The 71,919-nt window shown below is 44.1% G+C and overlaps 1 protein-coding gene across 1 annotated transcript; it reads right to left on the bottom strand.

The window, feature by feature from the left end:
- Window positions 1–17,579: 17,579 nt before the first annotated feature.
- ATP1A1 (ATPase Na+/K+ transporting subunit alpha 1) lies at window positions 17,580–47,549 on the bottom strand. The gene is made up of 23 exons (XM_066377234.1): window positions 47,271–47,549; window positions 37,072–37,176; window positions 36,471–36,530; window positions 34,673–34,876; window positions 33,734–33,847; window positions 32,494–32,628; window positions 32,271–32,388; window positions 31,578–31,846; window positions 30,520–30,718; window positions 30,143–30,252; window positions 28,262–28,396; window positions 27,633–27,825; window positions 26,178–26,353; window positions 25,157–25,293; window positions 23,726–23,876; window positions 22,999–23,167; window positions 22,700–22,854; window positions 22,234–22,357; window positions 20,843–20,988; window positions 20,607–20,737; window positions 20,265–20,366; window positions 18,323–18,414; window positions 17,580–17,924 (listed from the first exon to the last, which is right to left on the bottom strand). Exons 1-23 carry the CDS (start codon window positions 47,280–47,282, stop codon window positions 17,896–17,898), a joined length of 3,066 nt encoding a protein of 1,021 aa, XP_066233331.1. The 5' UTR covers window positions 47,283–47,549; the 3' UTR covers window positions 17,580–17,895.
- Between the last annotated feature and the right edge of the window lie 24,370 nt (window positions 47,550–71,919).

Raw genomic sequence — 71,919 nt, 5'->3', positions numbered from 1 at the left:
ATGGGCAGAGCATCGCCCCCTGGTGGGCATGCTGGGTAGATCCCAGTTCGGCACCTGCGGGAGTCTGACTGCCTCCCTGTTTCCAACTTCAGAAAAATACAAAAAAAAAAAAAATCTGTCAGCATACCTAGTTACATTTTTTTTCTTGTGATGAGAACTTTTAAGATCTACTCTCTTAGCCACGTTCAAATATGCAATACAGTATATTAACTATAACCACCATGCTGCACATTACTTCTCCATGTTCCTTTTGACCTCCTTCACCCATTTGGTTTACCCCAACTCCCTCCCTCACCTTTAGCAATCACTAATCTGTTCTTTGTATCTATGAGCCCAGTTTTTTGGATTGTTTGTTTTGGAGTCTACATATAAGTTAGATCATATAATATCTGTCTTTCGCTGTCTGAATTATTTTACTTATTAATACCTCAAGGCCATCTATGTTGCAAATGGTAAGATTTCCTTCTTTTTATGGCTGAATATTCCCGTGTGCTTGCTTTCATGCATGGGTCTGAATGTATGTTTGTGTAGACATTTAGGTTGTTTCCATATCTTGACTATTGTAAATAATGCAGCAATGAACACAGGGTTTTTTCAAGTTAGTGTTTTCATATTCTTTAGGTAAAGATTCAGGAGTGAAATGAATGGATCATATAGTAGTTCTATTTTTAATTTTTGAGGTATCTTCATACTGTTTTCTATAATGTCTGTACCAATTTACATTCCCACCAACAGTGCACAAGGGCTTCCTTTCTTCCACATACTTGCCAACACTCGTTATCTTCTGTCATTTATGATAGCCATTCTAACAGGTGTGAGCTGATAGCTCGTTGTGGTTTTGATTTGCATTTCCCTGATGATTACTGATGTTGAGTGCCTTCTCATGTATGTATGGAACATCTGATGTCTTCTTTAGAAATATGCCTATTCGGATCCTCTGCCCATTTTTCAATTGAACTGTTTGTTTTTTGCTTTTGTGAGTTGTTTATGTCTTTTGGCTATTAACCCCTTATCAGATATATGACTGGCAATTTTTTTCTCTCATTTTTTAGGTTGCCTTTTCAATTTGTTTGCTGTGCAGAAGCTTTTTAGTTTCATGTAGTTCCACTTGTTTATTTTACTTTTGTTAACTTTGCTTTGATGTCAAATCCAAAAAATCATTAACAAGACTGATGTTGAGGAATTTTCTTCTAAGATTTTTATAGTTTCAATGTTCATCTTTTAAATCCATTTTGAGTTAATTTGATGTATCGTATAAAATAGTGGTCCAGTTCAATTTTTTGCATGTGGCTGTCCAGTTTTCCCAACACCAGTTATTGAAGATACTGTCCTTTCCCTATTGTATATTTTTGGCTCCTTTGTCAAAATTAATTAATCATATATGCATAGATATATTCCTGGGCTCTCTTTTTTGTTACATTGATCTATGTGTCTGTTTTTATGTAAATACCATACTGCTTTGATTACTATCACTTTGTAATATAGTTTCAAATCAGGATGACTGATGCCTCTAGCTTTGTTTTTCTTCCTCAAGAATGCTTTCACTATTCAGGGTTTTTTGTGACCCATCCAAATTTTAGGATTTTTTTTTTCTGGATCTGTAAAAAATGCTATTGGAATGTTGATAGGGATTGCATTGAATCTGTAGCTTGATTTGGGTATTATGGACGTTTAAACAATATTACTTTTTCCAGTCCATGAGCATGGAATATCTTTCCATTTATTTGTCATCATTAATTTTTTAATCAGTGTTTTTATAGTTTTCAGTGTACAGGTCCTTCATGGTTAAATTTATTTTTAGTTTTTTTTACTCTTGATACAATTGTAAATGGGATTGTTTCTTAATTACTCTGGTAGTTTGTCATTAGTATATAGAAACACAAGAGATTTTTGCATATTGGTTTTTTATGTTGTAACTTTACTGAATTCATCTATTAGTTCTAATAGTTTTTTGTTGGAGTCTAGAGTTTTCTATATACAATATCATGTCATCTGAAAATAGTAACATTTTTTCTTCTTCCATTCCAATTTGGATGCCTTTTCTTTTTCTTCCCTAATTGCTCTGGTTAGAATTCCCAAAACTATGTTGAATAAAAGTGGCAAAAGTGGGTATTTTTGTCTTGTTCCTGATCTTAGAGGAAAAGTTTTTAGTTTTTCACCATTGAGTATGATGTTATCTGTGGATTTGTCATATATGGCCTTTATTATGTAGAGATATGTTCATTCTATACCCACTTTCTTGAGTTTTTATCATAGATGCATGTTAAACCTTGTCAAATGCCTTTTCTGCATCTGTTGAGATCAATATATTAGATTTTAATACTTCATTTCATTAATGGGTATCACATTGATTGATTTGCCAATGTTGGACCATCCCCACATCCCTGGAATAAATCCAATTTGATCATGGCATATTATGTTTTAAATGTATTGTTGAATTTGGTTTGCTAATATTTTGTTGAGGTTTTTGCATGTATGTTTATCGGGGATATTGACCTGTAATTTAATTTTATTGTGCTGGCCTTGTGAGTTTGGAAGTGTTCGCTTCTCTTCTGTTTTTTGAAAGAGTTCAAGAAGGGTTGATATTAAGTTTTCTTTAAATGTTTGGTAGAATTTGCCAGTGAAGCTGTCTGGTCCTTGACTTTGGCTGGGAGGTTTTTAATTACTGATTCAATATTTTTCCTAGTAATATGGTTTGTTCAGACTTTCTATTTCTTCATCATTCAGTGTTGGTTGATTGTATGTTTTTAGAAATTTATGCATTCCTTGTAGGTTGTCCAATTTGCTGGTGTATTATTGTTCATAGTAATCCTTTATGACCCTTTGCATTTTTATTAATCCTTCATATTTCTGTTGTATTGTTTTCTCTCTCATTTCTGATTTTATTTGAGGCCTCACTTTTCCTGATGACTCTAGCTAAAGATTTGCTAATTTTGTTTCTCTTTTCAAAAATCCAGCTCCTAGTTTTATTTATATTTTCTATTCTTTAAAGTCTCTATTTCATTTCTTTCTGCTCTGATCTTTGTTATTTCCTTTCTTCTACTAACTTTTGGCTTTGTTAAGTTTTTTTTTCCCTAGGCATTTATTGCTATTAACTTACCTCTTAGAACTGCTTTAGCTGCATCCCATAAGTTTTGGTATGTGTATTTTCATTTTCATTTGTCTCATGATATTTTTTAAATTTCTGTTTTGATTTCTTCTTTGTTCCATTGGTTGTTCAGTAGTATGTTGTTTAATCTACACATAATTTTCTAGTTTTCATCTTGTTATGAATTTCTAGTTTCATATAATTGTGGTTAGAAAAGATGCTTGATAAATACCTATCTTCTTAAATTTATTAAGATTTGTTTTCTGGCCTAGCATGTGATCTGTTCTGGAGAATGTTCCATGTGCATTTGACCAAGGGGTGCCCTCTGGACACCAGACTTTAACACCAGGCACCAGAGGTGTGTAAAACTTCCCTCTGGGAAATACTGGTGCTTTGGAAAATGGCAGAGGAAGGGTGCAAAGACAGTGCCTGCCTTCCAAGGTCTCTGGAAAGGGTACAGTAGGCCCTTGGATGTGTTTAATTAGAAGCCTGCCCCACAGGCCACAGCTCTGAAGAGAAGCTAATAAATATGCCTCTTTCATAGAGAGACTGGGCTCCTCTGACTGTTGCTGCTTGCTGTGCCCTGGGGATAGCAGTCATTTAAGAACTCTTTCTCTAGCCCTGGCCAGTTGGCTCAGTGGTAGAGTGTCAGACTGGCATGTGGATGTCCTGGGTTCAATTCCCAGTTAGGGCACATGGAGAAGTGACCATCTGCTTCTCCACCTTTCCTCTTCCCCTTTCTGTCTGTCTGTCTTTCTCTTCCCCTCCTGCAACCAACCATGGCTTAATTGGTTCAAGTGCATTGGCCCTGGGCACTGAGGATGGCTCTGTGGAACCTCTACCTCAGGTGCTAAAAATAGCTCAGTTATGAGCATGGCCCTAGATGGGGGTTGCCAGGTGGATCCTAGTCAGAGCACATGCAGGAGTCTTCTCCCCTCCTCTCACTTGGAAAAGAAAAAAAAATAGAACTCTTTCTCCCTTGCTTCCAGTTCTGTGGGACCCTTGAGCATAAGCCCTGCTGGCCCCCAGAGCTAGGTGATCTAGAGGTGTATCCTGGGCAGCAGTTAAATAATCAGGTGCCAGAGGAGAAATACATGCTTCTTTTGGGAGATCCTGGCAACCTGGAGCAGCCCAAGGGCAAGGGCGGAGATGGCACCCACCCACTAATGAGGCAGTGGGAGCCAAAGACAGCACCCACCAGTCCCCATCCCACAGAGCTCAGTAGGCCCCTAGGTGTGTGTTCAGTCAGCTGTCTGCCCCTCAACCAGTGGATTGAGATAAGCAAATAAGCCTGTTTCCTGTGGAGTCTGGGCACCTCCCTGGTCTCTGCTGAGGGAGTCTGAGCTCACGGACCCATGAAGAGCCATTTCTCAGTTTGCTGTCGTCCTGTGGACCCCAGGTTCACTGGTTTCCAAAGCTGGGTATTTTGCAGGCCCCTCTCTCAGACGCAGGTCTTAAAAGTTGAGGCACCTGATGTGGGGTTCACACGCTTTGCTTCTAAGGGAGAAGCTGAGAGATGTGGGTCCCCACTGAATCATGGGTCCCCATGCCGAGGGTGAGTTTATGGCCAGATTGCGTCTTAGCCTTTCTGTCATGCTTCCATGTGGGTTTTTCCACTGGCCCGATGTGTAGGAGTGCTCAGCTAAGTTTTAGGTTTTCTTCATTTTCTTCCAGAGGAAACTGTTCCATATGTAGTTGCAGATTCGGGGTCTGTGGGAGGAGAATTCAGGATCTTCCCACATCACCATCTTTAACTAGAACCCTCCCTTCTTTTTAAATAGGGAGTGCTGGCCACTGTACTAACTGCCTGCTTCTCTTTTTTTTTTTTTTTAAATTTTATTTTTTTAATGGGGTGACATCAATAAATCAGGATACATATATTCAAAGATAACAAGTCCAGGTTATCTTGTCGTTCAATTATGTTGCATACCCATCACCCAAAGTCAGATTGTCCTCTGTCACCTTCTATCTAGTTTTCTTTATGCCCCTCCCCCTCCCCCTTTCCCTCTCCCTTTCCCCCCTCCCCCCCGTAACCACCACATTCTTATCAATGTCTCTTAGTTTCACTTTTATATCCCACCTACGTATGGAATAATGCAGTTCCTGTTTTTTTCTGATTTACTTATTTTGCTTTGTATCATGTTATCAAGATCCCACCATTTTGCTGTAAATGTTCCGCTGTCATCATTTCTTATGGCTGAGTAGTATTCCATAGTGTATATGTGCCACATCTTCTTTACCCAGTCATCTATTGACGGGCTTTTTGGTTGTTTTCATGTCCTGGCCACTGTGAACAATGCTGCAATAAACATGGGGCTGCATGTGTCTTTACGTATCAATGTTTCTGAGTTTTTGGGGTATATACCCAGTAGAGGGATTGCTGGGTCATAAGGTAGTTCTATTTTCAGTTTATTGAGGAACCACCATACTTTCTTCCATAATGGTTGTATACTTTACATTCCCACCAACAGTGGATGAGGGTTCCTTTTTCTCCACAACCTCTCTAACATTTGCTATTACCTGTCTTGCTAATAATAGCTAATCGAACAGGTGTGAGGTGATATCTCATTGCAGTTTTGATTTGCATTTCTCTAATAGCTAAAGAAGATGAGCATCTTTTCATATATCTGTTGGCCATTTGTATTTCTTCCTGGGAGAAGTGTCTGTTCATATCCTCTTCCCATTTTTTTATTGGATTGTTTGTTTGTTTGTTGTTGAGTTTTATGAGTTCTTTGTATATTTTGGATATTAGGCCCTTATCTGAGCTGTTGTTTGAAAATATCATTTCCCATTTAGTTGGCTTTCTGTTGATTTTGTTATCAGTTTCTCTTGCTGAGCAAAAACTTCTTAGTCTGATGTAGTCCCATTCATTAATTTTTGCCTTCACTTCTCTTGCCTGTGGAGTCAAATTCATAAAATGTTCTTTAAAACCCGGGTCCATGAGTTGAGTACCTATATCTTCTTCTATGTACTTTATTGTTTCAGGTCTTATGTTTAGATCTTTGATCCATTTTGAGTTAATTTTAGTACAGGGGGACAAACTGTAGTCCAGTTTCATTCTTTTGCATGTGGCTTTCCAGTTTTCCCAGCACCATTTATTGAAGAGGCTTTCTTTTCTCCATTGTGTGTTGTTGGCCCCTTTATCAAAAATTATTTGACTATATATATGTGGTTTTATTTCTGGACTTTCTATTCTGTTCCATTGGTCTGAGTGTCTATTTTTCTGCCAATACCATGCTGTTTTGATTGTCGTGGCCCTATAATAAAGTTTGACGTCGGGTATTGTAATGCCCCCAGCTTCATTCTTTTTCTTTAGGATTGCTTTGGCTATTCGGGGTTTTTTATAGTTCCATATAAATCTGATGATCTTCTGCTCTATTTCTTTAAAAAATGTCATTGGAAGTTTGATGGGAATTGCATTAAATTTGTATATTGCTTTGGGTAATATAGCCATCTTGATTATATTTATTCTTCCTAGCCAAGAACAAGGTATATTCTTCCATCTCATTATATCTTTTTTGATTTCCCTTAACAATGGTTTATAGTTTTCATTATATAAGTCCTTTACATTCTTTGTTATGTTTATTCCTAAGTATTGTATTTTTTTTGTTGCAATCGTGAAGGGGATTATTCTTTTGAGTTCGTTCTCAATTGTTTCATTGTTGGCATATAGAAAGGCTATTGACTTCTGTATGTTAATTTTGTATCCTGCGACCTTACTGTATTGGCTTATTGTTTCTAGTAGTCTTTTTGTGGATTCTTCGGGGTTTTCGATGTATAGGATCATATCATCTGCAAAAAGTGATACCTTTACTTCTTCTTTTCCGATATGGATGCCTTTTATTTCTTTGTCTTGTCTGATTGCTCTGGCTAGAACCTCTAGTACCACATTAAATAAGTGTGGAGAGAGTGGACAACCCTGTCTTGTTCCTGATTTAAGGGGGAAAGCCTTCAGTTTAGTGCCATTTAATATGATGTTAGCTGATGGTTTATCATATATGGCCTTTATCATGTTGAGATATTTTCCTTCTATACCCATTTTGTTTAGAGTCTTAAACATAAAATTGTGTTGTATTTTATCAAAAGCCTTTTCTGCGTCTATTGATAAGATCATGTGGTTTTTGTTCTTTGTTTTGTTGATATGGTGTATTACGTTAACCGTTTTACGTATGTTGAACCATCCTTGAGATTCTGGGATGAATCCCACTTGATCATGATGTATTATTTTTTTAATATGTTGTTGTATTCGATTTGCTAGTATTTTGTTTAGTATTTTATCATCTGTATTCATTAGAGATATTGGTCTGTAGTTTTCTTTTTTTGTGCCATCCTTGCCTGGTTTTGGTATGAGGGTTATGTTGGCCTCATAAAATGTGTTCGGAAGTATTGCTTCTTCTTCAATTTTTTGGAAGACTTTGAGTAGAATAGGAACCAAGTCTTCTTTGAATGTTTGATAAAATTCGCTGGTATAGCCGTCAGGGCCTGGACTTTTATTTTTGGGGAGGTTTTTAATGGTTTTTTCTATTTCTTCTCTACTAATAGGTCTGTTTAGGCTTTCTGCTTCTTCTTGACTCAGTCTAGGGAGGTTGTATTGTTCTAGAAATTTATCCACTTCTTCTAGGTTGTTGAATTTAGTGGCATAAAGTTTTTCATAGTATTCTACACTAATTCTTTATATATCTACGGTGTCCGTGGTGATTTCTCCTCTTTCATTTTGGATTTTGTTTATATGAGTTCTTTCTCTTTTTTCCTTGGTAAGTCTTGCCAAGGGTTTGTCAATTTTGTTGATCTTTTCAAAGAACCAGCTCCTTGTTCTATTAATTTTTTCTATAGTTTTTCTGTTCTCTAATTCATTTATTTCTGCTCTGATTTTTATTATCTCCTTTCTTCAGCTGGTTTTGGGTTTTCTTTGTTCTTCTTTTTCTAATTCCTTAAGGTGTGAAGTTAAGTGGTTCACTTGGGCTCTCTCTTGTTTGTTCATATATGCCTGAATTGATATGAACTTCCCTCTTATCACTGCTTTTGCTGCATCCCATAGATTCTGATATGTTGTATTGTCATTTTCATTAGTCTGTATATATCTTTTGATCTCTGCACTTATTTCTTCTTTGACCCATTCATTTTTTAAAAGTATGTTGTTTAGTTTCCACATTTTTGTGGGATTTTTTTCCTCTTTTTTGCAGTTGAATTCTAGTTTCAAGGCTTTATGATCAGAAAATATGCTTGGTACAACTTCGATTTTTCTGAATTTGCTGATGTTGTTTTTGTGGCCCAACATATGGTCAATTCTTGAGAATGATCCATGTACACTGGAGAAAAATGTATACTCAGTCACTTTGGGATGAAATGTCCTGTAGATGTCTATCATATCCAGCTGCTCTAGTGTTTTGTTTAAGGCCACTATGTCTTTGTTGATTCTCTGTTTGGATGACCGATCTAGAGTCGTCAGCGGTGTATTGAGGTCTCCAAGTATGATTGTATTTTTGTCAGTTTTTGTTTTAAGGTCAATAAGTAGCTGTCTTATATATTTTGGTGCTCCTTGGTTTGGTGCATATATATTAAGAATTGTTATGTCTTCTTGATTCAGTGTCCCCTTAGCCATTATGAAATGGCCATTTTTGTCTCTGAGTACTTTTGCTGTCTTGTAGTCAGCATTATCAGATATGAGTATTGCTACGCCTGCTTTTTTTTGGATGTTATTTGCTTGCAGTATTGTTTTCCAGCCTTTCACTTTGAATTTGTTTTTATCCTTGGTACTTAGATGAGTTTCCTGTAGGCAGCATACAGTTGGATTTTCTTTTTTAATCCATTCTGCTACTCTGTGCCTTTTTATTGGTGAGTTTAATCCGTTTACATTTAGTGTAATTATTGACACTTGTGAGTTCCCTATTGCCATTTTATATCTTGCTTTCTGTTAGTTTTGTGTCTTGTTTGATCTTTCTCTTTCGTTTTTCTATCTTTTCTTTTTATTTGGTTGTATTCCATACATCTTTCCTCTGTGGCTATCTTTTTTATCTCATGTGCTTCTGTGGTGGTTTTTTCAATGGTGGCTACCTTTGAGTAATGTAAAGGGTTCCTACCTGTTCATTGTAGCAAACTATTTTGTGAGTACTTTTGCACTCCATCGTCCTTTGCTACTGTTAATCTCCATCTTCTCCCCCCCTTTCTTTTTGTTGTTGTCACAGTTTAAATTTGGTTTTATTGTGCTCTTCTTGGAGCTTTTACTTGTGGCTCTTTTTTTGTTTTTGTTCTTTGTATCTGATTGGAGAACCCCCTTTAGTAATTCCTGGAGTGGGGGTTTTCTGATGATAAATTCCCTCATATTTTCTGTATCTGTGAATGTTTTTATTTCTCCTTCATATTTGAAGGATAGCTTTGATGGGTATAGTATTCGTGGGTGAAAGTTTCTCTCTTTCAGGACTTTAAATATTGGGGTCCACTCTCTTCTAGCTTGTAGAGTTTCTGCTGAGAAATCTGATGATAATCTAATGGGCCTTCCTTTATATGTTGTATTCTTCTTTTCCCTGGATGCCTTGAGAATTTTTTCTTTGCTGTTGGTTTGTGCCAATTTCATTATGATATGCCTTGGAGTAGGTTTGTTGGGGTTAAGAAAACTCGGAGTTCTGATTGCTTCTTGAATTTGAGGCTTTAGTTCTTTCCACAGGCTTGGGAAGTTCTCATCTATTATTTGTTTGAGTATGTTCTCCATTCCATTTTCTCTCTCTTCTCCCTCTGATATACCTATTATTCTTATGTTATTCTTTTTGATGGAGTCAGATAATTCTTGTAGGGCTATCTCATTTTTTTTTTTGATTTTTGAGTCTTTTTCTTCTTCTCTCTGTTGTGCCTCAATTTGCTTGTCTTCTATTTCACTAATCCTCTCTTCTATCTGACCTGTTCTATTAGCTAAGCTTGTTACTTCATTTTTCAGCTCGTGAATTGAGTTTTTCATCTCTGTTTGATTTGTTTTTATAGTTTCAATTTCCTTGGACATATATTCTTTGTGTTCATTGAGTTGTTTTCTGAGCTCCCTAAATTGCCTTTCTGTGTTTTCTTGTATATCTCGGAGGATTTTTAGGATTTCTATCTTGAATTCTCTGTCATTTAGCTCCAAGGTTTCCAATATATTAAATTTTTTCTCCATAGATTTTTCCTCATCTAGCTGTGTCACGTCTCTTTCTTTTGTATCCATTATATTCGATTTTCTCTTCCTTAATGGCATCTGAGGGTGGTTTTGATGATAGTATTAATGAGATTTAATAAAGAATAAAAAGTTAAAAAAATAAAAAATCGAACATAGTTGGTTTTTTAAAAAAAAAATTAATAATGAAATAAAGAAAAGTAAAATAAAATAAAAATTAAAAAAAAAGGAAATTATTCCCCCCCTCCTTTTTTCCTCTCCTCTCCTCTCTCCTCTTTCTTGAGAAAATCTTGTGGTGAACTGTGAATTATAACAAACAATGCCTGTAATGGAGTGCCTGAATTGGGGAAAAGTAATAAAGAAGCAAAAAAAAGAAAAAAAAAAGAAAAAGAAAAAAGAAGGGGGTATGGACCCACAAAAAGCAAATAAGAAAAAATTTGGGTCAAGAATAAAATGATTTGCTTTTAGGTGTTGGTTGACTAAGAGTTATGATGAGAGGAATAAGAGGGAAACAGAAAAATGGGGGGACAAATTAAAAAATTACTATTGTATTTAGTGGAACAAGAACTAGATAAAATGAAGAGCCAGGGATGGGAGCACTGCTAGTGAGTTAAAAAGGTGAAGTAAAAACCCCCCAAAATGCCACAAACATAAGTTTGAGTCCCAGATAAGATAATTTGTTTGTTATTGAGGTTTGAATGAGAGGAGATGTAAAGGAGAAAGGAAGAAACTAATATAGAGGGAGAAAAGAAAGAGAGAGAGAGAGAAAAAAAGAGGGAACCACTAAAAGAAGAAAAAAGAAAAAAGAGGAGAGAGAGAGAGAGAGAGTTAAGGGTTTTGGAGTGCAACCCCCATAGAGAGAGTGGAAGAGGAAAGAAAAGATAATGGGAGATGTAACACTTATGGGTAGTGTAGTTCAAGGAGAGGAGAGAGTAAGACCGGCAGAGAGTTAATTGACCAAATTGGAGGAGGAAAAAAAATATCAAGAATGAAGATAAGAGAAACAAACAAACAAATATAATAAAATGGGATAAGTTATAAAGTCTGCAGATTATTCTTGATTTTGAAAGGTTATCTTCTTGCTTTTTCTTTTCTCTCCCTATTCCTGGTCGGTGACTCTGTACCCTGGCTTCTGCCCCTTTGGCACGCTCAGGTAGAGGTTTGCAGTTGATAAGTCTCTATGGCAATGTCATGTATTGTGCTTTAGTCTTGTTGGCAGTCGAGGCTCATTAGCATTTATAGGCTCCGACAGTGAGAGAGTCCGTGTTCCTGGAGCCTTTCTCCTAGTCTTTCCTTCCTCAATTAGTAGCCTGATAATCCAGCTATGGTGTTGCTGCTGCCTCTGCCTGGATAGTAAGAGGCTCCAAAGAGCTGGCAACTCCCCACTCTATTTCCACTCAGCACAGGGCTCTGGGTAAGGCTCAGTCAATCAGATCTGCTAGCATAATCAGGCAGGGTTTCCACCCACTCAAAGACCTCTGGCTCTGCCACTCTGTCTGGTAACACAGGCAGGCACCCACTTCTGGGGCACTTGGAGGAAACTCTCGCTCACTATCTGCGTGCGCAAACCAGTATATCCGGCCAGCAGTCTCACACTCTGAGTGAAACCCCCAACCGCATGGAAAAGTTCCAGCGTTGGAATTGGCTCTCGCTTCGTCCCCGTGCGCAGCTTTTGCAAGGGGCTGGGGCGGCCCGAGATTCCGCTTTGGCCCACACAAAGGCCCCTGACTCTGCCCCTCTGTGCGATAACACGGGCGCGCACTGCCGAGGCACTCGGAGGAATCTCTCGCTATCTGCGCGCGCAGACCAGGATATCAGCCCGGCTGCCGCGTTTCCCTCAGTGAAACCCCTACCAGCATGGAAAAGTTCCACCGTTAGAATTAGTTCTCACTCCCTCCCTTGCGCGGCTTTCCCAGGGCGCTGGGGCTGCTCAGAGATTCCGCTTTCGGCCCACACAAAGGCCTCTGACTCTGCCTCTCTGTGGGGTAACACGGGCACCCACTCCCGGGGCTTTGGAAGAAATCTCTCGCCCACTATCTGCACGCGCCGACCAGGAGATTGGGTAAAATGGCTGCCCCGCTTGTCTTTCTTTGTCTGGGTTTGGCATGAGTGTTAGCTTGTATTGCCCAGGTTGCCACAGGAACAGTTTTTCCTCGGCTTGGATCTCCGTGCCACAGCCTGGTTTGGCTGTTTGTGCCGTGGCCTGGATCTATTCACCCCTTTGCCCGCCTCAGTTTCTATATTCACAGATCCCAGAGAAAGCCGCCCTGTTTAGGTTAGTGAGGAAGGCGGAGCATTTCTTACTCCCTATTTCCTTCGGGGTTTGATTATATATTTAGCCAATTTTTCGCTCGACCATACCTTCGGGTGTGTTGCAAAACATCTGGGGGCTCCAAGGATAGGTTTTTCTGTTTCTGGTTGAAGATCTTGTTGAGTTTTGGGGGAGATTTATCAGTATCGCTTCCTACCCCGCCATTACTCTGACGTCATCTCTGCTTCTCTTTTTTAGGGTAGTGAGCTGAGCACCAGGGATCAAACAGAAAAGACAGGTTGCCGGACCTCATGGGGATTTTACAGGTTAACAGGGAAAAATGGATATTATATTCATTATGTGACTGAGTAATAAATAGTTAGAATGTAAGTTCTATGAAGAAGTTGAGTACTAAGCAGAGAGAGAGGGGGGCCCTAATTTACAGACTGTTAACAGTCTGGGCATAGATCTTCCCTCGGTGAAGTTTCAGCCCTAATTCAAAAAACAGACACAAGGTAAGAGTAAAATATTAAAACATGGCTGCTTGGACAACAGAAGAAAGTCTGGTAATAAGCATTCATTCATTCAAAAAGCACTGATTGTGCTAGGTGTTGAGGCTGGTCTCTGCGCTCAGGAATTCTAGGAAACACACCATCATCAACAGAGGCCTAAGTGTTCCTATAAGGTGTGCAAAAAGCAAGGGCCCAATGAGCCTTTCCCAAGGAGGAAAGGCCCGGATGGTATCCAGAAAGGTGTGTCAGTTAGCAGGAGAATGCTGCTTGGGCCATGTTGGGTGGGTTAGAAGGGTGATGCCGCCAAGGGGTCTTGTTAGAACAGCAGGGAGAGTGGAATGTAGTGTGTTAGGACTGCCCAGCAGTTTGAAGGGCTGAGCAGAGATGGATTTGTGTGCTGGGGTCCAGGGTGAAGAATGGATGGTGAAGAGGCAGCTAAGTGGAGCTTGGAAGATGAGGGAGAACAGTGGTGCTCACATTTTGACGTGTCAATCACCTGGAAGGCTTTACAAAACAGATTGCTGAGTCCCATCCCATTTCTGATTCAGTAGCCCTGAGTGAGAATGGCAGGTGACGCTGGCCTTGAGAAAATGCTCTGAGAACCACTGGACTAGAGGAAGACAAGAAGGAAGGTGCCCAGGAGGCTGTTGCAGTTGTCCTGGTGTGAAGGTGGTGGCGGCAGGGGACAGTGTTTACTGAGCACCAGCCACTGTGCTAATCCCTTTAACAACTCCGAAACACCATCCTCATTCCAGAGTCAGTGAAGAACAAAGAGGCTAGGTTCTGAGTTCCATTGTCAGTCAGTGACGGACCACTATCTGTTTCTAGACTTTTAAGATATAAAGCCAGTTCTCAGCTTCCACACTGGAATCAACAGACTGATCAGAGGCATGACTGGGGCCACAGCAAGGTGGGGGCGAGAGAAGTCTCCCGTCATCTCCACTCCAGATTTCTGACAAGGACAGAAGTCACTGCCTAGAGCATGTTCATTCTGAGGGGTCTCAAACTCAGGTCTGTCATTGGGGTTAAAACTCCAGTGAGCTGTTTCCAAACAAATACAGATGTCCAGGAGATGACTGGATTTGGATCTGTGGCTCAGGAGGTAACCAGATTGGAGACTTGGAAATTAGTTAGAAACCCCAGGAAAAATACAGTGTGTCTGTAAAGTCATGGTGCACTTTTGACTGGTCACAGAAAAGCAACAAAAGACGATAGAAATGTGAAATCTGCACCAAATAAAAGGAAAACCCTCCCAGTTTCTGTAGGATGATGTGGCAGCATCACACACATGCGCAGATGACGACGTAACACCGTGTATATAGCGGAGCAGCCCACGGCCATGCCAGTTGAGATGTGGACGGTACAGAGGAAAGTTCAGTGTGTTCTGTGGCTCACTAAATTCGAATCCATGACCAAAGTGCAACGTGAATATCAGCACGTTTATAACGAAGCGCCACCACATAGGAATAACATTACTCGGTGGGATAAGCAGTTGAAGGAAACCGGCAGTTTGGTGGAGAAACCCCATTCTGGTAGGCCATCAGTCAGTGATGAGTCTGTAGAGGCTATACGGGATAGCTACCTAAGGAGCCCTAAAAAATCTGTGCATGAGCCCACATCGAACTGCACTGAATAGGTATGAAACTGGGAGAGTTTTCCTTTTATTTGGCGCAGATTTCACATTTCTATCGTCTTTTGCTTTCCTGTGACCGGTCAAAAGTGCACCATGACTTTAAGGACACACTGTAGGAGGCAGGCAGAGGGAAGGGGGGGAGGGGCTCTCTGAGGAAACTGACAGCCCAGAGCAGGTGGAGAGGTGAAAGCAAAGAAGGCAGAGATGATGACAGAGATGAGGAATCTGGTTGCAGGAAGGCACAGAGGCCAAGGAAGGGCTGGCACATGCCTGCTGAATTTAATAATGAGGTCAGTGGTGACCTTAACCAGGGCACTTTCAGTGGACTGGTGTCCAGGTGTTCATAGGACATGAGGGATGATTGGGAGAGAGCAAGTCAGTGACTCTTCTTAGAATTCTGTCTGTGAAAGGATAGAGACTAGACAAAGGTCAGGAATCAGGAACCAGTAAGGACCTTTTTTTCTTTTGAGAGAGATGAGAAGCATCAACTAGTAGCTGTGGCACTTTAGTTGTTCACTGATTGCTTCTCATACGTGCCTGGACCAGGGGGCTTTAGCCTAGCCAGTGACCTTGGGCTTAAGCCAGCAACCTCAGGGTTTCAAACCTGGGACCTTAGTGTCCCAGGTCGGTGCTCTATCCACTGTGCAAACACCAGTCAGGCCAGGATCTTGGAAATAACCATCGAGAGTTTAGCTAAGCTACGGAGGTGGCCAAAGGGGCGTGTGGCCAAGTGTCAGGAGGGCATGGGGAGGTAGTCGGGAAGGCACTCCAGAAGGCAGTCAGGGGGGGTTGGGTGCAGGTTTTTAGGGTTGACAGTAGGTAGCTAGGGTCAGGACTCAGCAGCTGTTTCTGGAATGGTCCAGGAGTGATTTTTAGCTGCTACAGACAGGGCTAAAGTGAGTTTGTGTGTGAAGATGTCAAAATGAGAGCTGTTTTTAGAAAGCTTGGAAAGATTGGCCCATTAGGTCTGTTTTTGGTACCAGCTTTATGCAATGCTTATCTGCTTTCCTTAGATTGAACGTTTAGCTATAGAACTTTTTATCTAAAGGATTGTCAAACAGAAAAAGGCAGAAGTGTTCTGGTGGGAGGTTCCAACCTTGAGTGCTGGTCACTTCCAGGCTGTGCGGAGGGGAGGGGAATGGGCAGTTCCCATATGCTAGCCTGCCACTGTCCCCCAGCCTCCCTTTGACCTGCTCTGCCCTCCCTCTGGGTGTTCCTGGAAATCTAGGGCTATTTAGAGGTGTTGGGAAGCCTGGCTGGGAAGCTGTCAGGGGGCCCCCTCCAAGGTCGACTGTCTTGGGCTGCTTCACATTCTAAGTCACGGAATGGCTATGACCTTCATCACAGTAGTGTATTCACTAACCTGCCAGGGGTGCCAGCACACAGGCATGGGAGGCGTGGGGGGAGGGGGGCACACAGCAAACCTCGGACAAGCCTGTGCCAGTCTAGTCTAAGCAGACAAGTGGCCTCATTCCTGTCATTACCGCTGAGTCAGTGACGTGCAGGACGTCCTCAGGGAAGACCTGTTACTGCTCATCGCCTGGCCCTCTTACCAAGAGGTCACATAGTTGGTTCTTCAGATTCGTCCTAGTTTCCTCATGTTGGGGTGAACAGACTAGCTCTTTAAAGGACCTGCTTCCACGTGTAAAGCTCATCTTGGAAGAAAGTGCCCATGCAAAAGGAGGAAGTAGGGTTAGATGAAGAGTCACAGAGTAGCTAGACAGGATGGGGGACGGTGGCCAGCCAGTATGTGGAACTACTTGTCCCCTCCCTGCTGTGCAGACTGGAAGTAACCAGCACTCAAGACCTGCCAGGTCTTGCTCAAGAGGCATGAGCAGAGAATTAAGCTCATCTGGTAGATAGATCATGATCCTTGTCTGGTGCCAGACATAAGGACGTGTTGCTGCTTGAAGCAAGGGCAGCCGGCAGCACTCAGGATTAGCGCAGGTGGTAGACAGCTGTTTACCCTTTGAAAGCAGGTGGTGTTCTCAAACATAACCCTGGAAGTGAGCAGATCGCTTCCGCCTTTTTTCTTAAGCGCCTTCTAGCACACAGCCACTTTCTGAGTGGAGCTACAGGACGCTCAATTAGGAACCACCTGTGTGGAGGTGAAGGGCCATGTACACATAGGTTTCTGCTTCTCAGACTAACTTTGGTCTAGAGCAGGGGTCTCAAACTCGCGGCCCGCGGGCCGCATTTTGTGCGGCCCGCAGACTAATCCACAAAGTTCAAAATATTTTGGATAAAATTAAGTAAGCCTAGGGGCCTACTTGTATTTTTCATTTCTCTAGCATCCTAGCTAGATATTAGCTTAGTTAACAGCAATTGTGATGCGAACTACAGTTTCTGGTCATTTTGTGACACTGAGTAAACTGCATGTACGATTGTGCTTGTTGTACTGATTTTTTTTGTTTTCAACTGCAGTGAGAAAAGTGTTGCGTAACAGTTGCCTTTTGTAGACCTAGTGCGGTCCGCCTAACGGCTGTGATCTTGCTCTGCAGCCCACATGCTGAGTTGAGTTTGAGACCCCTGGTCTAGAGACACTTGAAGCTGTTCCAGGACTGAGGGAGACAGTAGGCGGGGCTGTGGCCGGGACAGGGGGAGGGGCCTCCGCTGCTGTTGACCCGGTGCTTGCTAACCCTTCCTGGGACATGTATTTCTGTGAAGAAGCAGGTGTTAAGGCAGCTGGAGGGTTTGGGCCAGACCAGAGGTAGCCTGCAGGAAAGGAGTCCATGTGAGCTCAGAAACAGACCAAAAGGGCAGGGCAGACAGTTCCCTTAGTGACTCAATCACCTGGAGAGCTTACTAAAACCAGCCACTGAGTGGCTTCTGGTTGGGGGCTCCGGGCTTGCCCTGCTAGTAAGTTCCCAGGTGGTGCTGACAGGACTGCAGCACCAGTCCAACGTGACACCACAGATATCTGGTCCACAGAAGTGATGAGGGCACAAGACAAATTCCATTATAATAGCCATCTTTATTTGTAAAAATCCAGATATAAAATGTATTCTTTCAGTCTTTCCGAGATTTCCTTTTTACAAAAACAAAAAGGCACATAAAAACCTTCCCCACTGTCGTTCCCACAGATGATGTTTGTCAGGCAGCCCCCCTCCCCCCATGCTTCATTCCGGACGTTGCGCTCCCCCCACATGCTTTAGTGCTTTCCTACCAGGGTCGAGTTCTGAATTCCAAGACTGAAGTACACAAAGAGGGGCGGGTGAGGGGTGCAGAGTGTGTGGCAGGTGCTCCATGGCGTGCAGGACGGGGCTCTAGTTAGTAGTAGGTCTCCTTCTCCACCCAGCCTGCGGGCAGAGGGGACAAGACAGGTGCAGTGAGAAAGCTGCATGAACCGCCCTGAGGGAACAGAGCCAATGGAGGGGGGGGTTTTGACCCCAATTCAGTATGGGAGCTCAACTGTATTTATTTGTTCTTTTCTTTTTTTAAGAGTATTGTGCTCATTGGAAAGGTGGTCTAGATTTCTGACAGTTTCCACTGCATCACGTTTGCTTTGTATCTGATCAGTTTTGAAACTGTGATTGAGCTTCCAGTCTTAGGGTGGGACAGCAACCACAGTGAGTTCACAGCTGGTCCAACGGCCTTACCCAATCAGGGGCGCCACCGAGGGAGAAGACACCTCACAGGAAACAGAAGCCCACCGCCCCTTCGGCTCCCTCCAAAACTAACAACGCCTCTAATTTACCTCCAGGGCTTCGCCTGATGATGAGCTTTCTGACTTCATCGTACACGAAGATGAGCAGAGAGTAGGGGAAGGCACAGAACCACCAGGTGGGTCTGGAAACAGAGCAAGCACCAGTTTATACAGAGCACACACAGACGGCTGACCAACAGCATCGCGCTCTGTGCACCCAGGGCCCAGAGGCAGAGGAATCTGACTGCAGACTTATAAAGGAATCCCCTCCCCATCCTCAGTTTGAGTCATAAGAATCAGCTTTTAAGGAAGTTCAGAGGTTTTGTTGACTGGACATTTTCTCCCCTTGGTAAAGTGTTTAAGACGCTCAAGTAATTTGTGTGATGCTGTCTGAACAGAACTACCCTGTAGGTCACAGCCAACTTACTCACCCCAAGTCTGGTCTGACAGTGAAGCTGGGACATGGCTTTGTGTCCCAAGTACCAAACCCGGGGAATGAACACGCTGAGCCCTGACAGATCAGAGGCCATCAGGGGCGGAGAGAGGTTCGCGCTCCCTTCCCCACCAGAGCCTGGGCGGGGCTCTGGCAGCCCCCATCCCTTCTTGTCCTGTGTATCCTCCTCCACAGCTAAAAGATGTCCTCACTTGACTCAGGCACCAGAGTAACTAAACCACCTTCCAAACTGGGTCGAATCTGTCAAATTCTCTAGTCATAGTAAAACGTCCGGAGGCCCTACTCTACGTTAGTGTGAGTTCCTCTTGGAGAGCTTGGATTCTCCTAGCCCCCCTCCTGATAAATGGTGGCCCCAGATGCTAGAATTTACTGGGATCTGACCTGCCCCACTGTGTGCCACCTCTGTGCAGGGTGCCGGGGATACTATGTCAAAATGAGCATGGCCCATGCCTTAAAGATTATCATCTAGTGGAGAACAGAGGTGACAAAGAACAATGCCACAGAAGAGGCGCCATCACACATGCAGGAGGGCAGGAGCATGTGGGGACAAGCCCCAAGGAACTAGCCTTGAAGGATCACCAGGATTGACAGGTCGGGAGGGCCCAGCCTTACCAAATACACAGCAGCTGGGGGAGAGGAATGCGAAGTTCACCTGACAGAAGCACCAGTGGGTGCAAAGACAGGCTGGGACCGTAATAAGGTAGACCCTGGCTGCCCAGACCCCACAGGACATCAGTGAAAGGAGCTGATGGCAACAGGCTAGTTGAGAGGGTCCAGATGGGTCTGAGCAAGGATGAGGAGACTGCAGTTCCAAGTCAAGGTTGTGTTGTTTGGCTCCTACATTCTGTGGCTCAGCATATTTAATCAAGTTGCAGCTTCTCAACCAGTAAGCAGACACCAGCACACACTCAGTTTCAGAAAGCTACTGGCGCTTGTGGTGAAAACTCAAGTTTATCAGAAGTGCAAAGTCGTTCACTGTGTGGAAGGCCAGTCTGGTTCTGACCAAAGACTGGTGGTTGGCTTCCTTTGATCAATTCCACCCATTATCCATGGTAAAGCAGAAGGGACCTCGGATCTGCTTCTCCAGCCTTGTTCCTTGGAGAGCAGAGGATTCAGAGGCCCCCACAGGTGGGGGACTCACCGTGGGACACAGTGACTAGGTAAGAAATCAAGATTTGAATCTGGTCCCCAAACTGCAGGATACCCCATGGTGGCCCCTAAAGATAACTGGACTAAGGCTGGGAGGAGAGGCGGCCCGAGCGCTCAGGGCACATAGTCCATGAGCCAGTCAAAGGTACCAGAGCCTGTCTCCCTTAATCAGGCCAAATCCCAGCACTGGAGGTTCAGCCGGTCTCTGGGTCTGCCGGTCTGGTTTACTGATGAATCAGCCTTTCCTCCTGTTTCCTTGTGTTCACCCAGAGGAATTCTTGTAGACACCACCCCCAAGTTCTGAGAAGAACAGCTACTGAGACATGTCACAGGAGAGAGAGCCACACTGACCGTTCCACACCTTCTAGAGCCAGAAAATGGCCGACTTACTTGAGGGGGTACATCCTTAGGGCAACGCCCATCCCAGGGCAGTAGGAAAGGAAAGCAGCAAGGGCCGTCTCTTCGAAGAGGCCAAATATCAAGATCTTGTTCCTATAATCGAGGGGAGGAAAACGCTTGAAAAATGCAAACAGAAGTTTATCTCCTAATGTTAAGTGTTACAAGGCAGATTGTCTTTATGTATCAGTTGTACTTAGCATCTCCAGGTCAATGAAAAAAACCTAGAAAACCAAATTTTGCTTCCCAAACTAGATTCTAGGAACTCTGCCCTGTGCTGGGCTTTTTGCAAAGGGTTTAAGAAATGCCCAGGACCCCGGACTGTCCTCTACTCACTTCATCCCCTGCTGGAAGACTGAGTTTCTCCGGGTCTTACAGATGACCAGGTCGGCCCACTGCACCACCACGATGCTGACGAAGAAGGCCGTGTGGCAAGTGAACTCCACAATCTTCCTCTGTTCGTAGGTCTGAAACACAGGCAGATAGCTGAGCCTGGTTCTGCGCCTGCCTGGCTGGTGGCTGTGTGGCCACTGCCCTCCGGGACTTGAGGAGCTGGTTGGAACCTCACTTACCCACTGCTGCCCGTAGCTGTCCTCCACGTCGTTGGTCCAGCGGTCATCCCAATCTACTCGGATGCCCAGCAGGTGGATCGGGAGGAAGCCGTTCTCAGCCAGAATCACAAAGTAAGTGAAGAAGCCCCCCAGGGCCTGGATCATACCTGAGCGGTTGGAAAACAACTTGAATGCTAGAGTCCGGTGTGAGGGCACCTCCACACATGTCAGCTGTCTGGGGCAGCAGGCCTGGGAGGGCATCCATGGGGGTCTTCAGCACGGGTTGCTACAGGCTCCAGCTGCTGCCTGCTCACACACCAGTTATGGCCAGTGAACGGAGGACCCTGGGGCACAGTCTTTGCCAAGTGCCCTCTCTACTCTGAATCAACTTTTAAGAGCTTAAAAGGGTTAAGACACATAGGCCCTGCTCTTCAACAGCCGCCTCTAATTACTTGATCATCTGCTTCATTCAGGGCGTGGCCCTCAAGGAGAAAATTGCTCCCCTACTTCTTAACCTCTAAAAAACTGAGTCTCCCCCTCAGAATTGGTAACTTCTGTCTTTAGCCAGCCACCGTGGAAGTTCCGAACACAGCACTTTCTAACCCAACCCTCCCCCACTTTCAGGACCTCTCCCGGCACACCGTCCAACCTCACGCCCCTAAGATCCTCGGGACAAACTTTCATCTATACTCTGGACCTACTCGCCCTCTGCCCAGAGTCAGGTCTTCCTGGGAGTGCCAGGACAGGCGACCAGCCCACTGCCTTGTCATCAGCAGTGTTCAAGTCCTCTCTGCCGCATCTCCATTACTTGCAAATGTGCTGTGTCCCCAGGTGTTCACGGTGAGGTGGCCCACAAGTCCAGAACAAGGGCTCGTGGCAGCTTCACCAGGTTCCCGATGGAGACCAGATAAAGGGTTTAGATCAAAGGCATTCTCACTGCCTCCAACTAGAGCACTTGTTAGTTGGTCATGCTCCCTGGTGGACAGAACTCAGGGGCGGGAGTGCAGGGTCACCATTTGGTGGTGACCTGCCCATCAAGCCTTTAAACCCATGCCATTTCTCCAAAGCCTTCCTGCCTATCCAGCTTAGTAGTGGGTTCTGTGCACCCCAGGAAAAACCTCCCGAGGTTCGTACCGTTCCCTTGAACTGGGCCCAGCGTTCCTACAGCTCTGTGACAAGGGCAGCCTAGGCTCTCGGGCAGAGTGGCTCCCAGTCCAAACAACTGAAGCTCCCACAAGAGTAACTGGGTAGCCAGCTAGGATTCCTCCTCATGTGGAAGATAATTTTAAAATCCACGCCTCCGAATCCTGCCCTATGTCCTGGCTGGTCCTAGATTTGAAGGCCCAGGTAGCCCCACCACTACAGACACTTCCAATTCGCCCACTGCCTGCTCGGTGCCCGGAGATGCTCACCAATCTGCCCATAGGCCATGCTGATCAGCCGCTCGTTCACAAGCTTGTCTGTCTTAGGGTTTCGGGGCTGTCTCTTCATGATGTCGCTCTCAGCTTGCTCATAAGCCAGGGAGATGGCAGGAACCTGGGGAGGAAGGGGTTAAACGTTATATAAAAATTGGAAGCTGGTATTGTGACTTTGTTATAAAATCCTTGCTCTCTTTTAATATTCTTTTCATACCATGAGATAGTAAGTACAGCCCCTGCCTCCTCCTCAAACACAGTAAAATTATACAAAAGGCAAGATTCCTATCTGACAAATAGGTGTTGACGGTTGCCCTGAAGAATAACATTGAGTCTTTGGCCCTGGACATTGCTACTGAGAATTTCTTTTCCTACTGGTGGTCATATGGACCCTGGGAGCACAGTGGTGAGCACCGATTTCACATCTGAACATTATGCTGTGTGGACACTGGCATTCACTTACCATGTCTGTGCCCAAGTCAATGCAGAGGATGGTGACGGTCCCCAGTGGTAGTGGAATGTTTGCAATAATAAATATCAGGAAAGGGGTAATCTCTGGAATGTTACTGGTTAGGGTGTAGGCAATGGATTTCTTCAAGTTATCAAAGATCAGACGACCTATGAAAGCAAGATGTTTTACCGTCTAGCTGGAAGAGGTAGACTGAACATTGCACATACCTTCCCCATAACCACACAGAAATGGATACTGACGAGCAGTATCGGATGAGTGTTTGGTGAACACTTTAAAGGTAGCGCTCTCACCTTCCTCTACTCCAGTCACAATTGAGGCAAAGTTGTCATCTAAGAGAATCATGTCAGCAGCTTGCTTAGACACGTCTGAGCCAGCAATCCCCATGGCGACCCCAATATCTGCCTTCTTCAAAGCCGGGGAGTCATTTACACCGTCACCAGTTACAGCTACGATAGCACCCTACCAGGAGGAGAAACGACGTGGGTTAACCATCGCAGAGACGGACGTGAGGGAGGTGTGTGCGTCCATCTGCCTATCCACGTCCACATCGCAGCCACTGCTCCTTTCCCCAGGCCGCATGGACTCTCGGGAGCATCTTGGCTGAGAATCCACACAGCTGCTACAGAACCAGAGCTGAGAGGTGACGAACGTCAGCACCCTCATTCCATAAGGGCTAGTCAAAGTCACGACTTTGGTGAGGGGCACTCTGGAAAACCCCCACGACCATGGTCATCTCTCCTGGATGCTCTATCGCCAGTGTAGACAGGAGCCTGGGCTGCGATTCCAGGCCAGAGCTGGATCTCAGACTCAGGGCCACCATAGGGCCCTGAAGTGTTCAGTGCGTGTCTCTACCCAACCACTTCCAAGTCACCCTTTCTCTATGCCTGCGGCCTCTTCCTGGCACACACACACAGAGTCTGAGAAAAGCTAGGCCATGTTTCTGCCACCGTTGCTTGGCTTTTACCAGAACTGCAATGACCGAGGCCTGAAAACGGCCCAGCCCGGCTGTGCACTGACCTGTCTCTGGCAGCCCTCTACAATGATGAGCTTCTGCTGCGGAGAGGTCCTGGCAAACACGATCTCGGTGTGGTACTTCAAGATGTCGTCCAGCTGCTCGGAGGTCATGTCCTTTAAGTCACTTCCGTGGACCACACAGGCCTTGGCATCCCTGAGATTAGGACGAGGAAAAAAGGTCACTCATCACTTCACCTACATGATGCTTATCCCCAGGTGGGGATGTTGTTACACAATGCAGAACTCTTTGTAAACAACACAAAGCCGTGGAATTTTCCCCTTCAGGCGAGAGCTACTGTCTATATATAGTACTTTGTAGGTTACAGAGCATTTCCACATATAATATCTCACTCAGGACTCACAACCATCTGTGGGGCAGGCCTGTCTGTCATCTTCCTTTCCCGTTTTTATCAAAGACAGATTGAAATAATATGGCCAAGATTTAGACAGGAGTAGAGCTGATGAAAGCCTAAACCCTCCCCTAACCCCCAAAGTAGGGTGAGGGGGCCCTAAATCTTCATAGACCTATCCATTTCTATTTTACTTTATTGCCAAAAATATCTTTTTTTTTTGTCCTTAACTACCCGTTGTGACTTCCCCATGTTATTTTGTTAGTGTGGACCTGGAAATTGACACGGTGCTAGCCCAGTGGTTAACAGTGTGAAATCAGAAACTAGACTACTGTGTGAATTTCCCTCCTCTACAGAGTAGAACTAATATCTAGCACAGGGGTCCCCAAACTTTTTACACAGGGGGCGAGTTCACTGTCCCTCAGACCGTTGGAGGGCCAGACTATAAAAAAAACTATAAACAAATCCCTATGCACACTGCACATATCTTATTTTAAAGTAAAAAAACAAAACGGGAACAAATACAATATTTAAAATAAAGAACAAGTAAATTTAAATCAATAAACTGACCAGTATTTCAATGGGAACTATGGGCCTGCTTTTGGCTAATGAGATGGTCAATGTCCAGTTCCATATCTGTCACTGCTAGCCGTAACAAGTGATATGACACGGTTCCGGAGCCGTGACGCGTGCATCCCACATCACTGGTAGTACTGTACGTGAGCCATGCCACACTTTGCGACGCCGCCACATACAATACTCCAGGAGCACAGGATGCAGATGCTGACCACCAATGAAAGAGGTGCCCCTTCTGGAAGTGCAGTGGGGGCAGATAAATGGCCTCAGGGGGCCGCATGCGGCCCGGGGGCTGTAGTTTGGGGACCCCTGATCTAGCATATAGGTTATGACATCAAGTGCCTAGAACAGTAAGCATTCTCCAAGAGCTGGCTGTAATGACTTGCTACGGTTGCACTTGGTAGCGGGGCAAACCCAGAAGAAAACCACTAAGAAACTAGGCTGAAGATCTTCAACCCCCTCCCTTGGCACATTCAAGGCTGACTATACTTTGAGTTTCCTGCCTCACCTGGGGTTCACCTGGCTCACTGGGATGTTGAGGCGGGCAGCAATGTCTTCTACAGTCTCATTGCCCTCTGAGATGATGCCCACACCTTTGGCAATGGCTTTGGCTGTGATTGGATGATCTCCGGTGACCATAATGACCTGTTATAAGAAACAGGACAATTTACTGAATGCAGCTGCTACGGCCTTCTGTAAGTATGAAAACAAGACTATTAAGGATGACTCTGCTTAGAAAGTCAAAAGAAAAGGAATATAAACGGGTTCACAGAAAGAAAATGCAAAGCCGACACCCATTTTATCTTGGTGGGGTACACTATTTTTCCTTTTACATAGTCATATAAAAACACTCAAATTTACCCAAACCAGTGAAAAATTATAATCTGACGCGAGTGGAACTGCCGAATAAAGGTGCCGCGTGTAGCCGGCTGGCATCCCCAAAGTGGCCCAATCCGGGAGGAGAGCAACGCATAACAAGAATTCAAAGTGTGGCTACTCTTTCTGACCCAATGATTCTATTTAGAAGAATATAACCAGTGATGGGGGAATCATTTTTAGTTTTTCATTCATGGGAATGAAAAAGAAATCACCTAACAAAGAAGACTAAATGAACCACCCAGAGTCAAGATGTCTGAATAGCATTCTAGAGCTTAAAGAGAAAAAAGTACGGATACATCAACATTCATTATGAAACCCAGTTAATTAAAAACACATTAGATGTGCCATTGTCTATATAAAGATTATTTTGAGTGCAAGTATTTCAAAATTTAACAACTTACTAAGTCTTCTTCTGCTTTTTAATTTGCTTACATGTCTTTCCCTAAAAAGATGAAAAAAAAAATCCCTCATCTGTCTATACCAACATTTAACAGCACTTGGTCTTTTCTGGTGGAAATTAAAGCCTTGGTGATGGACTGCCCCAGTGGAGAAAACCAGCCGGCCACATGGCTCCCATAGCAACATCACTGAGCAGGGTACCCCCAGGCACGAGGGGTGCCGGCGATGCCGAGGAGGCAGGCTGGCCCCACCTTAATCCCGGCGCTCCGACATTTGCCCACAGCATCAGGGACGGCAGCTCGTGGGGGGTCAATCATGGAGATGAGCCCGACAAAGCAGAGATTTTCAACAGGAAAATTCACATCATCGGTGTCGAACTGGAACCCTTCGGGAAACTGCTCATCGGGTAGGTAAAGGTGGCAGAACCCTGCGAGCAGAGGGCAGGGCCTGTGAGCACGAGAGGTCAGCACCGGCTGCCCTCACGCCGCCTCCCTTTCCCTGCGTAGTGTGAACTATCCTTAAAAATCTAGTTTTATAACAGAATGAGGACTTCGTTTACCATGTGGATGATACAGTCACTGAAAGAAAACACATGCCTCAAAGGGAGAGGAATTTCATATGGAAAGGACAACGATGGCACGAGTTCTGAGCACCAGGATCTCAGGGTCTGCGACCTGCCCACATTGCTTAGGTTTAGCAGATCACATAATTATTTCTCAGATTCCCTCTCTGGAAAAGTCAAGGCCATATCTTTGCTTACTATTCACGTAAATATAAATTTCTGTGTGCCAGTGTGAGCCACTATGCTAGCTACCTGGAGGATAAATGCAGATCAGACACGTCCTGCCCAAGGGGTTTAGCATCTAATGCTATTATTAATATGAGCGTCATGATATTCAAAACATTCCTTTCCTTTAGATGTTGTCCAAGGTTACAATGGACTTCCGAGTGGTCTCAGGTACCCTGTGGTTTCATAGGCGAGACAGTGTTTCTACTTGGGGGTGGTGGATGGAGGTGGAGGAACAAAAAGCACCTAGAAGTACAGACAGTGATCTCTCAGTTGGCTGGAGACTTAAGACAGACACCTTGCGCTGGACAGGGAGCAGATGTGAACTGAACCACCATACGGGACCAGGCAAGCAGGTCTCCGTCATCTAAGCAAAAGAACCGGAAGAATTGCATAATTTCTGCCAACCTACAAAATCCTGTCACTGCTACTTTCCCAGTTATACCACAACGAAGAAAAGTCCTTTTCATCTACAGTGTCTGCCAGGCCGAAAGTTACCGCTTGTCTAATTATGAGGTGACGGCCCCGGGCCAAGGTCTCACGGAAATTCACAACCCTCCTGTGCATTCAGGATATGGCTTATTCTGAACTACCCTAGGAATGAATTTTAATTTCACAAAGTTTACAGATCATGAACAGAGCAACAAAGGTTAGATAAACTCTTCTCCCTCAGTTATTATTATTTTTTGGCGAACAGAACTGACTAGCATGAGACCAACGGCCCGAGCATGAGTCAGAAGCAAACCAGCAGGGTTTGTTGCTCACGGTCCAACACATCCAGCATTTCCCTGGCATCATTTATTGTTTTCACAACAGGGGCCCGTAAGGAGCAGGAAGATCGCTCCGGAAAGGCTCCTGGGGAGGCTAGTGAGCCCTGGAGGTGACTGCACTGCCTCACTGTCGCCAGACGCCTATGTACCGAGCACGCGCTCCCCCAGGCCGCCCAGCTCCAGGTAGGCGTTCTGAAAGGCGTCCTTCAGCTCCTCATCCAGGGGCTGCTCCTTGCCGTGGAGCAGGATAGAGCTGCAGCGGTCCAGGATCCTCTCCGGGGCGCCCTTCATCACCAGCAGGTGCCGGGGCTCAGACGTGTTGGGGTTCTTATGAATGGACAGCTGGAAAGGATGGTTCAGATTTCAATGGGTGTGGCAGTCCGTGATGGGGAAACAGCTCCCTCCCTAATTAAAGTTTGTCATGGAAAAAACCAAGACCCCTTATTTCTAAACTTGGAAATGTCTCACACCTTATAACACACTTTGAATTCTACAGAAAAAAAAGAACAATGACAGTCACAAATTCCTGATGTATTTATATACAAAGTTTTGCTGAAGAAAACATTTCAAAGGAGACTTTGTTTATCCTACTGATATTCAAATAAATTGGGATTTTTCTCAATGTAAATGAGGATCAAGTCAAAGTTAATGTTCATAAGAAATCTGAACAATTCCTTTTAGAGAGCATTTATGCTTGTATAGTCCCCCGCAGGAGACAGGCCCTTCCCCGGTGCTCCTCCTCCCCCTCCCGGCCCGCACGCACCCTGCGAGCCCAGACCTGGTACTTGTTGGTGGAGTTGAAGGGGATCTCCACGATTTTGGCATATCGCTCTCGCATCTCCTTCACCGAGCCGCAGCACAGCTCGATGCACTTTAAGAGGGCTGACTCAGAGGCATCACCTGCAACGGCCCGCTGTGAACAGAGGTGACACCTGTTAACTTCCCCAAAACACCACACCGAGGTCCATCACTGCAAATTAGGAAAAACAGCCAGGAATGTGTTCTAATCTCATCGAAGCAGAAGAGGACAGCACAGGAGAAGCAACACTGTTGGGACCGACAGGACACCCTGGAGCCCAGATCCAACGCCCTTCAGACACAAATGCCCATCTCCTCTCTCTCATCCGAAATCCACTTTGGCTAAAAGAAGGGCATCTGAAGGTGTCACCTGACCTCGGGAGACACAAAACAAACCCTTCTAATCTACTTTAGCCTATTTTTTTAAATCTTCCCCTGTTGAAAAGTCTCAAAGCCAACACATTTCTGGTTATGAACCCGAAAATACCTAGTGAGAAAGTAAACATTTAGAGTGCTCTCTGCTGCCCTACAATTTATAGGAAAGTGCCTTAGGTTCTCAGGATTGGGAACAAACTATATGTGTCAAGGGCAAAGTAGAGGACTTTATATTCTAAACACAAATGTGGGAAAATATCTGGGCCTAAAGGATGCAAACTGCAAGATATGACCAGCTCCAACAGTCATATAATCAGCTCACAGTTCAGCTAAAGCCCATACTTCAGGTGATGGTCCTTTTAATGCCATTAACGTGGCCCCACCCCCTGAAATACTTAGAAACACATCTCAAACTACCTTTCTGGGGCTTTTAAATCAGGGAAGGTGTGATGCCTCTGAGCCCCTGTGCTCTGAGCCAAGAGAATTTCTTCGAGGCAGGGATAAATGTGAAGCGAGCATCTCATGTTATCCTAGGATCATTTGAGAACAGGCACTTTCAGCATCCTCCTTTGAACAATGACAAGCCATCTCCTTTAAAAAACAAAGGAGCTTGCCCTGCCCAGATTGCTCCGTTGGTTAAAACATCATCCAGAAGTGCAGAGGCTGCCGGTTCAATCCCCAGTCAGGGCACAAACAGGTGGATGTTCCTGTCCAGTGTGCGCACTCTTCTCACCCTTCCTCTCCAAAATAAATAAGATAAAGCAGCCCTATTTGTGTAACAAGAGCCACCTCAGTTCCTCTCTTTCTCTTTGATAACAGGGTCTCTACCCAGAGCTACCACAGGCAGCATGGCTGATAACGAGCCAGCCCCAGGGCCTCGGGTGGCTCTTTTTGTCCCTAAGGGCCCTGTGCAGCTCATAGCCTTTCTGACTTTGTCTTCACAGGGCAACACAGTAAAACCTCAGTCATTTCCAATTTCAGGCATGCCCTGTGAGGCTGAGCTTATTTTTGCATCGTTAGTAAGCACGCTAAGAACAAATAAGAGAAACAGCTGAGCTATTTTAAGAAAATAAATGGCTTAAGGGATTTACTGGTATATCCTAACATGCAAATGTAATTACGGAGTCACACAAGTAGCCCTTGCTGTCCAGGTAGAGGTGACAGCATGTGAAGTCAGAGCAGTAAAATTGGATTTTACTAGGTTTTCACTAAAGATTACCTTCCCCACTCTTTGCTCAGTTTTTACTGTAGATTCACTTTTTTCTGAACTACATGGATTAGGGGTTTGGTAAGTACTTCAGGCTCTACGGGCAATAGAAGTCAACCAGAGCAGAACATCACACGCCATCTCTGCACCTGCAAGATTGGGTATTTAGGGACCACAGAGGTCACCTGCTATTTAAAAAAAACACTCACATGGTAACAATCTGTGTGTGGTATCTACACAGCCCCAAGCCTAAGGGCTAAGAGGAACTCCTGAGCTTACCTTAAGGATGGGGAGGTTTTCCTGGTTAGCCTGAAACACAGCCCTGTTGCAGAGACCTGCGATTCTGGACAGAGCAAGCCAGGTGGCTGAGGACTTGTCGAATGAGACACCTGGTGGGGTCAAGATGGGAAAGTAATGCATTAACATTGCAATAACGTCCCATAAAAATGGAAATAATGCACCGCATTTCCCAATTACTGAAACAAATCAGGTTTTAGGAATTTTTCAACCTGATTTGTATGGCAAATTCAGTTTTTCCATTAACATGCAAAAAGAAAAAAGGTAAAACCTATAACCTTGATGCCTTATGAAATGACTTTTTAAAAAAAGGCACCTTGAACAACTGAGGCTCTGGTGTGGGCAGGCCCTGCTCTTACCACTCTGATTCTCTGTCGTATCAGCTTCATGGATTTGATTGTCAAACCACATGTGGGCCACCGTCATCCGGTTCTGAGTCAGGGTTCCAGTTTTATCTGAGCAGATGGTGGATGTGGACCCCAATGTCTCCACAGCTTCTAAGTTCTTCACTAAGCAGTTTTTCCTCGCCATGCGCTTGGCAGTAAGGGTCAGACACACCTGAAAAGCATTTGGAACAGAATTATTTCAATCTCAACAAGGTTGGAATTCTAGACAAACTCCAGTTGCACCCTAATGTAGAAGATACTTGTCTGAAATGAACTCTCAATCTTCCCATGAAGTCTGAAGAGGTAAGAATGGTTACATGTATGGGACTTTCCATCCTCTCTCCAACAAGCGTTATATTAAGAAAAGTGAAAATAGCCAGGATTTAGCACAATTTCCCCTACTCAACCTCAAGTTCTCCTTTGTTGGTTACATTATTCTAGATCAGTGGTAGTCAACCTGGTCCCTACCGCCCACTAGTGGGCATTCCAGCTTTTATGGTGGGCGGTAGCAGAGCAACCAAAGTATAAACAAACAGATAGATTTAACTATAGTAAGTTGTTTTATAAAGATTCATTCTGCCAAACTTAGCAAAAATCCAACATAAAGTACTTGGTAAGTAATTATTATATACTTTAACTTGCTGTAACTTTGCTTTTTAAATTTTATGAAGTTACTTCCCTACTTTATAAATCACCATCACTGTGGAACTGGTGGATGGTTAGAAAATTTTACTACTAACAGAGATACAAAAGTGGTCGGTAGGTATAAAAAGGTTGACTACCCCTGCACTAGACCATGTGATAATACAAGAACAAAATTCATTTCTTTGGATTACTATGTTCCATATAGAAACGCACTGAGGTCCTCCCACAGTCTAACCTACCATGTGGCTCTGAAGAAAATCTTTATATAAACATGTGCAATAAAACACAAGTTGGCCCTCCAGGAGAGGAGTGCGGATGAGTCTTATATGCATGCAAGCTGATCTGAGTCAACCCCGAGTGAACACTGCCTCCCCGCAGCCTCTTACCGTGACAGTGGCCAGCAGACCTTCTGGCACGTTCGCTACAATGATACCGATGAGGAAGATGACAGCCTCAAGCCAGGTGTACTCAAGGATCAGCGAAAGGATGAAGAAGGACACCCCAAGGAATACCGCCACACCCGTGATAAGGTGGATAAAATGTTCAATTTCTGCAGCTATCGGAGTCTGGCCGCCTTCCAGGCCAGAAGCAAGCGTGGCAATCCTTCCCATCACGGTGCGATCTCCAGTGTACACGACAATGCCACGAGCAGTGCCTGAAGGGGGGGTACCAAAGCTTACTCAAAGAAGCCAGAGTTTGCAATTACCTGGCATGGTTAAAACACAGACACACACATTTTTAAGGGCCAGCTCTTTGGTGCTATATGCTGTCTGCTTTAAACCAGAGACTTGGGCAAAGGAATCAAAGGGATTTTCATCATTCCATTGGCAGGAAGTGGCTCCAAACGCCAAGCTGGAGGAGCTCAGCCACAGAGGGGCTGGAGGGGAAGGAAGAAGAAATCTGCCACCAGTTTCCTAGGCTCCCTGCCAGCAAGTGAGCCACTCTGCTCTGGGCCTGACCAAAGTGGCCAGCAACAAAGTCAATAAAACGAGAAATCATGTCTAGGATTTTTTTTTTTTTGTTATTAATGATGAAGACAAATGCCATGCTGTGCTGAATAATGCCTTCAAAAGGTCTACCTTCAACACAGTTGGTTGAGAAGAAGGCAATGTTCCTCGTCTCCAGTGGGTTCTCATTTGTGAAATCCGGAGATCTGGTCTGGGGTTCTGATTCACCGGTGAGGGAGGAGTTATCCACCTGTCGATGAGAACAGGCGTAAGTGTCGTGTGAGCGCACTGGCCTGGTGCTGGGCCCTGGGCTGCGACTCCCAATGCCCACAGGCAGGGTTTGGTGTCCACCCACCTTGCAGCCATTTGCAGATATGATTCTGAGATCAGCAGGGATCCGGTCGCCACCTTTCACTTCAACCAGATCCCCAACAACAACATCCTCTGCATTTATGCTCATTTTCTCACCATTTCGAATCACTAGGGCTTGCTTTGGAAAGGGCAAAGTTTATACCATTAAATCAGATAAAAATAGATACCGACAACAAAATCATCCTACAAAATAATCTTTAATCCTAATTATGTGGATGCATAACAAAGATATTTTTATTTGCACTAAAATAGTACTAGCCTGACCAGGCGGTGGCAGTGGATAGAGCATCGGATTGGGATGCAGAGGACCCCAGTTCGAGACCCCAAGGTCACCAGCTTGAGCCCAAGGTTGCTGGCTCGAGCAAGGGGTTACTCGGTCTGCTGTAGCCCCCTGGTCAAGGCACATATGAGAAAGCAATCAATGAACAACTAAGGTGTCGCAACAAAAAACTGATGATTAATGCTTCTCATCTCTCTCCATTCCCGTCTGTCTGTCCTATCTATCCTTCTCTCTGTAAAAAAAAAAAAAAAGAAAAAGGCCCTGGCCGGTTGGCTCAGTGGTAGAGCGTCGGCCTGGCGTGCAGAAGTCCCGGGTTCGATCCCCGGCCAGGGCACACAGGAGAGGCGCCCATCTGCTTCTCCACCCCTCCCCCTCTCCTTCCTCTCTGTCTCTCTCTTCCCCTCCCGCAGCCGAGGCTCCACTGGAACAAAGATGGCCCGGGCGCTGGGGATGACTCCTCGGCCTCTGCCCCAGGCGCTAGAGTGGCTCTGGTCGCAACAGAGCCTCGCCCCAGAGGGGCAGAGCATCGCCCCCTGGTGGGCGTGCCAGGTGGATCCCGGTCGGGCGCATGTGGGAGTCTGTCTGTCTCTCCCCGTTTCTGGCTTCAGAAAAATACAGAAGAAAAAAAAAAGAAGATAGTGATTTCATAAAAAAAGAAATAAAAAAGATAGGACTAATCTTATTTGTGCACATTACAGTAGCTTGCTCAACAATTCTCTAAGAGACTATCCTCTCATGCTCCTGTCATATGTGCGCCTTTTCTGTCCATTCAGACAGGAGACAGTCACTTTCTGGGGTGTAAAAATCGGTCTGGTTAGGGTGGAAGGTGAAAGCACCCCTCTCCCTGATGGAGTCACTAAATTCTTAGATATACCTGAACCTCACACTAATTCATTCTCGGGGCTGACAAGTCACCTGAGGGACAGGACAGAGCAGCAGGTACCTGTGGAACCATGTTTTTGAAGGATTCCATGATCTTTGAGCTTTTAGCTTCCTGATAGTAGGAGAAACACCCGGTTATGATGACGACAGCAGACAGCACCACACCGAGGTACAGCTGGGAGGAAACAAACAAGTTAAACCCGCATGGGTCTGGGCAAAGAACGAGGAACAGTCAGTTAATTTTTGATAGAATGAAAAACAGATTTTGAACAGAGATCAAGGCTTCAGAAATACAGAACTCATGCCCTTGTATGTATCTTTCTCAAGACCATTGTATAGGAGTCTGAAATGGAGGCACAGATATCTCATCACTCACAAGACAGATTTTTAGAAATGTTCTAGATAAATCAGAATCTCCTGCTTTATTAAAACAAATTTTTGGAAAAATTTGTGACTTTTGAAGAATAGCTATCAAACGTTTCTGGACAGGTGTAATGTGCCAAGATTAAAAGCTGTGGTCTGTTGTCAAATGAATGGCCCGCAGGCCTAGGCCAGGACCTGAGGGAGCTGCCTGTGCACAGCAGCGACGTGTACAGTGGACAACCAGTTGGATAGAGCACCCGCAGGGCGGGGGTGGGGGGGTGGGGGGGGGTGGCCGGGGAACTTCAATCGAAGGAAGAACGGATGGGCCCTGAAGGCAACAGGTGCTGACACTACTTTCCCCTGGGGTTAAAAACATTCAATAAGCTGCCCTGGCCAGGTAGCTTGGTCGGTTAGAGCATCATCCCAATACACCCAGGTTGTGAGTTTGATCCCTGGTCAGGGCACATGCAGGGACATCTATATTTCTCTATCTCTCTCTTCCTTCCTCTCTGAAAGCAATCAAATTAAAAAAGAAAAAAAACATCAGGAAACTAGTGATAGTTGAAAATAAATGAGCAGTCAAGACCAAGGACACCTTATGCATACCAATTATCCAAATTAGAAGTACAGAACTCACATTATCGTTCTGAGGTTCCTCTTCCGTGGCAGCTTGGATACCGTAAGCCAAGAAACAAAGAATCGCTCCAATCCACAGTAACATTGAGAAGCCCCCAAACAGCTGCCGGCAGAATTTGACCCACTCTGGGGTGGTGGGAGGGGGTGTGAGGGCATTCGGACCGTCACGGGCCAGGATCTCAGCAGCACGAGCACTGGTTAAGCCCTAAGCAGAGAAATACTAAGTCAGATAAATGGCTCCAGCACTTGAGAAGGTAACAGAGCTGGAAAGCTGCAGCAGAGGACTTAGGAGGAAACAGTCCCCAAGCCCAGGTAAAGCCTGGCAAACTCACGTGATCCCCAACAATAGCCCACGTTTCCCGAGGGACCCACAACACCCAGGTTGATCCACTGGGCGAATGTGAATCCAGTCTGATCTCTTCTAAGTTGTAAGATAAGGGATTCAGGCTAAACTTCATTTTTACTAAAAGGATATCTATTTTAATGAATTGATTCAGCTTTGTAAATTAAGAGCTTTAAATTTTCTGTACATTGAATTTGTCAGGGAGAATAAAACCCTGTATAAGTATAGAAGAAGAGGGGGAAATCTCTGTAGAAACCCAACTTATTAGTGGGTTAACAGCCCAGTTTTAAATATAGAACTTTAATTGCCCCCCTCTCCCCAGGACACCTGTGAATTGAACAGTATTCACTGGAAGAGTCCACTCTATTCTCTTAACTGAGCCTTAAACTGAGATGCACTGACAGAAGAGAATAGACAGAAGGCTCCTATTACAAGGGGAAAAAGTGGTCCCTTTTGCACTATCAAAATACAAAATCCGGGAAAAAAAAGACATCTCACTGCCCAAAGTGTCCGTTAATACATAGTTTGGGTTCATGTTATTTTTATTATTTAACCCGGGAGCGTGGGAAAAGGAAAACAACAATTTTACCTTTTTATTTAGGACCCTCCCCTCCGCCTCAAGTTCACGGTGTGATCTCAAGCACCGAATCCGAGCTTTACATTAACTCCTTTAATTCCCACAACAACCCTTTAGGGTATTACTAATCCCATTTTACAAGTAAAGGAACAGACCCACAGCGTTTGAGCACACTGACTTAGGGTCGCAGAGAACATAATTCATGGGAACCTCATAAAAACTTCAGTTTTATGACCCACTTGATGTGCTTAGAGCCTGCCGACAGCGACTGTCAGCCGGACCCAAGCCAAGGCCGCCGCTCAGAGCTCTTGGCCAGCTCACCTTCTCAGATCTTCTTGATAAAGAACACTCCTGCCAACTGTTTACCTTTATGTGGCAAATTTAATATCAAAATACCCTAGATAACAAGCCTATATAACACCCACTTTATTAAAAGGTTTCTTTGAATTGTATAAAAAAAAAAAGTCACAAATAAATGACCAAAGTTCTGACATACTGTGTAATGAGCTACCTGGTAAAAGTGCAACAATTTGAATTGTTGGAAGAGCCACCTCAATTAACAAACACAGAAGAATAAAGGCAAGATTTGTAGTCAAAACCCAGGAATAATCATGGCTTTGGGTTCAATTTTGGCACCCCATTCATTGGATCTCACCTGCTGTGGAATGGGAAAATCGTATACACTTTCAAAGTTTCAGAGGAAACAAAATTTTCATAAATGCATATGGAAGACCAAGTTCTGTGCATGTCACACAGTAGATATCAGATAGTGACTGTCATTATGCTCTTTTCTAGTCCCCAAGGTTAGGCCTGTGACATGGGGGAAATGTCACAGGGGAAAACTGATTCTGTATAGAAATGTTTCAAATTAGAACGTACTCGGCTCAAGTCTGTTCCATATTTGCGATGAAGTTCGTCAAGGCTAAGTTTATGGTCATCCTAAAGAAAAGCAGAAACAAAAAAAGCAATTAAATACTGTACTATGAAAAAAAGTTCGGATGTTGGTATACTTCCCACCACTGCCTAATGGCTCAGCAACCACACAGCTACCCACTGAGAGAGAACGCCTAGCGTGCCTGCCTCGCGGCTGCAGAGCAGCCATCGGTCTCAGAGAGCCTGGGGAACTTCCCTGGCTTTCCCTGATGACCAGGCAGACTCCAGACAGACTGCATCTGTGGGAGCTTCCACAGGTCTGAAGACGAAAAACACAGAAAAGCAAGGACCCCCGATTTCAACCACAGCCCCTGTGGTTATGCCAGAGTAGTTTAACAGTTTAAAAGCTACAGCTTTTAAAAGGAAAAATTTCTACATCAACTTCTATGATTCAGTAAGATCTGTACAAGGGCCGTGATCACTTTACTTTGAAAATAAAGCAGGTCTGTGACTATTGGGGGGGGAGGGGCAGGGGAGGGTCTCAAAAGATATGCCACAATTAATTTTTAGAAGGAGAAGAGAAAGCAATCTTCCTCCTAGCTCTTACCATAGAAACTTCTTTCTTGAGTTCATCCATATCCCTCTCTTTCTTGGCCTTTTTTTTGTCACCATGCTCAGAAACGGCTGCGGGTTCATATTTATCACGTCCAACCTACAGGAGAACAGGGAAAAGAAGTGGTTTTGAGTTACGAACAGCCAGCACCTCGAAACCCAAGATTTGGGAGCAGGGGATTTCAGCAATTTTTTGGATAGCCATCACTTTGAATAGTCATTGGGATAATACTCATGAAAATTTAGTGCTATGCCAACCACTAAGCAAAGTGATTTATTATTCATGTGGCCATCATAAGCTCATCAGCACTCCAAGGCACGAAAACCAGCAGGCGAGCTGTGGCAGCCCCAGAATGAAAGGCCCTGCAGTCACTTCCATTTGTGGGGAACAGGGTAAGGGCAGTGCGGTGGCCTGCCTTCCACTGTCCCCACTGCAAGGATGAAACCATCTTTAGATTGACTTAGAACATATGTTTTGCATTCTGAATCAGACAGGCCTGATGTAAAAACCTGGGCTCTACCCCTTACGGGCTACACTAAACCTTAAGTTTCAATGTTTTTCTTCTATAGCATGGAGATAATAGTGTTTTGGAGAGGATTAAAGGATACAATATATCTAAAATACTAGTTACTGTTATTTAAATTCTTACCTTTGCCAAGAAATCATTAAGTATCAAATTTAAATATTTTTAGGGCTCAAATAAGAATGTGGGCCTTTTCATCTCCTTGTTGTTACTGGGTCAGTCTGAGTCCTTAAAACTCTTTAAATAAAAGAGTCAGAAAAGGGGTCCCCACCCCATCCTTCAGCCTGAGAAGAAACCCCCCCAAACCTAAGCCACCAGAAATGTTCTGACATAAGAGGGTGTAGGAAAGGCATGTGAATCACCAGGAATCATAGGGTCCACCTACACCTCCCGGAAACTGAAACAGTTTTTAGAGAAAATGTCACTTCTATAGTTTAAATTTAGATTGTTCCCCCTTCCACCCCGTTTAAAATGCTTGAGCTTATCTACACACAACGCCTGAACTTGGTGCTGCAAAGCTCGGTCTGTGGAGGAAAGGTGATCACCAAGCCCAACCTGCCCCCCTCCACAACAACTACCTCTAAAGGAGGGCAAAGAGAAGAGGTGTTAACAATTTTCTAAAAATGGATAATCTCTGGCACTATTACTATTACTCTGTGGCTCTCCCTTACTCATTTCTAACTTTCAGAAATATACAACCAGCTGAAAGCAATGAGGAAGAAAGTACGTCCAGATGAAAATTTTACTGTGCTGAAAAAAATTTAAGAGTATAGGTATGTTTCAGCCATACCTGATATGGTTGCAAGTAAATACAAGACTCACTTGAACTTAAAGGCTCTATAGCGAAATCAAATTAGTTGGTATTGCCCACATGTAGAGATGTGTGTACCACCATCCCTTTGACTCCTGTGGTTACTTCTGCAGTGTCTCTTAACTAACAGCTAACCCTTCCAACAGGGAGCGGAGTTCTTTAGTTTCTACCTTATCTGTTAAGAATGGAGCAGGTCTACAGATAGCCAACATTCTTGACATTCCCTCCGCTGTGGAGCAACTACACAAGCTAGTCCTCTGTGCACATAGCCCCTGGTGCCAGCTGAAAGCAGACAAATACAAAGGACAGGGCTCTCACCAGAGGAGCTCTCCATGCACTTCATGGGAAGGCACAATCCTGAAAAATCATTTTAAAGCCATCGGCTGGGGAACTCTAGAAGACGTGTGTGGTCAGTTTGTATTGATTTTTAAAATACAGCTCATATATTCTCTTTAAGCATGTGGAGGTTCATTAAAATATATTTAATTTAAATATATAAAAATCAGAGTTAAAATCCCTCTGCCTCACCATCTGTATGCTTTGATTATTCGCAGACTTTCAATATTTTCCACTCCAAAAGAGGGAGGCGGGAATGTCAAGAGCAGCTAGGTCTTGGACACTTTCCAAAGTTTTACCCCCATTTACAAATAAATATCTTGCCTGCAGCTTTAGTTATCAATGGTTAAGTTAGCTGAGAATCACAGCTTCCTAACAGTCATGCCCATCCCTTCATCAATTCGTGCTATACAAAGCATACTTTTATTTATTCATTTTAGAGAGGAGGGAGAGAGAGAGAGAAAGGGGGGAGGAGCAGGAAGCATCAACTCCCATATGTGCCTTGACCAGATAAGTGCAGGTTTTGAACCGGCAACCTCAGCATTCCAGGTCGACGCTTTATCCACTGCGCCGCCACCACAGGTCAGGCCCAAAGCATACTTTTAACTGAGGACTTTTTGAAGAAGATACAGGAAGTATTAACGTCTGAGATTTTTTTTTTAATCCATTTTTAGAGAGGAGAGAGAGAGGTAGAGAGAGAACTAGAGAGAGAGAAGGGGGGAGGAGCTGGAAGCATCAACTCCCATATGTGCCTTGACCAGGCAAGCCCAGGGTTTCGAACCAGGGACCTCAGCGTTTCCAGGTCAACGCTTTATCCACTGCGCCAACACAGGTCAGGCCAACGTCTGAGATTTTTTTTCTCCCTTCAAGAGGTTCCTTTTTTCACTAGGAAAATTTGTCCAGAAGACCAAGCAGCTTTGACACGATTTATACAATTCAGTTCTTCCCTACAAGTAGGAGTTTAAAAGTAGCTTATCTTGATGGGAAGCAAATACTACTTAAGTCCCTATCTGTCTCCATCATGAGTTTCAAAACAGAAAAACATTCTGTGTATGTGTGTGGGGGAGTGCAGGGTGGGACGGGAACAGTGCTAAAAATGGGTAAGATAACATTTCATTTATTATTTCTTTTAAAAGCATTTTGGAAGAACAAAGGTCATGGCAAAGGTAACTGATAAATAGTTTTCATGACTATAATGACTTTCCCACTCCTTTAGGAACGGAACTTTCTTTTCCATTAGAAAATTCAGATCACCTGGTGAGGGGTGACCAATCCTCACTCCCACCACGCTCTCTGAGGACACTCCTTGGGCACTCTTTGATGTCTCTAGAAGGACACAATGGAAGCTCAATGTTACAACCTTTCTCTCAAAAGGGCCAACTGTGAAAATGAGGTTCTGGTTTGTTTGTTTTTCTCTATTCTAATTTAGGAAGTGGGAAGTCACAACAAGGGTAGGGGTTTGCCCAATGTGACACAGCTTAACATGTGTAATTAGTTAGTCTTGTGCTTCCCAGGGATTCCATCTTCTTGCCGATTCACTATCCTAAGTTTGCTACCATTTGATCTGGGTAGAGGGAAAGAGCGTACAGGAGATGGGAAGTGAAAATGCTTGACAGGAAGAGCCAAGGTTAAGACATACAGGAAGGTTCACTCATTTAAAAACATAAATGGAACCATCCCAATGAGCGCAGCATCCCTGAGATCTGCTAGTGATACTCCTTCCTCCTCTTCAGCAATGAACAATTTAAAGGGGGTGGAGAGGGTACTGATATGACAGGTACAGAGGACAAGCCCAAAATTTTAAAGAGGTACACAAAAGAGCAGCGATGGTTAGAAAAGAAGTTTCCACCCCACAAGTTTAGTCACTTCTGCATAAGCTGAAGCTGCCATCCAAGCCTTCAGACAGCTCAACTACCAGCCTCCCTCAGGGCAGGCTTCTGTGGCTTTCTCAAAACTGCATGCCACTATCCCTACCCGTGAGCACAAGGCCCTGGGTTAGCAGGGAGCTCAGAGTTCTTCAGACTTCTGATATTCCAGCTGAGAAAGTAGCAAGTGTTCTTGGAAGCTGAGCTGACCATGCCCTTTAGACAGGACTTTTGATAGTACTTTTAATTCATCTTAAGTCATTCTAACTCTGCCTATGCCAGCTACAGGACCTTGAACAGCCAACCTCAGTTTTCCCATCCTTAAAATGGGAGCAACACTGGTGTAACTACTAAAGAATCTAGAGAAGGCATTCTGATTAATCAAGGAGCGGCCACCAAATCGGAAACAGAACACCTAGAAACTGCACTGTTCCCCAAACCCACAGAAATTCTGGAAGAGCAAGGGGCGCCACTAGGCATGTAAAAGTAACTGCCCCCACGAAGCCCATTGCAAAGCTGACCAACAGGGTCACAGAAACGGCATCTCTGAATCCAATTTGGCAAATTCCACCTTAGCAGGGAAGTTGGAAGTTAGGGTGTGGTTTCTGATCCTGCTGGTTGCCTAGGCTGGGCTCCATCTTTCCTTTATTTGAAAGGCACTGTGTGTGTGTGTGTGTGTGTGTGGTGGTGGGGGGGGGGGCGCGCGCGGTCCAATCTTCCTGGAATCGTGTATTATTAAAACATCATTAAACACAATTGACTATGTAAAGGTACTCTGTAAAGTGCTATAAAAAGGTTATAATGTGGTTTCAATTATTGCCATTCCTCATTTACTATGAAAATTCTTAAGCCTTCAAAAAAAACCCCTTTATTGAACATTTTTTTATTTCATCTTATCAACTGAAACTTACAGAAGGTATAAGAAATGATCACACCCAGTTAGTTCATTAGGCCTCTGTTTGTTTCCTAAATGACTAAGTAGTTTATGCACAAGGTACTGTCTAGCCAGGTATCCAAGAACTACAAGATGGCTGGGCTGGGGGAGGACATGCACCACCACATACTGCAGTGAAGGGACAGCTGTTCTCTGCAGAGCAGGGGACCCAAGGGACCACCATCCTTCACAGTCTTCCTCTCACTGCTAGAGTGGCTCACGCAGGCCAAAGCAGTGCAGTGGGTCCCTTCGTGAGCCCAGCTCAGTGCCTCCAAACCTGGGCTGCAGGCAACAGTGTGCAAGGAAAACAGCTGCTGCCCCAGCCAGTGGGTTTGCTCAGCCCCAAATTGAAGAGGCTTGACCTTCTCCCCAACCTGCAGGCATGTAAACATTTAACCAGTCTGCCAGCCCACCCTATTGCAATAATTAATATACATCACCCATGATCAAAAAAATGCTAAAATCTCTACAGAATCAATATACTTTAGACTCATCCCCTTTTTTCAATTGAAAACAAACAAACAAACAAACAAAAAACCTTTCTTTCCAAAGGGGTACTCTACTTCTCCATTGGGCAGGTAGGCCATCAGGAGTTAAAACCCTCTGCCTGTTACTCTACCTGCTGGGCTCATCACCCCTTTTTCACTTGATCTAGCGCTACTCAAATGGAGTTGTCGGTTTCAGCGACAGAGACAATTGGCACAAGTGTTAAGAGTGGCCTGAATTCCCCTCAGAAGCCCTGATCACCCTCAACTGGTTCCCTTCAGGGAAGTCAGGGAGTAAATCAGCTTCAGGTGAAGAGGATAAAGGCAGCTTCAGCCCTAGGGAAATAGGTGAGCTGAAACAATAAAACAAATAAGGCGCTGTGGAAGCATCCAGAGAAGGAAAGACACAGATAATCAATCCCCTTATGCTGAAGGGCCCTGCCCTCACCATGATGATGACAGATGGAAAGATAAATCAAACACCAAGACCCACAGACCCCAAACCTTACACTCTGATTACCAGGCCCCCAAACACAAGTCCAAAAACAAAGCCATCAAGGATCAACTGTTCCAACCAACAGAAAATATCTAATAGCTGTTACTAAATGGGATTTGAGTAAAACCAGATACAGAGATGAATAAATGTTCAGATATAAGTCACTGTAGAGTCACAAAGGAACTAAGAAATGAGGTCCATTGGCCAAAACTCCCTTGGCCCAGGATCCAAACGAACCCAGGGAGAAAAACTGGGTTGGGGGGGGCAACCTAGTCTCACTGACAGAAATTACTATTCCAAACATCAGTCAAATAAATGTGAAGAACTTCTTGTGGATTCCTGACAACAGATTTCAGCACAACTAATGAGGTGAGTCATATGCAAAGAACAGTCTATGACTCCAGCCAAAGAACACACTTCCTCTCATACATTCAATTCATGCAACGTGAGAAAGTTCAAACCTGACTTGGTTACTCTCATTTTCCAAAAATGTAGAAAGGAAGAATTAAAAAAAGTTAGTGGATCTTAAAATTCTCTTTCATTCACATTATCACTTACTGGACCTGCATTTTCAGCTCTGGCAGGGATGGGGGCTCACTCTGCCCAGTGTTTTGCTGTCCAAATGCAGTCACTCTGATTACTGTGAGCCCATCTGATCTGATACTCGTGTTTCTTCTTGGGGCCTGCTGGCTGGCACAGGGCCCTGGGCAGCTCCATGAAGGCACCACAGCGATGTTCGGCGCCTTCCCACCACGGGGAGCTGAAAAGCCCATTTTATTTTGCAAGACTTTTACAAAGACTTTAAACATGTGAAGGCCTTTACTTTAAAGTCAAAGTAGATGAAAACTCTAAGATGCTATTACATACAGAAGGTCTGCAATGTCAAATGATACTTCCACTTGGCTTTCCTTTGAAGAGGAATAGTATTTTCCATTATTTTCTATCTTTAATATGTTTTTTAGGTGAAAGAACTGTCCTTTAGTTTTGAAAGCGCTTAAGACTAACATGAGAACCTACAGTTCGTAAAGATTTGATCTATCTCAACAACCACAACTCACACTGGCCCTGCACTCACTCTGAACAGAACAGATATGCCTTTACTTGGTCCTCAGGGTAAGGAGTCTACCTAAGGGCTCCTTTTTAAACAGAACAAAACAAAACAATTTTTGTTTTTTAAATGAATAAAACTTATTTTATTTCCTTTTCCATATAAAAACCCTTCAAAAATGTCAAAGTATCTTTCTTAAATTTAGATATTTTTAAAAGAACATACATAGTCTAATTTAAATAGAAACTCACTGGTATGTTCAATTGTTGCTAAAATAATCAGAAAACAATGACTTAGAAGGATTCTGGGACGATGGATGCGTACTAAGTCTATTGTGCTGTATATACTGTTGAATTCCCTTTTCATGGTTAAATGCAATTTAGGAACACTTCCAGAGGTTTGTATATTTTAAGCTTTAGCTCTCACCTGGATAAACATTTCACTAGGATTTTTTAAAATCCCTTCTTTTTTTGGTTGTCAGGTTTAGCCTACTCTCAATCAGATTCTCAGATTTATGATGCAGACCTCCCCCTTTCCTACCCTCCCACCCAAAGGTGAGTCACTGGCATGTTACAAACTTACTGGCAGTGAAAGCTACAAATTAAACAGTAAGTTATCAAAAGAGGATACACCCTCAGAACAGGGTAGAGAAAGAACACAGGAGTCGGGAGCTGCCACACACACACTGAACACTTCACAGGCGACTGGTGTGATGCAATGCCAACCCCCTTCTCTGCCCCCAGTGCTAGTCCCTAGTTCCTCCTGTCCCACGGCTGCACGGGCTGGTGGCTAGGCTTGGGCACCTTTCCACGTTGAGGACTCTGCCTTACAATGTTTTCAGTCTAAAGTACAAGCTTTATAACAGCTAGAGAAGATGTAGTCACACTTTCAAGTTGAACTCCAAAAGGGCAGCTGATAATGTTACCATACAACCAGGATTTCTGCTGACACGTGTAACCCTTGTGCAACCTTCACCTGAACCTTTCCCTTCTCCCCTTTAAATCACTACTCATAGGCCCTGATTTCCTTTCTAGGTAACTAAGTTAATATTCAAACAATGGAGAACTGCAGTGAAGGGACCTGGTGACATTCTCTGCTTCCACCCCTAACGCTTTGTAAACTTGAAAAAAGAGAGTTTCTGTGTACCTTTGGCTAAATAGTTGTGGGTAGTAGGCCTAGCTGCAGATTTAAGCCAAGTCACTGGCAAAAACACCCAATGTGAAAAAAAAAAGGACAAAATCCTATTTCATCCAGGAATGATTCAGCTGTTCTTTCATTTTCCTACAAAAGCTTAGAAACTAAAATTTTAAGGAGAAATAAAAATCACCTCAAATACCATGAAAACCTGAGCCCTCCAATGGGAATGGGAATGGGAATGGGAAGAGGAGGGGAAGAAATTAACAATGACCTTAAAAATTAGCTGCCAGCACAGGCTTCCTGGTTAACCAATTATCAGCAGAGCTTTAGTCATCACTCCACCCACATTTTAATCCTCATGTGGAAAAATCCCAACATTTCAGTCTAAAATATCCTCCTGAACATTTGGACTATCACATTTGGGGACAAAAAGAGGAACTTTATCCAAAGAGAATCAAAACACACACAAACACACTGTTCAGATTATCAGTGTATCCAAAATACTAAATACAGCCCAGAAAATAAGCGGCATATCACCTTGTGTTAACCAGCTGTAATTCAATTTTCTGTTTGCTAGCCACTAGACATTTTATTTGGAACCATAAAGTATTCTGGTTGAACCTTTACAATCCAGGTGTAGTGCGGTCTTTATCACTACCGTGCCTGTATGTGGTTATGAAAGAGACATATTTGGACATGACTTAGTTACTCAAACATCTCTCTGATCCATTCAATATCACATATACCCCAGTTTCATTTGAAGAATGACTTTATAGAGTTCTGCATACAAGACAATGTTAAAAAGTGAGTGTATGTTCAGAATGGGGAGGCCGCAGGCTGTTCAGGAATTAGGGACATCTGGTGTGTCACTAATGAACCATTTGACCTTGAGCAAATCACTTCACCTTCCTAGGCCTTGGGCACTATCTATGATCTCTAGACCCTCCCAAATCAGCACTGTCTAGCTCAGGAAATAAACTTTTTTTTTTTTTTTTTTTGAGGAGATTAGAGATAGAGGAAAGAGCTTTAAAGAGCTTGTTCAGAGGAGTGATTTAAGGTTTGATGGTACAGTAGGAACATAGGCCACTAACCCAGTTCCTGCTGAGGGCTGTAACAGGCTGGCACTATGCTCTTGGCCTTCAGCTATTTGACCTGGGCCAGCCCCTCCACCTTTTGTGTTTTTAATAGGTACAAGTTGTGCATTCCCACATCTCCCTACCAGATCGTCCAAGCTGTTCAATTACCTCCTTCAAAACTCATTTTGAGTCGGAGGCACCCTCCCTCTTCCCCCATCACTCACCGCACAGCTAAGAACCTTAACCTTGAAAAACCTACTAAGTGCAGGCACAGTGCAAGCCCTAGAGATAAGGGAGCAGATTCTGTCCTATCGTATTTTCCTGATCTCGTCATTTGATCCCGAATTGATTGATACTTTGGCGGTCATTTTGTATAAACTTTTCTCAACTAGACTCCCGTTGGGGTCAGGGACCCCAGTCTTCTGCCGCGGTTAGGGGTTATCACGGCTCCGAGTTATAGAGGATAAGAACGTGACGTGTACTCCTTTCTCCTGCCCTGGGGCCCCCTCTTTCCTTCGGGCACTCCTACTACTGCCTACTGCCCGCAGCCACCAGTCCTTTTTCGGGTTTATTGTACCCAGAGGCCCTGGTGAGCCAGCCTGTTCTCCTTCCAGGGCCAATAGTAACTCCCGTAAAATAAAGATCTACACATCCCTCCCCAACGTAGTTGCTCCGGGTGCATCCTGTTTATGGAAAGTCTCTCAGTCAAAGTATACCTTAAAGGCCATCTTAGGGCGGTGAAGACACACCCTTGCTGGCACCAGCCCGCACTACCGGCTCTGCAGTAAGGGGAAGTCAGTTTTTTCCTTTGGGAGAGGACTGCCGACTCTGCGAGAGCTGGCTAACCCACAGCGCCCCCAGGAGAAGGAGTCTCGGACCCTAGGCCACCCCAGCGTCGGAAGCCCCCGTCGGCGCCAGGGGCCGCGGCGGGAACAGCAGCCCGGGAGGGGCCGGGCAGTGCGCCCCGGGGGAAGGGGAGGAGCGCGCCGGCCTCTGGGCACGGAAGGCGGAGGGAAAGAGGAAGGCGAGAGATGGGAGGTGAGGGCGGGCTGAGGGAGGGAGGGAGAGAGGGAGGGAAGGAAGCGGGCGGAGGGATGCCGCCGACGGCCGGCTCCTTCTCCGGGCGGCCCAGCACCCGCGCGCCCTCCGTCTCTTCGTCCTGCGGCTCCGAGAGCAGCCTTGGAGCGCACCAGGCCGCGGCGCGCTCGGACTGGGGGGCCCGCAGTCCCTCTCGGTCCCAAGCGCCACCCCACCCCCGGCTCTCCCTCCTCCCGCCCGGGGGCCCCCACTGCTGCGCTCTCTCCATTTCTGAAGTGCGTGGTCTTTTAAGCCTCGCCGTTCAGCCAGCCCGTGCCGCGCCGCTTCCTCCTCCACCGCCCCCCGCCGGCTGCCTGCGGCGGCCCTCCCGATTTCCTTCCCTTCTTGCTCTCCTCAACCTCGGAGGCGCCCCACACCCCCAGCTCCATCTTTCCGGGCACTCACCCCTTTCCCCATGGTGGCGGTGGTTGGTGCCTGGCGCCTGGTCCTGCCGCTTGAGATGCAGAGAGAACAGAAAGCAGCTCCCGACCGAGCAAGCGCGACCGGGGGAGAAGCGAGGAGGGAGCTAGGGCTGCCGCGGGGTCGGAGGGAGTGCGGCCGGCGGTCGGGCCGATGCCGCCGCCGGGGTTGCTATTGCTGCTGCCGCCACGTGTCTACTTACTCCCGCCACAGTTCTGCGACCCGAACCCCGCCGCAGCTCCAGCCCGCGCCTCCTCCTCACTTCCTAAAATATGCAACCTGCGTGCTAGCCCCGCCCACGCCGTGTACGTCACCGTTACCGGAGCAACCTGACACCCGCCGCCGGCCAGACCCCGCCCCCCCAAAACCCCTCCTCCAGGCCGGGCCGCGCTAGCTTCGTCCAGTTGGGGCTGCCGGCAGGAGGCTGCGGGTCTAGGGCGCGCGTGGCCATTTCCCGGGAGGCCAAGGCAGCGCCACTGCGGAGTGCGCCGGCTGGCTGGCCAGTAGGAACTCAGTGGCCGTGGAGCTCTCGTGCCCCTCCCGCCGCCTTTTACGACCGCCCTGCTTTGTAGGGCACGAAAGGTCCGCAGTGGGTGCAGGTACTTTTTCGGAACAGAACTCCCGGAATCTCCGGGGACCCAGGACAGAAACCTCATGCGGAAAGGCCTTTCGGGGCGTCAGGGAGCTCCTCTGGGAATAAGGGACGCGCCGAGGTGGGATTGGGGGTCGAGTGTGACTGAAACCAGCGCCCACCCCAGGAGCTCCACCTCCCTGCAGAGTCCTGGCCCCGCGCCCACCTGCTGATGGCCTCCCTAGCCTCTTGGTGCCCTCCCAACACCTCCTCTGGTCTGGGATCCCCGTTATCCACTTTCCGCTCAGCTGCTGGAGGAATGAGCTTCTACTGGCCTTGCCAGAGGTCTCAAGCCCCTCCCCAAATGACAATCCAAAGGGCATCCCGTGAATTCATTGAGGCTACTGTGTGAATGAAACCTGCTTGTCCAGTTTGGGGATTCGCCTTTCAGAGGAGGATCACCTGAAACCTTAAGGAATGCATATTGTTAACAAAAGGTGCTGACTCCAGGGTTGAAGACCTATCTGGTGCCTCTCCATGCCTCCCACCTGGCACAGTCATACCTCTTCCAGGGCAACCTAGGGTGATCTCAGGGACCCCTTGGCCTGGAGTGTGATGATGAGCCCCAAGAACCCCCAGAGAGCCCTAGTTAGCTGCACGATGGGACTTCCTGCCCAATATACCTTCTGCTTCTTAGCAGGGACTGCTGTGGCTGAAGGTCTCTAACGTTTAGAAAGCAAATATCTGCCCGAGGTGGCGCAGTGGATAAAGGATTGACCTGGAACACTGAGGTCACTGGTTCAAAACCCTGGGCTTGCCTGGTCAAGGCACATATGGGAGTTGATGCTTCCTGTTTCTCCTCCCTTCTCTCTCTCTCTCTCTCTTCCCCAAAATAAATAAATCTTAAAAAAGAAAGAAAGAAAGAAAGTATCATTTGGCTCAGCGGTAGAATGTAGACCAGCATGTGGAATTCCCAGGATCAATTCCCAGTCACAGCACACTGGAGAAGCAACCATCTGCTTCTCCACCCCTCCCCCTTCCCCCCCCTTCTCCCTTCCCCTCCCCCTCCTCCTCCTCTTCTCCCTCCTCCTCCTCTTCCTACTTCTTCTTCTTCTTCTTCTGCCATGGCTCAAATTATTTGAGCAAGTTGGCCCCAGGCCCTGAGGATTGCTCCATGGCCTCCCTCAGGCACTGAAATAGCTAGGTTGCTGAGCATCACTGCAGCCAGGGCTTGTCAGGTAGATCCCAGCCAGGCACATGTGGGAGTCTGTCTCTCTGCCTCCCTGCCTCCCTGTCTCTCACTTAATTTAAAAAAAAAGAAAAGAAAGCAAAGTATCATTATTAACAATGCTTTCAGGAAGTCAGCTATACTCTGGGAAAGCTCAGGATTCCCAGGAGGAAGTTACTCCACCTCTCTGGGAAATACTACAAGATACAAGGAAAATATTAATTTCCTAAGCAAGTAAAAGCTGGCCTTATCAACCCCTAAGTATTCATTTAACATGAACAAATAAAGATGTGAAGCTTGAAAGAAGTGAGGGAAGAAGAAGGAAGGAGAGGGAGGATAGGAACTGTGTTATCAGTTAGAACCTTAGGGTAATTCTTATTCTCTTAAAAGAAACTTTCTTTCTCTTGCTCAAGAATGCATTGTTAAGGGCTAGTCCCTTCTCCAGTGATTCTCAGTCCACACCATGAAGAGAAAAGCAACTGTAACCGGAATTTAAGTCCACGACAGCTAGGGAAAGAGATCCCGAGTCCAGAACATAGTTCTCAACACTGCTAATTCAACAGAAGGCATTTACAGAGTGCTATCAGGGCTCTATCTCCAAGGGTATGGAAAATGCGTTCTTTACATGCCTTTACAGCCCCCATTACTGCTAACTTACAGCAGGCTTTTGCTTGCTAAAGATCTCTTAGCCTGTTTAAGATGGTCTCTTGGGCTCTGGTCTGAATGGAAAAAGTGCAAGAACAACCAACAGATGTATAAAGCAAAACTAAACAATGTAGATTTCTTCTGCCAGCTGAACTCATTTTTCTCCATTAAGTAAAATAATCATTTTTCCATTCAACAATGTAACCCTGTTAGAGCAAAGCTTTGATTGCCCTTTGTCTCTAATGCTCTTTATTTGGCAGCTGAAGATCACTGAAAGTCCTCCCAGGAGGACCTCAAAGTTTCAGCTGTATTCCAGAGGGGGGAAAAACAAGACATGTTAACTAAAAACTTTGTTTTTGCCTTTACCTCCATATAGTACTTTTCCATATAAGATCCCCTTGGATTCTCATAAGTCTGGAAGGTAAAGGGCTTTAGCTACATATTTTATATTGGGGACTTTCTTTGCATAAGACCATTCAGCTAGAGAGTGGGAAAGCCTGGCTTTCTCCAAATTGTAAAGTAGAAACCATCTTCCTAGTTCTTAAGTTCAGTCTCTGAGCATGGCACTAGAGAAGTTTGGGTAGGGGAATAGCAATTGCTTTGCACATTGCTATCCTCGTAGATACAGAGGCTTTCCACATCTCTCCTCTTTTACAACCAAGATGACCTCAGCTAGAGCCTTTTCTTCTTATTTCCATTCATCAGTCTACTGTGTACATCCTTGTCCTGAAGAAAGCCATTATTTTACAGAAATGCTTCAACAAAGACCCCCCCCCACACACACACCTCTGTTTTGACCAACCTGATTTCACCTCCAGGGGCAAATCCCATCCCATTTTCAAGGTCTTTGATGATTCCATTTCCCACAGCAGTCTTATGGAAAGAAACATACTCAACAAAAACATCTCAGAATATCAGACAGGGCCTTGCTATTGCTCCTCTAAAAGTATGCTTTCTCTAAATACTACACCTAAGGGCTATGGTCTAGGTAGGCACTCCTGGGCAGTCTAAAGGGCTATTTTATAGGAATAAGGGTTATTGCTAGTAGTTGAGGGCTAATTTTTAGAAGCAAAGGGAAAAGAATTGGGTAAAGAATTGGGAGTTGGCCAACATTTTATGGCAAAGAGTGATGGAAAGAAATCCTGCCTGGTTGTAATAAGGAAACCTGGACAAGCCCATGGAATTAAGACACAGGGACAACATGGCTAGGTCTGAGGTTCAGATGTCTCAGATGCAAGAGATGTACTTTGGAATACAGGCGACCAAAGGAAGAACATCTTTTCCTTGAGAAAAATTTCTTCCCTCCTCTTGGGGGAGGCTTCTCAATGGAATCTTCGAGATCAAATACATCCCTCTTTTTACAATGAAGAAACTGAGGCCCAGGAAGTGTTGGGCAATGGATAGTCCCAGGAGAGCAGCAGAACAGTGCAGTGGACAACAGTACTTCTAGAAGACAGGGTGGGGAAAGGTCTGCCCCTATCAGCTGTTTTGAAGCTTGGGGGACAATGAAAGGATTGGCTTCTAGACCTTTAGTAGCATTACAGACCCCAAGACTGCCAAGTGTGGATGGCTTTGAGGAGGGTTTGACAAAACCATGGAGGATTGGCCCAGTCATCATGAACAGAATCAGCAGATGTATGAGAAATATGATGCAAGTTAGTAAGTAGCTTGAGCCAAAAATGCTAGCACTTTGAATAAGTACTTGCTGAATTGAATAAACACACATTGCAATTAAGGATTTGAAAATATGAGTAGGAGTCTACACCAAGTTAACATTTTCCATAGGAAGCAAAACTTTAGGGGACCAATGAGCTAGGAATCTAGAAGGACAGAAGTCTCTTGGGCCCAGAGCTAGTGTGGAAACAATCTTAAGTAAGAATCTTGATCTTCTATTTCCTAGCTACCTCAGCAAGCCACTTAGCCACCATTCTCCCCGAGTGAAAACCAATGCCTCTCATCTAAGTTCTTCCTAGCCCATGTCTATCTGCCATTGCAAACCTATGTTTTTCTGTCTGGCAGCAGATATTGGTCTTTAAACACAGGTCTAGGCATACTACTGACCATCAAAAATCAGTCAGCTACCCCTGTAACTTCTCCTCCATAGTCTACTCATCTACTCATTTCTTAATTCCCTTTTAAAGCTCCCTAGTACTCATCTGAATATACTTTGTTAATGATTTAAAGCTCTCAAGTTTTGCATCCAGGAATTTAGAAAAATCAGCCTTCAACTGGGACCTGCCCTGGGGGCTACTACCAACCACAGAGTCAAATCCTCAGACTTTTCCTCAGCCTCTCTTAACCTGCTGCCACTTAGATAATTTGCTTTTCTTGAAGCAGCTTTAGTAAAAACAATTATAAAGGACTCCAGTTGTTTCCCATGTGTTTGACATGGAATCCTGAAATTATGAGCCAGTGTTGGGTCTTCTTGCACTCTCCCCACAGACTTCTTCACCCTACTCCAAAATACTATTAAATGTTACAATATCCTGGTAAGTAAAAACTCAGTTAGTTTTCTCCAAATCAACAACCATTGGGACATTGCAAACAAATATCAAATGGCAACAAAGAAGGAATCTAAACCAGTGGTTTTCAATCTTTTTACACTTGGGGAGAATTATTTTGGGGTCCACTAAGGCAGAAATAACCCTGAGGATAAGTGAATTTGACTAAGATCATTGGGTTTCTAATCTTCATACAACATCAGGGTGGTTAGCTATTTTGCGGACTAGCATGAAATTTCTGGCAGACTGGCGGTTGAAAAACACTGATCTAGTCTGAAACATATTCTACTGCCAGAGTCACGTCTGTACCCAGACAGTAGAGACATGACTTCAGGTGAGCTTACCACGCAGCAGGGGCAAGCCTGATGCAGAGAAGTTGGTCAGAGATCCTGTCCTTTAACCCTTCCTGTTCCCAGGGGGATACAGCCATGAGCACTAAGGCAATGAACGCTACCATTGGAGTGGATAGATTTGCTATTCTTGGCTTTTAAATCTTCCTTGGAAAAACAATTGAGCAAGTTCTGTGGAAGCTGGTCCTACTGAGAACAGTAATTTTCCACTAATACCTTCACACTGAAACTGGGTTTCAGGGACTGGCGACGTTACTTTCCACAGGGTGAAAAGCCATGCTAAGAGGAGAGAATACAAAACCATCAAAAAGTGGTTTGGTTCATTTACAAAATTTTGAGAGTTTTCTTAACAGCAGTAGAAAGTAACCAAGAAGTAGGTCAGGCACAAAAATAGGAACCAGCTCAATTCATTTTTAACAGCTTAGGTTTTACTCTGGAGGCTGACATTTTGGTTGACAGGTAACTTTTGCATGTGGACCCTTCCATATAAGCCCCTAAAAAGGGTTACCTCTCTTTCTTCCCCCCTCAGTAAGAACCCTCTCTAACCCCTACCTCTGGTACTCTACAATGTTTAACCGAAATCAGAGCTAGTTTATGCAGAAACCCACAACAGCCATTACTGGGTATCGACTCTGAGTTTAGCACTGTGCTTGATGCTGTCATTTAAAGATGACCAAGACAGCCTGACCAGGTAGTGGTGCAGTGGATAGAGTGTCGGACTGGGATGCAGAGGACCCAGAGGACCCAGGTTCGAGACCCCGAGGTCGCCAGCTTGAGCGTGGGCTCATCTGGTTTGAGCAAAAAGCCCACCAGCTTGAACCCAAGGTCGCTGGCTCCAGCAAGGGGTTACTTGGTCTGCTGAAGGCCCGTGGTCAAGGCACATATGAGAAAGCAATCAATGAACAACTAAGGTGTCGCAATGTGCAACGAAATACTAATGATTGATGCTTCTCATCTCTCTCCGTTCCTGTCTGTCTGTCCCTGACTATCCCTCTCTCTGACTCACTCTCTGTCTCTGTAAAAAAAATAAACAAATAAAGGCCCTGGCCGGTTGGCTCAGTGGTAGAGCGTCGACCTGGCGTGCAGGAGTCCCGGGTTCGATTCCCGGCCAGGGCACACAGGAGAAGCGCCCATCTGCTTCTCCACCCCTCCCCCTCTCCTTCCTCTCTGTCTCTCTCTTCCCCTCCCGCAGCCAAGGCTCCATTGGAGCAAAGATGGCCCGGGCGCTGGGGATGGCTCTGTGGCCTCTGCTTCGGGTGCTAGAATGGCTCTGGATGCAACGGAGCTACGCCCCAGAGGGGCGGAACATCGCCCCCTGGTGGGCATGCCGGGTGGATCCCGGTCGGGCACATGCGGGAGTCTGTCTGACTGCCTCCCCGTTTCCAGCTTCGGAAAAATGAAAACAAATAAATAAATAAATAAATAAAAATAAAAAATAAACAAATAAAAAAAAATAAAGATGACCAAGACACACTCTCTACCATTAAACAGTTCACCATCTGGCTTAAAGAGAGACATGCAAAGAGCAACACAGCAAGAGATACTGTATCTATGAGGCAACTCATAAACATATGAAGAAAGATGTGGTCAGCTCTGCCTGCCCACCTAGAAGGGCTTCTCTGGCTGACTCTTGGAAGATGGATAGGAATTTGTTGAAAGCAGGAAAGGGAGAGAGGGATGGGAGTGGGAAGGGGGAGGGAGAGGGGGGAGAGAGAGAGGGAGAAAAAGAGGAAGGGAGGGAATGTTTTTATTAGGGGTGTGATTGCAAGCAGTTTCATGGACAAAACCTTCTGGACATAAATTGCCTGTTGGAGGCCTGGCCAGGAGTTGAGAGTGGGTAGGGCATAGGCTCAGTGAGATAGAGCAGCAAACCAGCCTGGAGTGGAGAGCAGGGTCCAGATTGTGGAAGACTTGGATGCTACTCTGAGGGCTTGGACTTTCTCCCATAGGCCATAGGGAGACTCAGCAGGATTTGAAGCAGGGAGATGGTATCACCAGACCTGTGCTTTGGAAAGGTTTCTCTGGCAGTGCCATCCCCCTGGGATGAGCCTTTCCAATCAGTTATTGATCAAAGCTCTTCTGAAGCATATTCAGATTCACAAGACTTCTATGTCCCTTCATATATCTTTGAAGAGATAACATACTAATTTCATTTTTTCTCTTTCTTTCTTTCTTTCTTTCTTTCTTTCTTTCTTTCTTCCTTTCTCTCTCTCTTGCATTCTTTTTTTTTCTTTTTTTGCACACATGTGCATGGCTTTATCCCCACCATAATCCCAATTATGCAATACTTCTCCCAAACACCCAAACAGAGGCTTTCAAATTATTGGATAGGATGGGAAACTGAGGTTTGGACATAGTGTTACAATCTGTTAGCATATGACAGCTTTACCCCGGAAGAGAGTTCAATTTCCTGGGAAGGTTCAGGCATTTACCCAGGTTTTCTTAATATTTTTGACTAAACTGAAAATATTTGATCCACCCGGCATGCCCACCAGGGGGCGATGTTCTGCCCCTCTGGGGCGTCGCTCCGTTGCATCCAGAGCCATTCTAGCGCCCGAAGCAGAGGCCACAGAGCCATCCCCAGCGCCCGGGCCATCTTTGCTCCAATGGAGCCTTGGCTGCGGGAGGGGAAGAGAGAGACAGAGAGGAAGGAGAGGGGCCAATAGACCAAGGACTGTTGGCTTCCACCTCTCTCAGAAACCAGTTCTTGATGCAAGTCCACCAATCAAAGAAAAGGTAAGCCATCTGGCTCCCAATTCTACCTACAAAGACAGGAACTATGGAGAATAAAGAAAACAGAGAAAAATGCCAAATTAATGAATAATGTAGCTTCAACTGTCCAAATTAAGTAAAAGAGATCCTGTGTAAACAAATCTCAGTTCTTTTTTGTTGTTTTCTGACAAGTCCTTGCAGAGGTGGATTTAACAGCGGGTACACGGGGTGCACGCCCTGGGCCCTGACTTCTGAAAGGCCCAACAAAACCCCAACTTTACACTTTTTTCTAATGACAAGTTTGGTTTCATATGTGCAATTTTAACATTAATAGTACATAATATTTTTATTTATTTAAAAATATGGTTAACATGTATTTTTATTTTCCTTGTCTCTCTCTTTTTTTTTTAAGGGGCTCAATATTTTCTTCTGCACCCGGGGCCTCAACCAACCTTAATCTGCCTCTGAGTCCTAGTCAATTTGATGTCCAGCATCTGGTAGTAGACAGGGCTATAGAGATGGTGGGGGAGGTGAATCATAGAAGGGGGAGGTTGAAGGGGGAGGGCATGAGAGTGGAGGAAAGGGGTGGCAGGAGGTGGCAATGAGGGTGGAGGTGTTGGACCCAAAACAGTTGATCAAATAACAGAATTCCAACAATTACCTCCTTCAAGCAACAGCCTTTTCCTTGTTCACACCAAACTCTGGAATCTGTTTTGTCAGTAACTATACCCCCAGGCTGCTATGAGGACCTTCTGCATGATACACTTGAAGAACTTAAAGCATTGCCTGTCACATAGTAACTGTTCCAAAAGTATAAGGACTTGCCTTGATCTCAAATACCTAGTCAGCCTGGAAGAAACAGGACCAAGGAAGGATGAGGCAGCCCCGCAAATCTGTCTAGAGAAGAAGGGAGAACAGTTGACTTGATGCTGTCCCTGCCCTTACCTCCTTTCTCCATCACTGAGCCTGCTCTGGATACACAGCCAGTGCGAGCAGGAACCGGAGCACAGGTGTCAGGTGGGTAGAGGTTGTCGCACTCCACCTGTCTCAACTGGTCTGGCTATTGCCAAACCACAGCTGAGGACCAAGGAAACAAAGCCATTATCACTTGGCAGTGCCAGCCCAGCCAGAGATTTTCACCTTCAGAATAAGAAGTCTAAATAGCCATGCTTTAAAAATAAAATCCTAAAAAAAAAAAAAAACACCCCAAAAAAGAGATACCATCTACTAAAGCAATGGCTAATTACAGAGGGAGAGTTCTTACAGCTTCCTAAGAACAGACCCAAGAGAAGGCTGATTTCAGGATCACACTCCTGTTCCTGGAATAAGCTGCCAAGGCCGCCAGGCACTGAGCGCAGGCCAGAGGCCAGAGACCCACTTCCCTCTCCTGCCTCTAATCTCATAAACCAGAAGTGCTTGGACACAATGTATTCTCATCTCTGCTCACTCTTCATAACAGGGGTGGGAGTGGGAGGGGTGGAGGGGGTAGGGGGGTGATGTGAAAGTTTTGAATTAAGAAACGGTTGACATTAGGTAATTGAATTTTGCTTGAAGCTGGCCACCTGGTTCACATCACTGGCTCCTGGCAGGTATGGAAGTGTCAGCTAAGTAAGGTCCTGCACTGACTTCTAAACACAGGTGCCCGGTTCATGCGCAGTGCACAAACCTTACTTTCTAAACAGCAAAAGCCATTTTACATCAGGTTAGCTCAATGCCTGGTAGATGCCTTAGACCAGTGGTCCCCAACCCCCGGGCTGCAGACCGGTACTGGTCCATGGGCCATTTGGTACCAGTCCGCAGAGAAAGAATAAATAACTTACATTATTTCCATTTTATTTATATTTAAGTCTGAACGATGTTTTCTTTTTAAAAAATGACCAGATTCCCTCTGTTACATTCGTCTAAGACTCACTCTTGAGGCTTGTCTCGGTCACGTGATACATTTATCCATCCCACCCTAAAAGCCAGTCCATGAAAATATTTTCTGACATTAGACCGGTCTGTGGCCCCAAAATAGTTGGGGACCACTGCCTTAGACTGCAGGACACTTAGAATTATAGCAGTAAAATTGATCTTGTCCATTCCTAGCCACATATTAAAAAAAAAAAAAAAGCAAACAAATAAAAAAAACCCTCTCCTCCCCCAAACCAGTAAAAAGCCAGTTCCCTTTGGCTTCCTAATTGGACATCATGTCATAGAATATGTGTGACTGAAATCGCCTTGCTCTCCCTCAGCATTCAGGTGGCTGGGTATTCCCAGTTCCTCAAATAGCAGAGAGAGGGGTGGGAAATGTCAGAAGAATGTCAAGGGTTTACCTATGGGCTGGATGCCATGTCCTACCCTTCTCGGCAACTTTCTCTGTTGCCAGTCACTCCTGTTCCCTCAAAGAGAGACACCATCAAGTTGTAGTCCTTGTCCTCAACCTCAGAGTCTCCACCTACCAAGAGAAAGGGAACCAAAAAGAACCCAAGAGCTTTGCAGGTCACTGGCAGCCAGGGCTGTCTGGACCAAGTGTATTTTCATTTACATGCACGACAGAGCTGGTGTTGACTGGAAGGGTTTGTGAGGTCAAGATCTAGGAAGGAACAGAACTGCTGGGAACTTGGGTGATCTGAAGAAGTCAGTCGAGCAAGTCCTTGAACTTGCCTTTGAGCCCATTGCCCACACATCTGAAGTGTTTCCTGTGGAACTGAGTGCAGTTAGGAGCCTTGCTCAGGCAGCATTTGGTTCTGGAGTTGGGAGGAGAGCTAAGTAGGCAGTCTGGGTCTTACAAAGGACAGTAGGCTGATGGAATGATGATTCTACACCAGAAATAACCGGGTCTGACCTCCTCTTTTCCAGAGTGGAACTGAGGCTGAGAGATGCCTGCTTCCCCAGCATCACAGAGCTCCTTAATATTGAGGGAAGACTCCAAGCCCCCTCTCTTCCTCCTATGTTATTCTGTTTCCTTAGCTTTAGGACCACCAGAAGAGAATCAAAGATAAGAACAGAAATATTTTGTATCTAAACAAAAAGATGAGAGTTATCCCAAACACATCATTTAAAGGACCAACTCTTTTAAAATAGTATTTTCCATGATACCATGGGTACTCAGATTCATCTTTAATGTCCCTCTTTTCACACTTTTCTCAGAGGAGCTGTATCTGAACACACACACACACACACACACACACACACACACACTACTGTTTTGAATTTGAGAGAATTCAAGAACACTTTTCCTTTCTTCAAAATGGTGTCAAGGTAAAATAAATTAAATTAAAATCTCTTGCAGGCTTAAAAAAGCTCCCTCCCACTACCACCTGCATTTCTTTTCTGGGAAGCCTCTTCTTTCTTCAGTGAAAGTCCGCTGGACCCCATCACACTGTATGGGGTCTCCCCAGACTACTGGATGACAGTGCTCAGCTCCACTCCATGGCCATCTTGGTTGCACCATCATCAGATATTTCTCCTTCTCCTGCTAGCTGATGGGTAAGGAGGATTCTGAAGACTGTAGGGAGGGCAGTGGCCTGGGGCCAGGGCCTGGTGTGGAGCTGGGCTAAGACTTAAGCAGACTATGGAGGTAGGTGGGGTGTTCCAGCAAGCAAACGTGCCTCAGAGCCTGTCCAACTCCCCGCAGGCTCACTTAGATCTCTTTCTTAATCTAATGAAGGGGCACTTGCCTAAGTTTGAAAGGTGCCATAGATTGTTTAATATACAACAGTATCCTGTCCTGAAGCAATTTGATTCACCCAATTTCCTCTTCAAAACTATATGGTTTCTGTCTAATAAGATATTGATCGAGAATCACTACCGTCTTACAACCTCTGAAGTACTATGGTCTCTTTACTCTCCTCTTTCTTGCCAAAAGACAGTGTCTCAAATCTCCTTGTTCCTTCACCCACTCATGTTTCTCTCTCTGCTGTTACCACATCCACTTCTCTGCCTTTGCAGAGAACTGCCTCTCCTCCTGGCTTCTCTGAAAACTCCAATCATAAGAGACTCCATTTTCAAACATCTGGACCCATGCTTACTGTGCAGGAAATCAGACCCCTGTGCTTTGGAACAGTGATGGGGTGGGGTGGGGTACTGACTTTAACTCTAGCAGCAGGAAGGCTAGAGGGACCTGTGAGCCACAGTGCCCTCAGGACAAGGACTGTCCCTCTTTCTGCACAGTTATCAAGATTCCTTTCCTTTTAAAGCTACCCTTACCATAAATCCCATTCTACTGATTATCCAAGTTGGGTTTTGTAGAACTATACTGTGATTTCTCCTTGAGTGTCGACCACAGCCTTTAACAACATCAAGAAAACAGGTCTGGGGAAATACTGAAAATTTTCTCTTTGAGGTTCATATCAGTTCATACCCATTATCACCTCTTCTGTCTACCACCACAGAGGTCCTGGAACCACCTGGCAAGCCCATGCCCTCAGTACCCCCTCCTGCACCCAGTGGTGGCCACTCCTGTAAGATGGCTGGGACCCACACTGCCCTGTTCTCCATCACTGGTGGTGTGCATATTTCTGTAGCAGCCACACTTTCTCCAAAGAGGTCTGAATCTCAGCCTTGGCAGTGGCAAGGGGCCCTTTTAAATTTCCAAGTATCTTATTCACCATGCCCGGCCCAAGATATAGTAGCTAGAGCTAGCAGTTGCCCCTTCTGTACCCTTAGAATCACCTACTCTTTGAAGTAGGTATCCACTTTTACTAGTTGTACAAGTAACAAGTTTTTATATTAAATTCTTCCTGTTGAAATTACTGGTCTGGTTTCTGTTTCTTCACTGGACCTTGACTGATACAACACCTAAATAAATGCAGGAATAAATATTCATGAATTAGAAGATGCAATATTGCAAAGAAGTCATTCTCCCTAAATTGAAACATTGATTTAAGAAACAGGTCTCTCCTAGGTGCTTCTTTTGAGGATATTAGGGTACTAGATAAATATAAAATGTCCAACAATACTTGATTATTACTGCAGAACATTTCTGGAAATTGCATGGAAAACCCTAAATCTGATCTTACCCATAGGATTGGTGTTATATTTGGATATTGCATTCTTGACCCTAACCAACTTGTGGGCCCACCCAAGCTGTTTCTAGTGTCTTTTCCATACCAATGGCCTGTCTTAGCTTATGCTTCAGACTTTCTTAAAATTTCTCAGATAAGCAGCACCTGGCCTTGGCCTCCCCTGTACTTCTTGCTAAGTGGTCCCAGGCCTGGCACTAGTGGCAGCTGACCTTGGTTCGCAGCTTGGCCTTTCCTGGGCATCTCCGAGTCCAGCACAAGTAGCAACCCTCTGCAGGTCACTTTGCAGTTCATGCTAGGTAGCCCCAGGCAGAACATAGGTGGAGGCTGACTTTGGATTTCACCTCCTGGGAGGCCCCAGAGCCCTTGCACCTGATGGAGAGCTTCAGACCACATCAAAGCATCACCCAACCACCTCCACAAGGGACACGCTCAAGGGGCTGACCCAGCAAGCACCAGAGTTCTGTTGTAGTAAGTTCTGTTCTGTGTAGTGGACCCCTGCACAGCTGATCCTCCATGGTGGTCCCAACCAGTCCTTGCAGCTGATGGGCCTGGAGGTAAATCCTCCCATTGATGTGCCAACAGCAATCAAAGCTCAACTACAACAGGAGGGTGGGGGCTGGGAATGCCTAGTTTGGGCAGTTAGGGAGGCTGTGTCACCAGATCCTACAGAACACCCACTATATAGGGTACTTTATCAAGCCTGGTAGACATAGAAGCTCTACCTAATATGTAAAAACAAACACAGGGAAGTTGCCAAAATGAGAAGACAAACATGTCCCAAATGAAAGAATAGAAAAAACTTCAGAAATAGAACTAAACAAAATGGAGACAAGCAATCTATATATTAGATGTAGAATTCAAAATATTGGTTATAAGGATGCGCAGTGAACTTAGGGAAAGAAATAGAAAATATAAACAAAGAACCAGTCAGAAATGAAGAATATATAAACTGGAATGAAGAATATATGACAGGGAATTAACAATGGAGTAGATGAAGCAAAGGATCAAATTAGAGATAAGAAGTTAAGGAAGCATAAAACACTGAATCAGAGCAGCAAAAAGAAAAAAGAGCCCCCCCCAAATAAGGATAGTGTAAGAAGTCTCTGGGACAACTTCAAGTGTACCCATATTTGCATCATGGCAGTGCCAGAAGGAGAAGAGAGAGAGTAAGGAATTGAAAACCTATTTGAAAAAATGACAGAAAACTTCTGTAACCTAGTGAAGGAAATATATATACTAGTCCAGGAGCACAGAGAATCCCAAAGAAGACAAATCGGAAGAGGCCCACACCAAGAAACATCATAATTAAAATACAAAAGGTGAAAGACAAAGAGAGAATCTTTTTTTTTTAAAGGTTAAGATTTATTTATTTATTTGTTTTTCAGGGACAGAGAGAGAGTCAGAGAGAGGGATAGACAGGGATAGACAGGCAGGAATGGAGAGAGATGAGAAGCATCAATCATCAGTTTTTCGTGGCGACACCTTAGTTGTTCATTGATTGCTTTCTCATATGTGCCTTGACTGTGGGCCTTCAGCAGACCGAATAACCCCTTGCTTGAGCCAGCGACCTTGGGTCCAAGCTGGTGAGCTTTTGCTCAAACCAGATGAACCTGCGCTCAAGCTGGCAACCTCGGGGTCTCGAACCTGGGTCCTCCGCATCCCAGTCCAACGTTCTATCCACTGCGCCACTGTCCGGTCAGGCAAGAGAGAATCTTAAAAGCAGTTAGTTACCTATAAGGGAGCTCCCATATAACTGTCAACTGATTTCTCAACAGAAACTTTGCAGGCCAGAAGGGATGGGCAAGAAATATCAATGTGATCAAAAACAAGGACCTGCAACCAAGAGTACTCTACACAGCAAAGCTGTTATTTAGAATCAAAGGTCATAAGAGTTGCTTCCCAGACATGAAAAAACTAAAGGAGCTCATCACAACCAAACCAGTATTACATGAAATATTAAAGGGTCTTCCTTAAGAAGGTAGAAAAAAATGATAAAAACATGAACAATAAAATGGCAATAAATGCTTATCTGTCAACAATTGAATCTCAGAAACAAAATAAGTGAATAAGCAGAACAGAAACAGACTCAGATACAGAGAATAATTTAACCATTGACAGATGGAAGAGGGGTTGGGGGAATGGGTGAAAAAGATGAAGGTATTAAGAAGTACAAATTAGTAGTTATAGAATAGTCACTGGGATGTAAAGTACAGCATAGGAAATATAGTCAATAATATTGTAATAACTATATATGGTGTCAAATGAGTACTAGATTTATTGGGATGATCACTTGGTAAGTTGTACACATGAAACTAATATAATGTCAACTGTAATTAAAAAATTAAAAAATATTTAAAGTTAAAAAAAGGCAAAAAGAAAAAAAAGCAAGTCGCAAGATTTATTGATTCTCCAAATGGTAGAGATCCCACAGTGATGAATGAGTCATTTCACATGGTAATGAGATGTTGCATATTGCATACACTGTTCACCAGGTCCAAATCTGAACTAGTGACCTCAAGGTACAATGTTTTAAGGTTGATGGTTAGTGAGTTAATGAGTATTTAGAAAGACTCCATGGCAAATGTAAAAATTCCATATTGGGAATTTGGCTGGGAGTCTTTGGAAAAGAATAGACACATTCTCTGTTCTTAAATGTTCAAGAGAAGAGCACAATGATTTTAAAGTCAGGTTTCCAGTGATTTGGAAACATGGAAGGTTGCCCTTTGCATTGGTGATCTGAAGTGATCTCAACCAGATGGGTCAGGATCAGATTATTTAGATATTGTGTTAAGCCAGAGATACATTTTATGATTATTCCCTTCTGGCAAAATGCTAGAGAGAGATAAGCAAGGGACAGAAGCCACAGCTCACCCTGTGGGTCACCTCCAGGGCACAGTCAGTGCAGACAGGAGGGTGGTCCTGAGAGCCAGCCACCGGAAGGCTCTGCAGGGAGACCAGCCCAGTGCGTTCCTCACTAGGTCTATGTAAGTGGGGCTGGGGACAAATCTAAGAGGTTGTTGGTCCCTCTTTCATACTCCAGTTTTTTGTTATAAACGTTGTGATTTGAGGCAGGACATATGATGCTTCAGTATATACCCACGTTAACCCCCCCCCCCAAATAATGTCTATTTCCTATCTACCTCAAAAGATACCTTAAGAACAGAGTAAATTCTATCAAAAAATATTTGAGGATTTTAATGTTTTTTTTTTTTTCTGATTATAAGAGTGACATTTATTGAAGAGAATTTAGAAATTACAGAGGAATAGTTGCGAATATAAGGAAGAAAATAAAATATAAAGATAACAGTTGGAAATAATCTCAGAAGCACAAAAAATGAGATTTAAAAAACAATCAATTATTTTTAAAGGTCAATTCATTTACAAGGGACACAGAGAACATGCAATAATTGCCTATAACTACATTTCCATTGACTCCTGAGTGGTAATTTTATCTTTAACACTCCATACTGGTTTGCCTCACAGTATTAGTGTTATCATTTAAAAAAAGAAGACAAATTATGATTTCATTAGAAATCTATAAACTTTCCAGTCCTATCTTTGTTATTCTGTCCCTCGAAAAATAAAGTGAGATGAATAGGAGCAAAGGAAAAAACAGAACAACAGATTTTTACTTTATATAAAAACTCTCTCCCACCCCTATCTATTGGAGAACAGAGGCTGGAGAAGGCCAAGAATAAGGAGGAGATATTCTCAAACGTTCCTTTAAGAACTTGGTAACTTGTTGCATTATTCATTCATTACAAGACCATTACCACAGGCTTTATAGCACAGATTATTACTTATTAGGAAGATAAACTCAGGAATGTGTGGATTCACTGGAACCAGGGGTTAAATCAGGTCAGGAACAATGTGTGTTTATTCTTTTTATTGCTAGAATTCCAGGCAGATCAATGCAAAGTGCTCATGGAGATGCCACTTAACTGAGCAGCGTTTGCACCATCAAAGTGTTTTATAGCATCTTCCATCCAGTAACTCCACATTATGCCACAAAGGTCAGCTGATGTCCATGTGTAATGAGGAAACAAGGATCTATTGCTCTAGGTCTAGGTTTCTGATAGGTCTAGGTTCCCTTCATCCATTCAAAAGGCATGCATTGAGTTTCTACTCCCTGCATGGGACTGATCTAGGCACATGAACAAAACAGACCAGGTCTTTCCCATGGCTTTTCTAGTTTAGTGGAAAACATGAACAATAACAAAGCAAAAAGAGTCCAATTTTTTTCAATTATACTTTTAAATGTGCAATATTTGCATTTGACTACAGATAGTTCTAGAGACTATTCAGGAATCTTCTCAAATTATCTGTTTGCAGAAGAAGAGCATCTCACCACTCACAGTAGCTCGCTCCTCTACCACAAGACCAGATTCTCAGAGTGAGTGTTTCATGGGTTGCTTTGGGTTGTCCAGGGCCAGTGATGGCCTTTAGGGGATGGGAGTCTCTCTCTTCACCCCAACTAAAAAAATACTCTGACAAAAACACATGGTATCTAGAGACAGGGTTATAAGTCATCTTTGATGTCCAGGGCTGGAGTAAGTTTGGTGTTCATTTTTAACCATTGGGAACAGTTTTTACAGTTCCATGCCATTCCTCTTCTTTTGACTGTAGCTGAGTTTGATTTTAGTATTTCTTGTCTTAGATTAAAATAGCAGGATTGTATTCACGTGCCATGTTATATTTATTTTCTCTGCATCCTTGTGACAATTTCATTAGTCCTGTGTTAGGAATGCAAAAGGTAAGCCTCAGAGGGATTAGGGGCTGGTTCAAGGTCAGAGACAGAGGAGGACTGCTCTCTAGTCTCTGACCCCCTGTGCACTGTGAGCCCCTCAGTCTGTGCCCATCTCCTCTGTCCTTGTGCACACAGCACAGAGCTGGGCCTTGGGGAGGGCCACGTGAATCGTAATGGGTAGATAGCCATCTTCACAAAGATTATAGTCTCACCGGGGTCACTATCAGCAAAGAAACATTAGGGTAAAGACACTGAATGCATACTTGAATATATAGATTTTAAATATGGTTACAGATAAGAGGGGATATCCCCGGAAGATGGCAGCGGAGTAGGTGGATGCACAGAAACCCTGCGCTCACCACCAAACTGGAATACAAATCAATTTAGGAAAAATTAGCATGAAAAACCAACTCTGGACTACAAGAACAGCTCTCAAAAACCAAGGAGCAAAAAGGAAGCCACAACAAACCTGGTAGGGAGCGCCTGAATCTCCCCTGCTTACAGAAATGGAGGGGGAGGGAGGCTGAGAGCCCAGAGGGGATCTCACTCCAGGGAAAAGAGCAGTAAATACTGCTCACAGCCACTTGCCTGGAGACCAGGGAGTGAGGTGTGTTGAAAAGACCAGCTTATCTCCCAAGTGCAAAGGAAAGAGAGAGGGACAGACTGTGAGGGGCTAAGGAATGCAGGAGACAACCTAAAAAAACCTGACTCATCCATGCTGGAGGTGGCCATAGCTGGGGGAGGGACTGATCCTTCCCCACAAAACAGTACTGAATTGCTTCCGGATCAGAGATCTCCAGACATCTCTCCAGCTCCAATCAGCGCAACAAGACACAGATGAAAACAAGAAGTGGGGGGGAGGGGCAGTAACTCAGGTCTCCATAGAGATCTGAGATACACCTCCCCCTACTGAAGCTGAGAAAACACCCTGCCCCCAGAGAGATTAGTTGGTGGAAGAGGCCTTCAGAGTCAGAGGTTACACCCATCGCATTCCTGGATACAGTTTCAAGGAAGCTTCCTGCTGAGATCAGTAAACAAGACTATCACCTGCAAATCAATCAAAGTGATTCATCACATAAACAAAAAGAAGGAGAAAAAGCATATGATAAATTAAATAGATGCAGAAAAAGTATTTGATAAAATCCAGCACCTATTCATGATCAAAACTCTCAGCAAAGTGGGAATACAGGGAACATACCTCAACATGATAAAAGCCATCTATGAGAAACCCACAGCCAACATCGTACTCAATGGGCAAAAATTAAAAGCAATCCCCTTAGGATCAGGAACAAGGCAGGGGTGCCCCTTTTCACCACTCTTATTAATATAGTCCTGGAAGTCCTAACCACAGCAATCAGACAAGAAGAGAAATAAAAGGCATTCAAGTTGGAAAAGAAGAAGTAAAACTATCATTATTTGCAGATGGTATGATATTGTATATAGAAAACCCTAAAGTCTCAGTCAAAAAACTACTGGACCTGATAAATGAATTCAGCAAAGTGGCAGGATATAAAATCAATACTCTGAAATTAGAGGCATTTTTATATGCCAATAATGAACAGTCAGAAAGAGAAATTAAGAAAATAATCCCCTTCACTATTACAACCAAAAAAATAAAGTACCTAGGAGTAAACTTAACCAAGGAGACTAAAGACTTGTACTTGGAAAATTACAAAGCATTGATAAAAGAAATCAGGGAATATACAAACAAGTGGACGCATATACCGTGCTCATGGTTAGGAAGAATAAACATCATTAAAATGTCTATATTACCCAAAGCAATCTATAAATTCAATGCAATACCAATTAAAATACCAATGACATACTTCAAAGATATAGATCACATATTCCAATAATTTATATGGAACCAAAAAAGAACACGAATAGCCTCAGAAATCTTAAAAAAGAAGAATAAAGTGGGAGGTATCACATTTCCTGATATCAAGTTATACTACAAGGCCAATGTACTCGAAACAGCCTGGTACTGGCATAAGAACAGGCATATAGATCAATGGAACAGAACAGAGAACCTAGAAATAAACCCACAGCTCTATGGACAACTGATATTTGACAAAGGAGGTAAGGAAATACAATGGAGTAAAGACAGCCTCTTTAACAAATGGTGTTGGGAAAATTGGACAGCTACCTGCAAGAAAATGAAACTAGATCACCAGCTTACACCACTCACAAAAATAAACTCAAAATGGATAAAAGAAATGTAGGCCGTGAAAGCATAAGCAACTTAGAAGAAAACATAGGCAGTAAGCTCTCTGACATCTCTCGGAGCAATATATTTGCTGATTTATCTCCATGGGGAAGTGAAATAAAAGACAGGATAAACAAATGGGACTATATCAAACTAAAAAGCTTTTGCACAGCTAAAGACAATAAGAACAGAATAAAAAGACAAACTACACAATGGGAGAACATATTTGACAATATGTCTGATAAGGGGTTAATAACCAAAATTTATAAAGAACTTGTAAATCTCAACACCAGGAAGACAAACAATCCAATCAAAAAATGGGCAGAAGAAATGAATAGACACTTCTCCAAAGAGGATATCCAGATGGCCAATAGGCATATGAAAAAATGCTCAACATCACTAATCATTAGAGAAATGCAAATTAAAACCACAATGAGATATCACTTCACACCAGCCAGAATGGCGCTCATCAACAAAACAACACAGAATAAGTGCTGGCAAGGACGTGGAGAAAAGGGAACCCTCCTGCACTGCTGGTGGGAATGCAGACTGGTGGAAAACAGGTGGAGATTCCTCGAAAAACTGAAAATCGAACTGCCTTTTGATCCAGCTATCCCACCTTTAGGAATATACCCCAAGAACACCATAGAACGGCTCCAAAAGGAGAAATGCACCCCCATGTTTGTGGCAGCATTGTTCACAATAGCGAAGATCTGGAAACAGCCCAAATGTCCATCAGAGGATGAGTGGATTAAAAAGCTTTGGTACATATATACTATGGAATACTACTCAGCCATAAGAAATGATGACATCGGATCATTTACAATAACATGGATGGACCTTGATAACATTATACGGAGTGAAATAAGTAAATCAGAAAAAACTAAGAACTATATGAATCCATATATAGATGGGACATAAAAATGAGACTCAGAGACATAAACAAGAATGTGATGGCAACAGGGGTGGGGGGTGGTGGGGGGGAGGGAGGATGGAGCGAGGAAGGAGAGAGGTGGTGGAGGAGGGGAGGGGCACAAAGAAAACCAGATAGAAGGTGACAGAAGACAATTTGACTTTGGGGGAGTGGTATACAGCACAATCAAATGTTAAAATAATCTGGAGATGTTTTCTCTCAACATATGTACCCTGATTTTATCAATGTCACTGCATTAAATTTAATAATAATAAAAAAGAGGGGATATCCCTTAGGTGTTGGCTCCTTCTTCTCAAATACAACCTTGAAATAGAAAATACAGTATTAATTTATAAAATTATATATATTTATATGATATGTTACTAAAGCAACAAAAGTATATTATTATTCCAATAAAAATTGTACAAGATCTTTATTGAGAAAAAAAATAGCTCTATTGCTCTGTTAAAGGAGAAAAGAAAAAGACCTAAATGCATGACTGGGACAATTTAATATTGCCATGATGTTGGTGGTCCCCAGATCACTTTATACTTTATTACAAGTCCAATAAAAACTACAGTAGGCATTTCTGGGATTGTAATAAACTGATTTGAAATTTTATATGGAAGAATAAAAACTGGAGTAATTAAGTAGCTTTGAAAAAAAATACAAAGAGACTGAACCATTTTACTTTGAAATGAGACATTTGCAAAAGACATATATAACTAAAGTTATAAGGTTTAGGTGCATGAACCAAAGAGACTGATGGAAAGAATGAAAGGTACCAAAACCAAACTATGCATCTATGAGAAGTAAGTTTGTGATAAAGACAGCTGAACAGGTACACAGTAAAAGGATAGACTACTTAAAACTTTTTGGAGAAAATGGTCTATATGGAGAAAAAGTTGAATCTCTATCTCAAAGCATTAAAAAAAAAACCACGCCTCAAAAGGCATAAATTTTACAATATGAAAGTAACACTATAAAGCTTAATAGAAGAAAATATTAGAGAATAGCGGTTCGCCCTTAGATGGTAGAGAAATTATTAAATCAAATCTTATAAGCTCTAAGTATCAAAAGAGAAATTGATTAATTTGACAATAATTAAAAATGAAAGACTTGGATTCAATGAAGGATATTATAAAGTTAATAGGTGACAGGTGGCTGGTGCCAGTCTAGAAGATTTTTGTTGTTGTTGTTGTTGTTGTTGTTGACAGAGAGAGGGATAGATAGGGACAGACAGACAGGAAGGGAGAGAGATGAGAAGAATCAATTCTTGGTTGCAGCACTTTGATTGTTCATTGATTGCTTTCTCATATGTGCCTTGACTGTGGGGCTATAGCAGACCAAGTAACCCCTTGCTCAAGCCAGCAACCTTGGGCTCAAGCTGGTGAGCTATGCTCAAACCAGATGAACCCTCAATCAAGCTGGTGACCTTGGGGTTTCAAACCTGGGTCCTCCGTGTCCCAGTCCGATGCTCCCACTGCGCCACCACCTGGTCAGGCTGGAAGATATTGATGATATGTAAAACGGTAAGGTATCAACAGAATGTACAGGGAATTAATGAAAGTCAGCCATAAAAATATGGAAACAAATGATAGGTAAAGAAAAGACATGGAAATGCGCCGGCATTTCACGGCACAAGAATCCTCAGTGATTAGTCATATGGGGAGACAGACGTTCAACCTGACCAGCAATCAGAGACGAGCCCATTAAAACACCATTGAGAATACACTTCCCATCACCAGACTGGCAAAACCCCCAAAGTCTGACAATACCAATTGCTGGTGAGAATGAGTTCAAACAAAACATTTGCACACAGGCGCAGTAAGACAAACTACTGCACCTCTTTAAGGGAACAACTTAGCCATTCTTATTGAAGTTATTATATATGTATAATCTTATGACCCAGCAATCTGCCTCCTGGGTACATACCTCAGAGAAAGTGTCCATAGGGAGAAACTAGGAATTTCTCTCTGTGGGCAGTTTCTCTGGCTAGCATAAAGAATGGTGTAAGTCCAGGAAATTGACATGAATGTTCAGGAAGTGTTTTAGAGGCAACCGGTGCGTCCACACTGAAGTATGGGGAATGCATACGTGGTATGAGCATTTGCTAGAATCGTAAGCAGCATGCAGGAGCATGTGGTTATCTTCCCAAAACATAACGTGGGAAGACAAAAATAAGAAACAAAATAAGATTTATAGCACAACATTATTTATGCAATTTAAAAACATAGACACAGAAACACTTCTTTTTATAAATGCACATTCATCTAAACAACAAGTTAGGATGAAGGACATCCATTAACTACACAGGAGAGGATGCTGGAGAAGGCAGGGAAGGGGTATTGAGGATGGAGGGTGAACAGGAAGAAAGAAAGCAAAGACAGGCCCTGTACAAACCACAGAGGAGATGCTGCAAGCTGGGAACGAATGAGTCCACTCTGCACAGGGACTCCAGAGAAGGGAGAGGGTCGAAGTTGTTTGGGAAGACCCAAAGCCTTTCCATGGAAAAGGTGGGATGTGAATGGGTTCTGGGTAAAGGAATTAGTGCATGAAGTGACAATAAATCATTTCCAGCATTTCCAGAAAAAATCCCCACTGAGAATGAAATTAGAAAGACTCTAAATGTACTAGACTACCCTTCGTATGAAATGTTTGCATTTCAGTGACATTGCCTATACTTTCTCTTCTTATCAATCTCATTTTTAAAACATAAATTCACTAAAACTGGCCATGACTATGAAGCAAAGTTTAATGGCGATGCTTACTTTGAATAATTTTTCATGTACTAGAGAGATATTCCCATGTTGATTATGAAAAATAAAAAATACAGAGTTTTGTAGGCTTTCTACATTCTTTTTTTTCTTTGAGGTGCTATTTAAAAAAATTATGCACTGTAATTGGGTCTTTGTTTGGCTTATGGAAAAGTATGAATTCATTTTGATTCTGAAAAGACAGAAAACAGAATGACTAAAACAATCTCACTTCTTGGATATTCTGACATCCCAAATGGTGTTGCCAGGTAGGTAAAGTAAGAAGACAGATTTAAAATAAAAGATTATTTTTTACAGGTGACAGTTTGGGGTCTAAACTGACAAGATAAAATTCAACAGAGATAAATTTGAGCTCCAGCACTTAAGCTCAATAAAATCAACTTCCCAAATAGAAAATGGGAGAAATCCAGTCCACAATTATCAATGAGAACAGGATATGGGGTATTTGGTTGACCACAGGCCTAATTTGAGGCTATGGTATAATGTGTCTGCTAAAAATGTCAGCCCAACATTTTGCTTGCATTTGTAGAAGAAGTGCAAAGAATGGATCACAGGCAACTCCACACCGATCAGATGTCATCTATGATCATGGCCAATGCTAGATATCAAAGTAAGTTTTAATAGTTTTGTTTGTTGTGAAGATGATACATGTTGAAAAAATATATACAACCAATAAAAGCATATGAGAAAATGCTTAAAATTATTAGTCATTAGGAAATGCAAATCAAAACCATAGTGAAATACCACTTCGCACCCATCAGAATAACTATAATGAAAAAGATAGACAACAATAAACGTAAAGAAATTGAAGCATTCATAAATTGTTGGTGACCCTGGCTGGTTGGCTCAGTGTAGAGCATCGGCCCAATGTGTGGAAGTTCCAGTTCAATTCCTAGTCAGGGCACACAGGAAAAGTGACCATCTGCTTCTCTACCCCTCCCTCTTCTCTGTTCCCTTCCTGCAGTCATGGCTCAA

The sequence above is a fragment of the Saccopteryx leptura genome, chromosome 3, assembly GCF_036850995.1.
Source record: "Saccopteryx leptura isolate mSacLep1 chromosome 3, mSacLep1_pri_phased_curated, whole genome shotgun sequence".
NCBI classification, from domain to species: domain Eukaryota; kingdom Metazoa; phylum Chordata; class Mammalia; order Chiroptera; family Emballonuridae; genus Saccopteryx; species Saccopteryx leptura.
This window is presented reverse-complemented; position numbering and strand designations above follow the sequence as displayed.

Coding starts and splice junctions, on each gene's coding strand:
- ATP1A1 (XM_066377234.1), bottom strand. Junction 33,848..34,672: donor AGGAACCTCAGAACGATAAT/GTGAGTTCTGTA, acceptor GTTTCCTCCCAG/CTGTACCTCGGTGTGGTGCT. Junction 18,415..20,264: donor CTAAGGATGTACCCCCTCAA/GTAAGTCGGCCA, acceptor CTCTGTTTCCAG/ACCCACCTGGTGGTTCTGTG.